The 72,089-nt window shown below is 39.3% G+C and overlaps 2 protein-coding genes and 6 non-coding genes across 8 annotated transcripts; 5 read left to right on the top strand and 3 right to left on the bottom strand.

The window, feature by feature from the left end:
- Positions 1-16,128: 16,128 nt before the first annotated feature.
- Positions 16,129-18,282, bottom strand: LOC150078274 (uncharacterized). Its single transcript, XM_090384521.1, has 2 exons — positions 18,194-18,282; positions 16,129-17,467 (listed from the first exon to the last, which is right to left on the bottom strand). Exons 1-2 carry the CDS (start codon positions 18,280-18,282, stop codon positions 16,129-16,131), a joined length of 1,428 nt encoding a protein of 475 aa, XP_090240647.1.
- Positions 18,283-20,114: 1,832 nt separating this feature from the next.
- LOC150078273 (uncharacterized) lies at positions 20,115-23,073 on the top strand. The gene is made up of 3 exons (XM_090384520.1): positions 20,115-20,406; positions 22,155-22,757; positions 23,063-23,073. The coding sequence occupies exons 1-3, from the start codon at positions 20,115-20,117 to the stop codon at positions 23,071-23,073; spliced, it is 906 nt and encodes a 301-aa protein (XP_090240646.1).
- Positions 23,074-36,593: 13,520 nt separating this feature from the next.
- TRNAA-AGC (transfer RNA alanine (anticodon AGC)) lies at positions 36,594-36,666 on the bottom strand. The gene has a single exon. It is a non-coding gene; the product is annotated as a tRNA-Ala (tRNA).
- An 855-nt stretch (positions 36,667-37,521) lies between these two features.
- Positions 37,522-37,594, top strand: TRNAA-AGC (transfer RNA alanine (anticodon AGC)). The gene has a single exon. It is a non-coding gene; the product is annotated as a tRNA-Ala (tRNA).
- A 210-nt stretch (positions 37,595-37,804) lies between these two features.
- On the bottom strand, positions 37,805-37,877 carry TRNAA-AGC (transfer RNA alanine (anticodon AGC)). Its single transcript has one exon. It is a non-coding gene; the product is annotated as a tRNA-Ala (tRNA).
- Positions 37,878-41,453: 3,576 nt separating this feature from the next.
- Positions 41,454-41,526, top strand: TRNAA-AGC (transfer RNA alanine (anticodon AGC)). The gene has a single exon. It is a non-coding gene; the product is annotated as a tRNA-Ala (tRNA).
- Positions 41,527-58,990: 17,464 nt separating this feature from the next.
- TRNAA-AGC (transfer RNA alanine (anticodon AGC)) lies at positions 58,991-59,063 on the top strand. Its single transcript has one exon. It is a non-coding gene; the product is annotated as a tRNA-Ala (tRNA).
- A 518-nt stretch (positions 59,064-59,581) lies between these two features.
- TRNAA-AGC (transfer RNA alanine (anticodon AGC)) lies at positions 59,582-59,654 on the top strand. The gene has a single exon. It is a non-coding gene; the product is annotated as a tRNA-Ala (tRNA).
- Positions 59,655-72,089: the final 12,435 nt, after the last annotated feature.

Below are 72,089 nucleotides of genomic sequence, written 5' to 3'. Positions count from 1 at the left end.
TTTTGATGAGGAAAAAATCCGTCTGCAGCCTATCGATGATGTGACAGAATACATCACGTCACATCTCCTAAATGTGGCTAAAGAAACAATACCACTGTCAAATCCCTCGGTTCGTAAGCATTATAATTATTGGTGGAATGAGCAATGCACAAAAGCCAAAAAAGAAAAAAATAAAGCCTGGAATTTGTTTCGGCAATATCCAACAACACCCAATCTAATAAATTATAAGAAGTCAAAGGCAAAAGCACGCTTCATACAAAGGCAAGCCAAGAAAGAATCCTGGATCCGTTTTGCATCAAGCATTAACAAAAACACCGACACCAAAATAATATGGAAAAAAATTAGACAGCTTTCTGGTAAGTTCCCTACTGTACCTTCACCAATTCTGTCCTATAATGGGCAAGATCTATCTAGCCCTTTAGATATCGCAAATGCTTTGGGCAACACATTTGCTGAAATCTCAGCGGCAGCAGCTTACACTCCACTTTTCCAGAGAATTAAAAACACTGCAGAACAGTACTCTGTTAACTTCCAAACTGCTCTCCTTCTGCCGTATAACAAACCCCTACAATATTCCGAACTCTTGCATGCTATCGGAACAGCCCACAATGGTGCTCCCGGACCAGACGGAATCTATTACGTCATGCTACAACATCTTGATGACAGAGCATTGCATCTCCTTCTGCTCTTTTACAATCGCATTTTTCTAGAAAATATCTATCCAACTTCTTGGCATCATTCTACTGTTTTGGCATTCCTAAAACCTGAAAAAGATCCAACCAATCCCCATAGTTATAGACCAATATCCCTCTCAAGTGGCCCCGGGTGCCAAGCGAATGTGATCGAGCGTTTTCTCTGTGCTGAAAAAGTGATTATCTAAAAGCGATTTAAAGTTATATTAAGTTCCTGTCCTTAATAAATTTATTTTTTATATCAGCTGCTGTCACAAAAAGTACTTGTACAGAGCAAGAAAGAAAAGCTACCTTTCTTTATTTTTCATACTTCTTTTACTAACACTTAATACTCTACGCTTGGTCACACCAGGCACTGCTCCTGCCTCCCCGTGGCGGGGCCGGAAGTCTTGGCAGAAAAGCTCATCTGCCAAGGACTAAAAGGAGCAAACATGGATCAACATGCCTTTCCGCCTCTCGAGCCGACAAGCTCTCGGCCAGAGTTAGACAACGAGCATAACACGTCGCAACCCAAGAGGATGAAAACCACTTCCTCAGCGACAAATTGTCCTGCATTTCTAATAATGCACTCTCTTGGAGATCAGCCTCTCAGTAAGCTCTCTCCGTTTGTTATCCAAAAACATCTGGAAAGTCTGGCAGGATCGCCTAAGACAGTCAAGAGGCTGCAATCAGGCGACCTACTAGTGGAGACAATAAACCATGGACATTCGCAGAAACTACTAAACCTTGCCAACTTTGCTGGAATTCCAGTAAAGGTTTCTCCCCATGCTACCCTAAATACATCCAAAGGGATTATATCCAGCTGGGATCTTTTGAATGTCACGGAGGAGGAGATAATGCAAGAACTTCAAGACCAAAATGTCATTGCAGTCAAAAGGATTAAGACTAAAAAAGACAATATACTTGCACCTACAAGGAACATTATCCTCACTTTCAATACACCAAATCTACCAACATCGATAAAAGCAGGCTATCTACATTGTCGAATTAGGCCCTACATCCCTAATCCTTTGAGATGTTTTAAGTGCCAAAAGTATGGTCACTCTCAAATGGCATGTAGAGGAAATCAAGTTTGCCCCAATTGTGGGTCCTCTGAACACACTCAAAGTGATTGCTCAGCAAAAGAAATGGCCTGCCCCAACTGTAAAGGCAACCATCCTGCCTATTCCAGGTCTTGCGAGAAATGGAAAACTGAAAAGAAAATTGTGACATATAAGATTGAAAATAAAGTAAGTTTTCAAGAAGCAAGGAAAGTAATTGCTCCCAGTTTGACTAAGCGTACGTACGCCAGTATTGCGCAAAAGTATCAATCAGTGGGCACCCAAACCGATGTTACAGTACCTATAAACACTTCAATTTCTGACTGGGCTAGGGCTGTTCTCTCCCAGCAACAGTCCAATACCCCTAAGCAGATGAACCAGGCAAATAATACTGCAATTACAGTACCAGCAACATCTCCTTCTCCTCCCACAGTGACTGTTTCTACATCAAATAATCGGAGCTCACATTTAAAAAAGAATATCCCAGAAACATCTATGGATACATTCGACTCATCTAGACAAGAACCTATATTAGAATTACATGCGGAAGAAGAAATGGACACCGGTCGACCATTCTTTTCCAAAAAAGACAAACCAAAGCCTGAACGTCACAAGCCAACCACATTAAAAAAGCAGTCAGATACAGCTTCTTCTACTAAACACCAATAATGCCTTATATTCTACAGTGGAATTGCAGAGGATATCGTAGCAACCTTAATGATATTCAAGTCCTAATTCACCGCTATTCTCCAGTTGGTTTCTGTCTACAGGAAACCTACCTAACTCCACAAATTTCCACCAACATTAAGAACTATGTCATATATCGACAAGATCGTAATACTTCAAATGCTGCCCGTGGAGGTGTGGCCATCTTCATCAGCTCAAAGATCCCGACCAAACAAATTGTTTTGCAAACTGATATTGAAGTTGTTGCCGTACGTCTGATAACCCAGATTGCTTTAACACTAGCATCAGTCTATCTCCCACCTAGTCATACTTTCTCTTACCAAGATCTTGAAAACCTGCTAATGCAATTGCCACCCCCGGTCTGTCTGTTGGGTGATTTCAATAGCCACAATCCCTTATGGGGATCAACAAAAGTAGATACACATGGCCGACTAATTGAAACTTTTCTAGACAAACAAAACCTTACTGTTCTTAATACTGGTGCACCCACTCACATACAATTGCCAACTGGACAAACTTCTGCAATTGATCTATCAATATGTTCCCCGACTCTGTATCCAATCATAGAATGGTCTGTTTTAGATGACCCCTTGGGCAGTGATCATTTTCCCATTATTTGTGATCTGCTCACTGCTCAACCACCATTAGTCAATCCCTGCAGGAAATGGAAGTTTTCTCAAGCCAACTGGGTCAAATTTAAATCTTTAGTCACCCTGGATGAGCAATATATACGGACACAGCCGATAGATGAAGCCACAGATTATATCACTTCACACATACTATCTGCAGCTAAGTGTTCAATTCCATTGTCGAATCCGCATTCCCGACAGCACCATAATTATTGGTGGAATGAAGACTGCACTAAAGCAAAGAAGTTAAAAAATAAAGCATGGAATATATTTCGCAGATCACCAACCACGACTAATCTAATCAATTACAAGAAACTAAGAGCCAAAGCACGTCTCATTCAAAGGCAAGCCAAGAAGAATTCTTGGATTCATTTTGCATCTACCATAAACAGAAACACCAACTCCAGGTTAATATGGAAGAAAATCAGACAGATTTCTGGAAAATTCCCTACAACCCCCTCACCTATTCTTTCATGGAATGGGCAGGAACTCTCAGCTCCTGAGGACATAGCAAATGCTTTGGGCAAAACGTTTGCTAAAGTTTCAGCGGTGTCAAATTATTCGGAGGATTTTCAGAAAATAAAGACCAAGACTGAAGAACGAGCCATAAACTTTCGAACCTCAGTTTTCCTTCCGTATAACCAGCCTCTTCAATATCACGAACTCCTACATGCCATGAAAACGACACACAACGGTGCTGCTGGGCCAGATGGCATATCTTATATCATGTTACAATACCTTGGTGACAAAAATTTACAAATACTACTGGTCTACTATAACAGAATATTTATGGAAAACATTTATCCCATCTCCTGGCATCATGCCACAGTTCTTGCCTTTTTGAAACCTGGAAAAGATCCTACAAGGCCATACAATTACCGACCAATTTCCCTCTCCAGTTGCCTCGGTAAATTACTTGAAAAAATTATTCATAATCGACTTGTTTGGACCATCGAAACACAACACCTAATGAGTAATAAACAGCATGGCTTTCGTAAGAACAGGTCCTCCTTAGATCTCATGATTAAAGCAGAATCTGCAGTACGCAATGCCTTCGTAAAAAATGAACATCTCGTTTTGGTTTCCATTGACATAGAGAAGGCATTTGACACTACCTGGCGTCATGGCATTCTCAGCGACCTCCATGCCCTTGGTCTAAGGGGCAACCTTCCTATATTTATCAGAAACTTTCTTCGGAACCGTTCGTTCCAAGTCCGATACCACAACTCTCTTTCTAAGACATTTTTACAGGAAGAAGGAGTGCCACAAGGTTCTGTATTGAGTGCAACCCTCTTCGCCCTTAAAATTGATTCTATAACAAAAGAACTCCCAAATACAGTTGAGACCTATCTTTATGCGGATGATCTATCCATTTCTTGCCATTCTCAGAATATGAGATCCATTGAACGGCAACTGCAGTTATCCTTGAATAAGGTGCAAAGTTGGGCAGGACTCAATGGCTATCGTCTATCTCAGCAGAAAACTGTTGCAGTCCACTTTTGTAATCAACGAAAAATGCATACAGATCCTGAACTTCAGATGTCAAATTTTACCATTCCAGTGACCAACAATATCAGATTCCTGGGATTAATCCTTGACAGAAAATTAAACTTCCTTGAACACATTAAATCGCTACGTACTTCCTGCCTTAAAAAACTGAACATACTGAGAGCTTTATCTGCAATGTCTTGGGGAGCAGACCGTACATCTTTGCTTCTGCTATATAGAGCATTGATCAGATCCCGTTTGGATTATGGTGCTCCAATCTACGATTCTGCCCGAAAGAGTACACTACGCTGGTTAGATCCTATACAGCATAGTGCACTGCGGATTGCCCTTGGCGCATTCAGGACATCCCCTACCCAAAGTTTATATATTGAAGCACATGAGCCCCCTCTTTGTCTCCGCAGGAAAACACTACTTCTTAAGTATGCAGCCCGAATCCAAAACTGCTGTCAGCATCCTATTGGGCCGTATCTCTTTAATCCACCACTGCAAAACCTTTATAGAAACAAACCCAGTAAAATAAGACCGGCAGGCTTACGCCTAATTGAAATAACACAGAGTTGGAATATTCCTAATATCAACAGGCTAGACGTCATGAAATGCTTTCACCCACCTTGGACACCTCCTCCACAATTAACTTGTGATACTTACCTTCAAAAATGGGGAAAGAATCTTTTACCGTCACTGAACATGAAACAACTCCATGCAAGCCATATTCAGAAATATGCTAGTTTATTGCCAATATATACTGATGGCTCCAAATCACACTCAGCTGTTGGAGCAGCAGCAGTATTTCCCTCTACAATCATTTCTGCTTCCCTGCCGCCTGAGTATAGCAGCTTCTCTGCAGAACTCCATGCAATAAAGTTAGCTTTAGAAAACCTGAATCTCTACCCATCTCTAAAATATATTGTATATACTGACTCTCTAAGCTCAATTACAGCAATACAAAACTTTGGTTATAAGGTTCATCCTATATTAAACCAAATCAGAAGCCTATTATTAAAAATTGAGGAACGTCATCAATCAGTGACCTTTTGCTGGATCCCAGCCCATTCGGGGATAAAAGGGAATGAACTCGCTGACAAAACTGCCAAAAATCCATCAACTTATGACTTAACCCTTGCTCCTATTCCAATCTATGACTATAATCATATCATACAAACAACATGTCTTGCGATGTGGAAAGAGATATGGGACACCCAAAGCAATAATAAACTTTATCAGTTGAAACAGGATCCACAGCTTTGGCGCTCTAGCATCAAAACAGTACGAAGAGAAGAAGTAGTGCTTGCACGAGCACGGATAGGACATACATATCTGACTCACCTTCACCTACTTACAGGAGAGGATCCTCCTCATTGTCCACACTGTTCCTCGCACTTATCAGTCAAACACATTCTCGTTGACTGCCCTCACTATGATCAGGACAGAATATCCATCCTCCTTTCCCTAAAAAATTTTCCGGAACCGAAGACATTAAAAAATATTATAGGTGACGATGCAAACATCAATGAATTCTTCTCTTTTTTGAAAAAAATTGGATTGTATCATAAATTTTAAAACATCACTCTAATAAGCCATAAATTGATTTTATCCAAAATTTGAGTTTTATTATTTTCCTATGAATAGGCGCACTATAGCCCCAGCAGCTCGTGCGCCATTAAACCCCCATCACAACAACAACAACCCTCTCAAGCTGCCTCAGCAAAATTCTAGAAAAAATTGTCCACTGTAGACTCGTCTGGATCATTGAGTCAGAACAGTTAATGAGCAATAGTCAGTATGGCTTTCGTCAAAACAGGTCATGCCTGGACCTTATGGTTAAGGCTGAATTTGCCATTCGTAATGCCTTTATTAAGCATGAACATCTAGTAATGGTCTCCATAGATATAGAGAAGGCTTTTGATACCACCTGGCGGCATGGCATACTAAGAGACCTTTACTCTCTTGGTCTGCGGGGCAACCTTCCTATATTTATAAAGCATTTTCTACACACTAGATCTTTTCAAGTTCGATACCAACATGCCCTCTCTGCAACTTACATTCAGGAAGAAGGTGTTCCACAGGGATCAGTACTGAGTGCCACTCTTTTTGCCCTAAGAATAGACTCTATCACTAAACAACTTCCAAATACTGTAGAAACTTACCTTTATGCGGATGACCTTGCCATCTCCTGTCATTCCCAAAATATGAGATCTATTGAACGACAGCTTCAGATATCGTTAAATAAAATACAGCAATGGGCCAGCCTTAACGGCTATAGGCTATCACAGCAGAAAACAGTTGCTATTCATTTTTGTAGACAACGAAAATTTCATCTGGATCCTGAACTTCACATCTCTAATATTTCCATCCCAGTCACTAGTAACATTAGATTTCTAGGTTTAATCATGGACAACAAGCTAAATATTTTAGAGCACATTAAAAAAGTACGTACTGCCTGCTTAAAAAAGATAAACATACTAAGAGCTTTATCTGCACAAACGTGGGGTGCAGATCGTACCTCCCTTCTTCGATTATACAGGGCATTAATCAGATCCCGTCTTGATTATGGAGCTCCCATTTATGATTCTGCCAGAAAGAGCGCATTACGCTGGCTTGATCCAGTACAACACAGTGCACTGAGGATTGCACTTGGCGCATTCAGAACATCGCCCGCACATAGCCTTTACATTGATGCTCATGAGCCGCCACTATATTTACGTAGGAAACTACTATTGCTAAAGTATTCTGTCAAGATACAAAGTTGTGCCTCGCATCCCATTCAGCCATATCTTTTCAATCCACCGTTAGAAAATCTGTACAGAAATAAACCTAACATAGTAAAACCAGCTGGTCATCGCCTTCTTGAACTACTGCAGGTTTGGAATATATCCCTCCATTCCGTACAACAAGTAGCCACTTGTACCCAACCACCATGGGTTCAAACTCCTATACCGACCTGTGACACTTACCTCTGCCAGTGGGGAAAGAATATTTTGCAATCATCAAATATCAGGCAAGTTCATACTGTCCACACTCAAAAGTATATTGATTTTTTACCAATATACACAGATGGCTCTAAATCCAATTCAAAAGTTGGAGCAGCTGCAGTGTTTCCAAATACAATTGTATCAGCAGCCCTTCCTTCTGAATTCAGTATCTTCTCGGCCGAATTATTCGCAATTAAACTAGCTTTAAATAATCTCCCTCCTGACTGCTCATTAAAATCAGTAATTTACACGGATTCCCTCAGCTCAATCAAGGCTTTGAGTAATTCCTCAGATACATTTCACGCTGTTATAAATGAAATTAGAAATTTATTACTAAAGATTAATGAATGTCACCAACTGGTCGCTTTCTGCTGGATACCAGCACATTCTGGTATTTTAGGCAATGAACAGGCTGATAAAGCTGCAAAAAATCCAACCAGCTTAGATTTAACCAATATCCCTGTCCCAGCCTCAGACTATGCAATAATGATTCATGCTGCATGCCTAACAGAATGGACAGCGCAGTGGCATTCCCAAACGAACAATAAACTCTTTCAGATTAAACAGGTTCCGAAAATCTGGCCCTCCAGTGTCCGAACATCAAGACGAGAAGAAGTAATTCTTTCAAGAGTAAGAATAGGTCATACTTACCTGACCCACCTTCATTTACTTACAGGAGATGATCCACCACTGTGTCCAGGAAGACCTTGATGATCTTGTGACGCAGTTGCCTCCCCCTTTCTTACTTCTCGGGGATATTAACGGACATAACACCCTGTGGGGTAGTGCTAACATCAACGGAAGGGGACGAGTCATAGAGCGTATGCTCAATGACAATGACCTTTCCCTTCTAAATACTGGAACAAACACCTTCTTCCACATGCCTACCCGTACTTTTTCTGCTATTGATCTCTCTATCTGCTCCCCTTCTCTACTCCCTTCACTCACCTGGGAAGTGGAGGAGAATCCATACGGAAGTGATCACTTCCCTGTGATAACCTTGTTACACAGTGGGAGACCGTGTCTTCCTTTTAGGTTACCACGGTGGAAGTTTGATCAGGCTGACTGGAATGCCTTCCAACATCAGGTACATTTTGATCTCAGCACCGTCAGCCAGGAGCCGATCAATGAGGCAGTAAAGTACATCACAGAAATTATTGTCCAAGCAGCTGCGAATGCTGTTCCAAAAACATCTGCCCGGTTTTCACCATTTCCCAAACCTTGGTGGAATTCCCAATGCACAGCAGCAAAAAAGGCTCAAAACAAAGCGTGGGGGATATTCCGCCGATATCCTACCACGAACAACCTTATAGTGTTTAAACGTGCACGAGCCAAAGCACGTTACATCCGCCGTCAGAATCAAAGGGAATCGTGGATCCGTTTTACATCATCTATTACCCAGTCTACCAACTCTAAGGTAGTCTGGGATAAAATCCGGAAAATGAAGGGAAAACATACATCCCACCCTACTTCAATCCTAGATTATAATGGATGCGCTATTGCAGATCCAACTGCAATAGCCAACTCTCTTGGGGAAACATTCTCTAAAATCTGTGCAACATCTTCTTATTCCCCAGAGTTCCTGGTCCTGAAACAAAAAATAGAAAAACAGGCATTTAATTTTAAGTGTAAGAGCGACTGTCCCTACAACAGGGAATTCACTATACATGAACTGAAAAGAGCCCTCACTCTTTCCAAAGCAAGTGCTGTTGGACCAGATGGCATCCATTATGATATTATTAAACATCTTTCACCAAAATCTATGGATTATCTGCTCTTTCTGTATAACAGAATCTTTACCGAAGGGCAGTTTCCGGATTCCTGGCGCAAGGCAACCGTTCTTGCCTTCGCTTAGCCAGGAAAGGATCCAAAATTCACTAGAAATTATCGTCCCATTGCTCTGACTAGCTGTTTGTGCAAAATCCTGGAGAGAATGGTGAATTCTCGTTTAATCTGGTATTTAGAAACAAATGACCTTCTCTCCAACATCCAGTGCGGCTTCCGAAGGAACCGGTCCACTTTGGACCATCTTATTAGACTGGAAACATCCACCCGGGATGCTTTCCTAAAACGTGAACACTTGGTGTCGGTGTTCTTTGACATGGAGAAAGCGTATGACACAACTTGGAGATTTGGCATCTTAAAAGATTTGCACAGCCTAGGCCTTAGAGGGCATCTCCCCGTGTTTATTCAAAACTTTTTAGCCAATCGATCTTTCCAAGTTCGTGTGGGATCCTCACTCTCTCGCTCCTTTAGCCAAGAGGAGGGAGTACCACAAGGATCAGTATTAAGTGTCACGCTTTTCGCCATCAAAATAAATTCCATCACAGAACAACTTCCTCCAACTGTAAACAGTGCCCTCTATGTTGATGACTTTAGCATTTTTTGTCAGTCATGCAACATGAGGGTTATTGAAAGACAACTGCAGAAAGCCATTGACCGCCTCAACTCCTGGGCACTTGCAAATGGCTTCAGGTTCTCGCCGGAGAAGACCGTTTGCGTACATTTTTGTCGTAAGCGTAATCTTCATCCTGAACCTGAATTAATGCTCGGACAAAATGCTATTCCAGTAGCAGCGGACACAAAATTCTTGGGACTCGTATTTGATAAAAAGTTGACCTTTCTGCACCACATCCGTCAACTTCGCACAAAGTGCACACGCGGGCTTAATATTCTCCGCTCGCTCTCCTCTACATCTTGGGGAGCGGACCGATGCACGCTTCTTCGGCTTTACCGTGCACTTGTGCGATCCAAACTTGATTATGGGTCCCAGGTATATTCTTCAGCCAGAGACAGTGGTGCCCTTCGATGGCTGGATCCTGTCCATCACCAGGCTCTTCGTATCGCTACTGGAGCATATAGAACATCTCCTGTCCAGAGTTTATACGTCGAAGCAAACGAACCACCGTTATCGCTTCGACGTAAGCAGTTGTGTCTAAACTACGCTTTTAAACTGAAATCCCTGCCAGACCATCCTACGTGGCTATCCGTTTTTGAGCCACGATGGGAAAATTTGTACAATACCCGTAAGACTGCTAATCGTCCTTTTGGTATTCGTCTCCAAGAGCTACTCATAGAACTTGATATCAAGGTAGACAAGGTTGCCCAAACACCGAAGCAACCCCTTCCACCCTGGCATGCTCGTATTCCAATATGTGACTTGTCCCTTAAAAATTGGGGAAAGTCGAACACTCCATCATCGGTCTACCTGCAGCTTTATTCAGCACACCGAGCTGAACATTCTGACTTCGCGCCAGTTTACACAGACGGTTCGAAGTCAGAATCATATGTGGGATCTGCTGCTGTTTTTAGAGAGACCACTACATCGGAGCAGATTCCCTCTGAATGCAGTATATTTACTGCAGAGCTGCACGCTATTGAGTTAGCTTTGGATCACATCAGTAAATGCCAAAACCAACGGTTCATTTTATATTCTGATTCTCTTAGTGTGTTACAGGCTTTAATAACCGTGAGATTTAATTCTCATCCAGTTCTGTCTAGCATTCAGCAGAAGATTCACTTCCTCCGTGAACGTGAATATGACATCCGCTTCTGCTGGATTCGTAGCCACATTGGGATTAAGGGAAATGATTTGGCTGACACCGCAGCCAAATCAGCAATTCCCAGAAATAATCGCTGCCTGTCAGTCCCCTATACAGACTACAGGCAAAGAATACACGAGAAAATACACTCCCAATGGCAGGACTCGTGGAATAGACAGACTGGAAATAAACTATATCGTATAAAGCCTGTAATTGAACCGTGGCAGTCTAGTCTGCGCAGGAATCGTAAGGAGGAAGTTGTTCTTGCCCGGACCCGCATAGGACACAGTCATTTAACTCATTCATTTTTGCTGAGGGCTGATGACCCTCCTATGTGTGAGTCTTGTGGCACAGTTTTATCAATTAGACACATTTTAATCGAATGTCCAGTTTTTAGCAGTATCCGTCTTACCGCTTTTAATCATCTGACTGAGCCATATAGACTCAGTCAGATTTTATCCGACAATGACAATGTGTCTGCTATTTTTAGATTTTTAAAGTCAATAAATATTTTTACTCGTTTATAAAATTTACATTTTTCTTATACTTCTTGACATAGTGACCTAACTAATTAGGTCACTAAAAGTTTAAATTATTTTATAAATGACATGGTCTTGGCGCATTATAGCCTTAGTAGCTAATGCGCCAATAAAACCAGAACCAAACCAAACCACTGTGTCCACATTGCTATATAAATATGACAGTTAAACACATTCTCATTGACTGCCCCTATTATAAACAAGACAGAATTTCAACCCTGCAATCACTGGTTATCCTTCAACAACCAATAACCCTAGAGAATTTGATAGGTGACAAGGCAAATATATCTGAATTCTTCCGTTTTCTGAAGCAAATTAGAATTTTTAATCTTTTCTGATTAAGGACATCTCAGACAGTATGATTCTTTCCCTTTTCCTTTAATATAAATGAATAGGCGCATTATAGTCAAAGTTGCTTATGCGCCATGAAACCCCCACAACAACAACAAAAAAAAAAAGTGCCCTTCGAGTTTCTCTAGGGGCTTTCAGAACCTCCCCAGTCCAGAGCCTTTACATTGAAGCCCACGAACCTCCCTTACATCTTCGGAGGAAAACATTGCTTTTGATGTATGCCGCAAAAATCCAGTCTTCCCTCTCACCCGAACTGGAGATGTTGGTACAATACCGAATTGGAATCATTTTAGAATAGTAAACCAAATGTAAACAGACCTGCTGCACTTAGACTTAAAGAACTAACTCAAACGTGGAACATAGAAATCGTCAAAATATATCATGACGTGACATTGCCTGATCCACCGTGAACAAATATCCCTGCAATTTACGATGACTATTTCCAACAGTGGGGAAAGAACACCTAGTGTCCCTTCAATATTGCACAGTTACATGAAACTCACTCTGCTTCTAATTCACAGGCCTGTAAGATCTATTCAGACGGATCAAAAACTGAGACCCAAGTAGGCGCTGCGGCAATCTTTCCATCATTCACCATTTGTATTTCATTACCTGTAGAATGCAGTATCTTCACTGCTGAGCTTTATGCTATTAACTTGGCTCTAGATCACATTACTCAACTTCTAATTTCATCTGCCTTAGTATACACTGACTCGCTCAGTGCTGTCTCTGCCATAAATAGTAATACCAACTCCTCTCACCCTGTAATAAAACAAATACATTCTAAGTTACTTGCCTGTAAGGAATCGAACCAAACAGTGACATTCTGCTGGATTCCAGGACATTGTGGAATATCAGGAAATGAAAGAGCAGATCTTGCAGCCAAACAACCAGATACTACTCTTTTTTTCGAACTCCATATACTGATTATAAACATTATCCGTAAAGCATGTTACAATAGCCGGTCACTAATCTGGAGAGGTTATCCAGGAAACAAACTATAGCAAATAAAACCAGAACCAAGAAAAGTAGACGAGAAGAAACAATTTTAGCAAGCCTTAGGATTAGGCATACTCATCTCACTCACCTGTATCTATTAACAAGATTTTAAGGTGGAGTGAAAAGTTATTTAAAGGATTTCATCCATACAAGAATAATTTCACTGACACGATCTGAGCAAACATTGACATCAGAAGATTAAAAACAGTGATCCATCCAAGGAAAAGAAGCAAAGAAATATTGCAAATCATCCTATTTTGCATTCCAGTAATGGCAAATAACACAAGGTTGAGAACGGCCATGAAAGAAAGGCTCCATTGAAGAAGAGATCATCACCAAGTTGTGATCTGAAGTGTCTAGAGAACCAATAACAGTGACTGTGTACTTTGAAGGTTTGTTTGTGAGAAAATATTTCTCATATTTCAGATATGAGAAATATTTGATAAACTATCGCTCTTTAGTTGAGAAGATAAGAAACTGATAAAGAAAATGTGTTAATGTTTTTTTTTCCCAGATTTTAATAAGGATTTGGAAAAATTAAAGACATACGAATATGAAATAGAGACTGTTATCATTGTGCACCATGAAAATATTGGAATCAAAAAATACTGACATAATTAAAAATATTAGAATACGTTTGAAATAATTAAAAATATTATGTTATTAATAATATATTTAACTGGTGTACAACATTTAAGAATTCTGATTATTTTCAAAATCCCCAAGCGAAAGAACAAATGTAATGCATTTTGTTGTTAGGTTGTTAGAAGCAACATCGCTGGAATAGCATCTGTGATTGGCGGTAAGGGGATATTTCTGATCATTTTGCAGCAGAAAGAGTTAGTTTGATATATATATTTTTTTACCTCTGAAACAGTTAGTATTGGTAGAGGCGATAACCTTTTAGGAAATGCTTCAAGGATGGTTGGATAACATTTTTTTCTGTCCTTCGAATAATACTATTCCCACTGGCAGAAGGTACCAATGCAGCCTCTTCAATTTCAATGGACACCCAGGAAGGCGGTTTATTCCATTGAGCAAAAACAAGCTTACCACATGCAGACTTCGTGAATTCTAAGCTATTCATTTTGCTCCCAACAGTTAAATTCCCACAATTTTTTGTTTCCCATTTCAATATAAAATTCCGACTTCGTTCAATTTGACCCCATCTCAATGCCTTATCACCTTAATGCTATTTCTACTCCAAAATATACCTTGTTTCCGAGTTTTTTGATTCTGCAATCTCTTCTCATATGGACTTCCTTCGCTATTTGGGCCCCTCGAAGCGGGCACATGTACGTCGTGAGGGAACCTCCCAGTGACGCTACTGATCCTCCAGATTAATATCTCTGAGGGATCATCAGCTCGCAACCTATGTTCCCGGCTACCACTAAACGAATATTTTCCGTGCGCTGTGACCCGTGAAACTCGAAAAGGGAGATCCTCGTGGTCGAGGGGAGCCAGCACTTTGACTCCTACTTCGGCTTTGGCACTTTGGCCCCTACTTCAGCTCTACACCACCTAATGTATAAGTGATCGTCGGATTATTATTTCCCAAATGTAGAGCTCGCATTTAGCAACGTTAAAACGTTACCATTTCTACGACCAGCCATGAAGCAACTCAGCGCGACTTATAGTGTTATCCACCTTCCCTATCTTTATATCACCCACAGAATTCAGGATCGTACCTTTTATTTCATTTTTTTGTAAAATTCAAGAAGGCAGAAGGAAGAGTGGTGCTGGCACCGAACCTTGAAGGATTCCTTGGCTCACTCAGAAGATTTACTGTTCATGACAACCTTCTGTCTTCTGTTCTTCAACCATCCTCATTCCACCTCAGGATCTTGCTCATAATCTTCTTACACTCTGACTGGTACAACAACCTCCGGTAAGGAACTGTCTTAAATGCTTTTCTAAATTCGAAGTATACAATCCCATAATTGTTTCTTTGCATCCACCTCGTGTGTGTCTGTGTCATTTCAATCCCTAAAACGTAAGTTTTTCAGTGATATATCGGTATGTCACTTGACTTTAAGAGATAAACATAATTGAGTAAGGGATATGTATATTTATTAAATAGACATAATTTTCATAATTCTTATCAGTGAATTTGCAAGCGACACAAAATGGACGAGTGAATATGACACCATTGTGAAGAGCACAATGATAGTTTTTTTGAATTAAAGGGAAGATTTTCCTCCCGGGTTTTTCATCCGCCAAACAAGCAAGGCGAACACAGAACATACGCAAATTTAAAGACACGATATATTGACGCCTTAGTTGCTTTGGTGGTTAACATGCACATTCAAACACCCATGGAAACTCGAGTAACCCCAAATATTAATTTGGCTGTTTGACTCTATCCTGTGTCAATATAGGACCATACATGCATTGTAACAGTAACCATTCATTGTTTTCGCTAAATTGAATTCCCTCATTTCAAGCAATAAATTCGATAGTTTTCTTATCAGAAATAAGTCGACAAATCCAGAAACAGTAGTAACCACACGCATATGCAGCTGAATTTGTTCTCTTCCACCAGGGTTCAGGTAATTGTTTAAAATACTGACTTCGTGCTTTTAAATATTTTATTTTTAACTTAAATATTAAAATAAATTATCTCTTACAATTTAGGCAATTTTTTATGACATTGAATTTCACATAATAGGATTCCGAGACACTTGGTCTCCTATCATCATGAAAAAACAACACACAATGACTAGATATTTCCCTCTTGGTGTTCTTCTCCAAAAGTTTATCATCGGTTGTGTTCCCATCAGCGTAAGTGGAAGTCAGAGAGTCGGGTTCCCGAGTCAGAAGACCTGTAAAAACCCACTGACAAAAGACTTACGTTGTATTGTAAATCGTTCACATTGTGAAGCGGTTCTTATAGGCATTTTGATCGGCCACCCGGAGATTTGGTGGGAGCGGAGGAACAGTCCACGGAATTTGGACAATGAAAAGTCATGACTAGCTTCTGCAATGAAGAAAGATGCAGAGTAGCGGATTGTGGGCTGATGTAGGCGACAGGAAGCAATCCATGATGGGATTGGAGTTAGGTAAAAGTGACAGATATGTCACAAAAGTTCAAAGAGCAATGGAAGAAGTGAGTGATAAAATTTTAATGGTCATTCCAAAAATGTTCAAACACAAGATTATAGCATCTTCTCACGCGGCATTCGCGTGCACCCTCATATGCCTGTTCAGGTTTCCTGACTGAGAAAAGCGCAGTAGACACAGGGTACACTGATACGGCTTTTCGCCGCTGTGGATCCGGTGGTGTTTTGTGAGAGTGGAACTGTCGGAGAACGCCTTCTTGCACATGCAACAGCGGTACGGCCTCTCGCCTGAGTGAGTACGCATGTGAGTCGTCACGGAAGAGCTCTGGGAGAAGCGACGATCGCAGACGGGACAACGGAACGGTTTCTCTCCGCTGTGAGTTCGGATGTGTGCTGTAAGATTGGCCGCTTGAGAGAAGGACTTGCTGCACGTGCTGCAGCGATAAGGCCGCTCCCCAGAGTGTGTGCGCATGTGTGTCTTCAGAGTACTCGGTCTGGCGTACGTCTTACCGCAGATCCGACAGAGGTTCACCTTGGCGATCGTGCCACCTTGAGGAGAGGCATCTTGGCTCTGACAGGGGAAACAGGACAAACGTGGCGTCGGGATGGAACGGGATTTGGTCTTCAAGGTCAGTAATGGATCCATCTGCTTGCAAGAGTGTAATGTTGCCGATACTGATTTCGGGTTTTGGGAGTATCCAAACTCCCTGTCTAGCGGGGATAAGGTCATAGTTTCGGCAGGTCGGAATTCCGCTGTAAATGTGTAAGTCCCACTTGGATTATAGTTCGGAGAAGGAGAATTGTAGGTTACCTGCACAGGTTGTCCATACGCCTGAACAGGAACTGTTGCGGTTGTTGTGTGGTGGGTAGGATTAGGTGCAGAACCCGCCCATTGAACTTGTGGCTGTGAGACGGCGACTGTGGCTCCCCCGAACTGATCACTGAATGCGGGAAGTCCCATGGTCATATTCATGGACAAGTTCACACTCATGGATGCGGGAAAGATAGTTCCCGCTGCTCCCGCACTTTGTGCGTGAGGCTGAACGGTGCTGTTGATACACTGGGAACCCTGATGAGTAGTCGGAGCGAGTTCGCTGGAATAGTAGATCCCTGGTTGACCCCCTGCATTGGTGTTCACCGGCATCTGAGGGTAGGTGGAGTAAGCGAGAGGCGTGGCCCCGAGGTTAGAGGTAGTTCCAACGCCTGAAGCAAGACCTTGAGCTGACTGCGGACAAATTCCTCCAGCAAACCCCACCCCAACCCCCATACTCTGGTTGTAATGGGGGTAGGTGAGGGAGCTGATAGGAGAGAGCTGGCCGGTCATCTGTTGAGCAGTAGGAGTCGTCTGAGCTGTGATGTGAGGAGGTCCAGGATGCACCATTGCGTGTTTCAAGGATAGAAGGACGTCTGCCGTGTCATGACACTTCTCCTTAAAGGGTGAGCATTCCCTGAAGAAGAAAAGAAAAAAATAAGGATTTAGCACCTATAGTTTTCCATTTATCATTCACACCCCTGATATTAACAAATAAGCACGGTAAAATTGTAAGTGCGTGTGCATTCTCTCTCTCTCTCTTACACGCATCCACACACACACACAAATTACAAAGAAGCAAAAATGCACATGTTGATCATTTGTAAACAAAAATCGACAGTGAAAGCAATATTGTGGTGGAATTGCCACATTTATATGAAATGAAAACCTGTTTGCGTCCATTGTGGCTAGAAAGTACCAGGAGGATACGCTCTATTCAATAGAGTATAGATGTTTATATACCAATAATTACTTTTCATTCAGCGAGTATCGAACGATTTAGTGATTCTTTGAAACGTAATATTTAGTTTGTTCCAGTTTCAGTGCTTTTGGCTTTTTTTTTATTTTTTTATTTTTTTTATATTACATAACGATAATTTTCTACAAGTACTCAGCAAACTTTTAGAAAGGAACTTGCCTATCTCCTTATTTTATTTATTTTTTTTTAACTAACGCGCTTAATTTTTGCACAATGTGGCTGTTAGTGAGCCTCAGGCAAGGACAGCAAATTCCCAGCAAATAGCAAATCGACCACAGAACACGTGCAATTTACACACAGTTATATGCAGTGCAATATGGCCTAAGTCGCTGAAGTGCCTAAAACGGTACGACAGCAACCAACCCACCTTCAAATTAATCTTACACTAACTTACACAACCGCGAGCGTGATACTTCTAATCCGAAGGGATTAAAATTAGCCCCGTAAACAAGACTGTCCATTGTTCCTTTCATTATCGATCCCCAAATGAGCAAACGCTCACCTTTTCTGTTTCAAAAAGTCCTACGCGTAGAACATGCTGCTGGCTTACCAAAGCTGATCAAGATATTCTAGTACGAGAGATCTACTCGTCAAAAAAAATACCAAACATGTTGAAGTTGTTCTGAAGCTTTCAATCTTCTGCATAGTTCTTGTCTAGGTCATTCCCCATTCATTTTTCCAAAGCTACCATCTATAACAATTTTCCAAGAACTATGAAGTCGAACGCTTATCAAGCAAAACGAATACTGATCAGAAAATACTCTGTACCTGTACCACACCGTTCTTACCAAACTGTGTAAAAACAGGGTCCCTAAACTTTTGAATCCAGCCGCTGCTACGAACATCAGAAATGTGGGCATTCTCAAACCACTCATTGAGAAGTTCTTGTTTGTTCCAACTGTAGTTGCTACACCAATGAAAAAAACGACTATCCACAGGAACGCAAAAGCATGTATCGATCCATCCCTGTAAATATTTCACCAGTTACTTGGGTCCAATCATTACTTTTAATGTTGTTGTTGTAGTGGGAGCGTTAGCGACTAATACCATATTGCTCTGTCTTTCCAGCCCATAAATTGCGTGTGTTCTGTGGTCGATTTCCTGTTTGTCTGACCAAAAACCCGAGTTTTCGGGAGAAAAATCATGATACCCTCGCCTGAGACCTACTAATTCAGCCACGTTGTGAAAAAGGCCCATAAAAATTCCTCACGTCATGGACGGGACTCGAGCTCAGGTCTTTTCCACCAAGTGTGGGGAGGACGGCGATTCTGCCAACTGTGCTACCCACGAGGGCCTACTTTTAATCTTATAAACAATCAGCGGCTAATCAAGCTAGCAATACATTGATTTCAGTACTATCAGCAGCCTTATAATTTCACTCCATTTAATTTTTATGACATCTTACTTGGGGTGCATTCCGAGAATGATGGATGGTTCTAAGTCCCACTCATATGTAGGTGCAGCAACTGAATTCCTTTCGCATGTAATTTCAAAATCCCTTCCACTTGAGTACAGCATACTTTCTGCAGAATTATATGCCATCCAGCTTGCATTAAGTGAAATATGTGAGCAGTAATCACTTTCTGTGATTCGCTCAGTGCTATCTCAGCCAAACAGGGTAAACATTCTTATTGTCCCATCCTACAAGAACCCCTCGACGTGGGCACCTGTACGTGGTGAGGGGACCTCCCAGTGATGCTGCTGGTTTTCCAGATTAGCATCACTGGGATCCAACGCCCATACCTTGGTTCCAGGGTTACAACATTGGAATCCGGCGTGTGCAGCCGTGCGCCGCGACCCGTGGAAGCGGAAAGGGGGATCCTGGTGGTTGAGGGGCCCAGCCTTAATACACCACTTTGGCCCCTGCTTCGACGAGACGGGTGGTCCCGGACCGGCTCGACTGGGATCAATCGGCGGGTGGTTCTATACTGCTAGGGTCAACTGGGTTCCAATAAGTCTCCCTCCCTATGGTCCTGGGACGGGATAAAGACTTATTGGTAACGTGGGTATGGTGCTCTAAGCGAACTCGGCGTCCCATTCGTGTACGCAGTACCTGCTAGTTCACGAGTGGGCGTCCCCTTGTTGGGCTCGGTGGTGGGTGAGGTACTTAGGCATCAGACATTTTCTCTTTACTCTTATGAGTAATTTAAATCTTTCAAACCCCTCTGGGGCCTCTACGAGGTCCCTACCTGAAATTGATGAAGATAATGTGTCATCAAAAAAGAAACACCGAACAGAAGCTGCACCACCTCCTGTACCTCGATTCCTTATCATACATTCTACCGGTGAAAAGGAAATAGGTAAAATGTCGCCCTTCTTCATTCAGAAGGGTCTCGAAGGGCTGGCAGGGTCCCCGAAGTCGGTAAAACGACTTAGATCGGGTGACCTTTTAGTAGAAACGTCTTCAGTGCGACATTCAGAATTGCTTCTCCAAGCAACATCTCTTGGGGGCATTCCAATTAAGACATCACCACACAGGACATTGAATACATCGCGTGGCGTAATTGCCGAGTGGGATCTCCTTGAAACATCTGAAGAGGAGATATGCACCGAACTGAGAGATCAAGGTGTAACAGCCGTTAAGAGGATATTTATGCGTAAGGAGGGAAAATTAGTCCCAACTAGGGTTCTTATCCTTACATTTAATACACCTAAACCGCCTACTTCCATCAAGGCTGGTTATCTGAACTGTCCTGTAAGGCTATACATTCCAAACCCGTTGCGATGTTTCAAATGCCAAAAATATGGCCACTCTCAGATGTCATGTCGTGGATCTCCTGCTTGTGCCCGCTGTGGAGCAAAAGAACATGACACAAAGGAATGTTCTGCCTCGAAACCAGTATGCTTGAATTGTGGCGGTGAACACCCTGCATATTCAAGAGCATGCCAAAGATGGAAAGACGAAAAACAAATTCAAAAAATCAAGACGGAACAGAACATACCATATATGGAAGCAAAGAAACAGTTAACACCAGCAAACACTGGAAAATCTTATGCACAAGCAGTCTTGAGGAAGGTTTCAATTTCGACGCAAACTGATATATCAATATCGCCATGTGATTCTTTTGCACCCCAAGCTAGATACTTGTTGACACAAGCACAGCAAGATAAAGCAGTCGCTACTCCCATTTCAATACCAACTAAGGAAGTAGCACCTAAAGGAAAATCACCTCAAACAAAAACCCCACCTGTTATTAGTGAGGTACAGGAGGAAATGGAGGTAAATGAAGAAGCTGAAAGTGTGGAAGAATCTATTCTAGATCTTCATCCGGAGGAAGAAATGGATATTGGGCGCCCTCAATTTCCCAAAGGCAGAATAAAACCCAAAGCGGGTCAATCTAAACCCGCATCACTTCGGAAGCCAGTCAACGGTCCCACTAATTCCAAGTAATAATGGCTAAACTACTGCAATGGAATTGTCGTGGATTCCAACGAAATATGGAGGATGTCAAAATGCTAATGCGCAAATATGAACCTGTTTGCTTTTGCTTGCAGGAAACGTACCTAAAGCCAAATGATGACCCCATATTGCGAAATTTTACTGCTGTTCGTAAAGACAGAAACGGGGATGGCCCGGCCCATGGAGGAGTCGCAATCCTCGTGGGCAACCATACCCCTTTCTCACAAGTTCAATTGAACACTAACTTAGAAGCAGTAGCCATTCGTTTAGCAATAGGGTCTTTACTTACAATATGTTCTATATATTTGCCTCCTGGGACACACATTTCCCAGGTAGATCTCGACGATCTTATTACGCAACTGCCCTCTCCTTTTTGCCTTCTTGGAGACTTTAATGGACATAGTACCCTGTGGGGTAGTGCAGAAACTAATGAACGAGGTCGTATTGTTGAATTTTTTCTCGACAATAACGGCCTGTCGTTACTAAATATGGGAATAAACACCTATTTCCATATGCCTACCCGTACTTTCTCTGCCATCGATCTTTCCATCTGTTCGCCTTCTCTGCTACCTTTGCTTTCCTGGGAAGTGGAACAGAATCCTTATGGAAGCGACCATTTCCCCGTAATATCTACCATTGTGAATGGACAACCTTGTCATCCATTTAGAATTCCACGCTGGAAGTATGATGAAGCAGATTGGAGTAAATTTTCACTACTCACTGAATTTGATCCTGTACAAATTCAGCAAGAATCAATTGATGAAGCAGTGAAGTATATCACAGAGTGTATTATCCACGCAGCGGCAACTGCAATCCCAAAAACATCCTCCCGATTTCCACGCTTTCCAAAGCCATGGTGGAACCAAGATTGTAAAGAAGCAAGAAAGTTACAAAATCGGTCATGGGGAAAATTCCGACGTTACCCCACCACCGCAAATCTTATAGCTTTTAAACGTGCCCGTGCTAAAGCACGATTTATACGCCGACAGAGCCAAAAGGAATGCTGGGTCAAGTTTACATCTTCAATTAACCAGATGACCAGTACCAAAGTTGTCTGGGATAAAATTCGGAAGATGAAGGGTAAATACAAATCAGCTCCTTCATCTATGTTACAACATAATGGTTGTACATTAGCAGACCCAACTGCTATTGCCAACGCTCTAGGAGAGGTATTCTCCACTATATCTGCTGAAACTTCATACTCTGCTGAGTTTCTAGTGTTAAAGAAGAAAGCGGAGAAACAAAAACTTAACTTCCCTTCAAGCAAAGCTGAAACTTATAACCTGCCTTTTAGTGAAGTGGAATTAACCATTGCACTTGCTACCTCGAAAGTGAGTGCCGCAGGGCCAGATGAAATTCAGTATGAGATGATAAAACATCTTTCATCTCACTCTCTAGAGCTGTTGCTACATCTCTACAACCGAATTTATTTGGAGGATCAATTTCCTGTTTCGTGGCGTAGAGCAACCGTTCTCGCTTTCCCAAAGCCAGGAAAAGACCCCAAAATTCCCAGCAACTATCGTCCAATTGCACTGACCAGTTGCCTATGTAAGATTTTGGAAAAAATGGTGAATGCCCGCCTCATATATTACCTCGAGGCAAACAACCATTTGAACAAGATTCAGTGCGGCTTCCGAAGGAATCGCTCCACTTTGGACCATTTAATCCGACTGGAAACAGCGATTCGCGATGCTTTTTTAAAGCGTGAACACTTGGTATCAGTCTTCTTTGACATGGAAAAAGCTTATGACACAACCTGGAGGTATGGTATTTTAAAAGACCTCTATTCTTTTGGTTTGAGAGGCCACCTCCCTGTTTTTATAAGGAATTTTTTATCTAAACGACTCTTCCAGGTTCGTGTTAAATCCAGTGTGTCCCGCCTTTTTTGTCAAGAGGAAGGAGTTCCCCAAGGCTCTGTCCTCAGTGTTACGCTGTTTGCAGTCAAAGTTAACTCCATTACAAAACAGCTTCCTCCATCAGTAAATTGTGCCTTGTATGTTGATGATTTTAGTATTTTTTGTTATTCCTGTAGCATGAGAGTTATTGAACGACAATTGCAACAAGCAGTCAATCACCTTAGTTCCTGGGCTTTAACTAATGGGTTTAAGTTTTCTGCCCAAAAGACCGTTTGCGTGCATTTCTGCCGCAAACGGAATCTACATCCTGACCCGGAACTTAGACTTGGACAAAATCCAATTCCTGTGGTAGCAGAAACAAAATTTTTGGGACTTATCTTTGATAAAAAACTGACATTCCTACACCATATTCGTCAGCTTAGAGCAAAATGCATGAGGGGTTTGAACATGCTCAGTGCTATCTCCTCCAACTTTTGGGGAGCAGATAGAAGCACATTATTGCGTTTATACCGAGCACTTGTTCGCTCTAAACTTGACTATGGTTCCCAAGCTTACTCTTCTGCTAGAATTTCTGTACTCCGGTGGCTTGACCCAATCCACCATAAAGCCATTCGGATTGCCACAGGGGCTTTCCGTACTTCGCCTGTCCAAAGTCTATACGTTGAAGCCAATGAACCACCATTGATGCTTCGACGTCAGCAATTGTCGCTACAATATGCTATAAAAATAAAATCCCTGCCTGACCATCCCACGTGGACATCTATTTATATGCCACGGTGGGAAAATCTATATAATACGCGTAAAACTGCCAGTCGGCCTTTTGGTATCAGGATTCAAGAGCTGGTTCATGATATTGGCTTCACGTTGGACAATATATCAACGTCAGTCAAGCAAGATCTTCCCCCTTGGAATATACGATCTCCGTCTTGTGACTTCAGTTTTAGGAGTTGGCTGAAAGCTAACACATCGCCATGTATATATCGGCAACTCTTTGCAACACACCTTGCCGAACACTCTGATTTCTTGCCGGTATATACAGATGGCTCGAAATCTGAAGAGTTTGTGGGATCTGCTTGTGTCTTTCCAAGTAAAACAATCTGTAGTCGTATTCCAAGTGAATGTAGCATATACACTGCAGAGCTACACGCAGTAGAACTGGCCTTGGATCATATAAAAACCCACCACTACCAAAAGTGCATGCTATATATGGACTCTCTAAGCGTATTACAGGCCTTATCCAATGTAAAAAGCACTCACCCAGTGTTATGTCGGGTGCAGCAACTATTACACTCCCTTTTAGAGTTAAATTTCGATATTCGCTTTTGTTGGATCCCTAGCCATGTTGGTATCAGAGGCAATGACTTAGCTGATGCAGCAGCAAAATCAGCAACGCCACAAAGTCGCATCCGCTTGTCAGTCCCCTATACAGACTGCAAGCAACTGATCTACAAAAAATTATGCGCGCGTTGGCAAGAATCTTGGAATGGGTGCCCTACCAACAAGCTGAATGAAATTAAGCCTGAAATAATGCTTTGGCATTCTAGTCAGCGCAGGGTCCGACGGGAGGAAGTAATTCTTGCTAGGCTACGCATAGGACATTCTCACCTGACGCATTCGTATTTGCTGAGGGCTGATGATTGTCCTGTGTGTAGGCATTGTAAAGCAATTTTAACTATCCGTCATATTTTAGTCGAATGTACATATTTTAGTAATGAACGCCGTTCGTGTTTTAACCATCTGTCTGAGCCCTATACACTCAGGCAGATTTTATCAGACGATGACAATGTGTCAGATGTCTTTAGATTTTTACAACTGATTAATCTACATAGTTTTATTTAGGTTGCCCAAATATTTAACATATTGTAAATGTTTTATGCCATATTTCTGTGCATAATATATTAACTAGATACGCTATTTTATATTTTTACATATTTATATTTTATTACCTTAGACTTGGCGCATGATAGCCTTAGATGCTGATGCGCCATTAAACTTCTAATAACCAACCAACCAACCATCCTACAAGAAAGGCTTTCTAATCAACCTCTATCAAAAAAAGTAATACTCTGAAATAACTCTATGCTGGATCCCAGGACACTCCGGAATAGAAGGCAATGGCAAAGTACATAATTCAGCAAAGTCAGCATCGAACAACCAAACAAAACAATGATAGTTCCATACACTGATTTTAGGCCAATTGTTACCAGAACAAGTGAAGACGAATTGGCACAAATGTGGAAAAATGAAACCAACAATAAACTAAAAGAAATAAAGCCTAATCCACAAATATGAGACTCCAGCTTCAGAAAAAGTCGCAGAGAAGCAGCAATGCTTGCCAGACTGCGAATTGGCCACACATATTTTACACATCTATTAGCTATTCTTGGCAATGATGCAAATTTCTGGGAACTGGTTAAGTATTTGACACGCATAAATTTGTATAACAGCATCTGACCATAATAACTTGAAATTAGTGATAAGTAAATCATGAACAAGCACAATATGGCTCAATAGACCTTTGTGCCAAAATATAAAAACAACAATCTACAGGGTGTCTCAAAAATACATCGCATAACTTCAGGAATGCGTTCCTCATATGTAGACAATAAAAATATTTTATGTCAACATAGTTCCGGAAATGCTTGGTTCCCGAGTTATTAACCGGAATGTCTTATCTCCCGCAGGTGATTTCCTTCATCACAAGGTACTGACAGAATCTGGTGGTTTTCCATTCCGACCATGTACTCAAATCAGGAGCAAGCGGATATGCACTTTGTGTACGGTTTGGCGGACGACAATGCTCTGGAGGCTCGTCGTTTGTACCACGACAGGTTCCCAGAACAAAGATGTCCAGACAGCAAACGTTTGAAGGTATCCATCGCCGCCTTTGTGAACATGGGACCTTTACACCTCGTACTGCCGACAGAGGACGACTAAGATCTACGACTCCTGAAGTGGAGGAGGATGTTGTGCATGCCACTCCTGGAATCAGCACACGCAGAATAGCAATGCAACTGGCTGTTCAACGTTCGACTGTTTGGAGAGTGTTGCGAGAACACCAACTGTATCCTTCCCATCTGCAACCGGTACAGGCCTTGTCACCAGCAGATTACCCTGCGCGAGTAATGTTCTGCCAGTGGTTCTTGCAGTAGCGTGGTAGAACTCCTCACTTTCCTGCTTTAGTGATCACAGATGAAGCACAGTTCACACGAGATGGAATATAAAACTTTCACAATCAGCATGTATGGGCTGAGGAAAACCCACATGCAATTCTTCCATCACGTCATCAACAGCGGTTCAGCCTCAACATCTGGGCGGGTATTTTTGGTGATAAGTTGTTTGGGCCCCATGTACTTTCAAACAAACTCACAGGGCAGGAGTACAGAAACTTTCTGGAAAACAACATGCCTGATTTCTTGGACGACACGTCACTGATTATTCGTCAACAAGCACACTTCATGCACATGGCGCTCACGCACATTTCAGCCACCTAGTCCGCAATTACCTGAATCGAAGGTTTCCTGGTCGGTGGATCAATTGACTGGCCGCCACGCTGATTTAAACCCACTAGATTTCTTCTTGTGGGACCATTTAAAGTCATTGGTGTATTCGACTCCGGTAGCTGATGTGGAAACTCTCCGCAATCGAACTGTGGCATATTACGTTCTTAGCGTTTTTTCACCAACCTTTCATGGAGTAAAATAAAATTAAAATTAAATAAAACAAAACAAATCTTGATAACTATATTTACAATAACCTGTATTTACAAAATTAATATACGTATTACAATATTAAAAGTATTAAAACACAAGATTAAAATGCATTAAAATATACTAAGTTAAAAGCGATAAAATCCCGTAGCTTTCAAAGGCTCCAGCCTTCTTCTTCAGCAGTACTCTCTATTATTCAGTACACCTTTTAAATATCAGCAGGGTAATGGTAGGCATCACATGTTTCCATTCTCACGTGTTCCGCTCTCTTGCATTGTGGAACCGGAAGTGGCTCGAACGGAAGTCGTACGGAACCGTTCATCCTTTTTTAGGATAATATTCTCTAAAAGGGGGTGAATCCGTACACCCCTATCCCTATTCTATTAATGTTGGTTGTAGAGCTGATCCGCAAACTCTCGAGCCACTTACGGTCCCAGAACCTATGCGCCCGATCGGTGATAGCGGCATCTATCACCGATCGGGCGCATAGGTTCTGGGACCGTAAGTGGCTCGAGAGTTTGCGGATCAGCTCTACAACCAACATTAATAGAATAGGGATAGGGGTGTACGGATTCACCCCCTTTTAGAGAATATTATCCTAAAAAAGGATGAACGGTTCCGTACGACTTCCGTTCGAGCCACTTCCGGTTCCACAATGCAAGAGAGCGGAACACGTGAGAATGGAAACATGTGATGCCTACCATTACCCTGCTGATATTTAAAAGGTGTACTGAATAATAGAGAGTACTGCTGAAGAAGAAGGCTGGAGCCTTTGAAAGCTACGGGATTTTATCGCTTTTAACTTAGTATATTTTAATGCATTTTAATCTTGTGTTTTAATACTTTTAATATTGTAATACGTATATTAATTTTGTAAATACAGGTTATTGTAAATATAGTTATCAAGATTTGTTTTGTTTTATTTAATTTTAATTTTATTTTACTCCATGAAAGGGCCCCGGGTGCCAAGCGTTTTTCGAGGCCAACCGACATTACTGCGACTTATAGTGCTCTAGATAAGTGAATAACGTTATTTTTAAGTTCCTGTCTTTCTCCCAACAGTTTCATTTTAACAACAGTTCCATACTTGAAAACTACAAGTCAGAACGCAGAAAGGAAATTCACCTTTCTTTTCCTTTATCATATATTTTTAAGCAACACTAAACAACTAACACTAACCGCTTGGCCTCCTAGCGGCACTGCTCCTGCCTCCCCGTGGCGGGGCCGGAAATCTTGGCGGAAAAGTCCTCCAGCCAAGGGCCAAAAGGAGCAAACATGGCAAACACAGACCATGTTTCTGCTACACAAACTAGCAGAAAACTAGATCAAATGGATTCATGTACAGCAAAGAGACAAAGGACAGAGGATCTCCCTCTAGTCGCACCACTGTTTCTAGTCATTCATTCAAAGAATGAACAACCGATCGGAAGCTTGTCACCTTTCAGAATTCAAAAAACTCTTGAAAGCATAGCTAGTTCCCCTAAAGCAGTCAGAAGACTAAAATCAGGCGATCTACTAGTAGAGATGACAAATCAAAAACAAGCAGAGCATCTAATAAAAGCGAGATATTTCGGAGAAATTCCAATAACAGTTACTCCTCATTCCACCTTGAATACATCGAAAGGAGTAATTACAGAGTGGGATCTTCTCAATGTTCCTGAAGATGAAATAAAAGAAGAGTTGAAAGACCAAGGAGTTATTCAAGTGAAAAGAATAACAATTAAAAGAGAAGGAGAAATTATCCCAACGAGGAATATAATTCTGACTTTCAACACTCCAAAACCACCAAAAACAGTTAAAGCTGGATATCTAAACTGCCCACTGAGACCATATATTCCAAACCCTGTCCGATGTTTTAAATGTCAGAAGTACGGACACTCTCAAGCAGTATGTAGAGGCTTCTCTATCTGCGCCAAATGTGGATCACGAGAGCATACACAACACGACTGTACAGCACAGAATTCAAGATGCCCAAATTGCAGAGGAGAACATGATGCCTACTCAAAAGAATGTGAAGAATGGAAGAGAGAAAAAAGAATACAGAAATATAAGGTAGAAAACAATGTAACATACCAAGAAGCAAAAAAAACAATACAACCACAACGAACAAATAGACCAACGTATGCACAAGTAACACAAACTTATAGGACAATAGAAACACAGACAGATGTAACGATCCCACCAAAAAAATCCATGTCAGAATGGGCACGTTCTCTTCTTATTGAACCAAAAGAAAAACCTGATCAGGCAATAAACACGCCCATCACGATACCACCAACTAGAGAAAACACCAAATCTACAAAACAAGTCAGAACCACTGAAGCAAACAGAAATAAAATGGAAGTAGAAGAAAAGGATCAGACAGATGAAACAATACTAGAAATTTTTGCAGAAGAAGAAGAGATGGATACCGGAAAGCCACACTTCCCTAAAAAAGGAAGACAAAAAACAGAGAACTCAAAGGCAACAACCTCAAGAAAACAAGCTGAAAGTACTAACAAAACAAAATAATGAATAAATTTTTACACTGGAACTGTAGAGGATTCCGCAGCAATTTCGAAGATATCTACGATCTCATATCGGAGTACAATCCGATTAGTCTATGTTTGCAGGAAACATATCTTAAGCCCCAGAATAAAATAACACTAAAACATTACAATATATATAGAAAAGACAGAATTACAGGCAGTACAGCACATGGTGGAGTAGCAATCCTAGTAAATTCCGGCATACCAACTAAACAGATCCCTTTGCAGACTAATCTAGAGGTTATAGCAGTACGGATTGCAGTAAACTTTCATGTGACAGTTGCCTCCATCTACCTACCACCAAACGAAGAAATAACCTATGCAGAACTAGAAGACCTAGTAGTTCAATTACCAACTCCTTTATGTATCATGGGAGATATGAATGGCCATCATCCTCTATGGGGAAATGAAAATATAGATAAAAGAGGTCAAATTCTAGAGAAACTACTTGATAAGCTAAACCTAATACTCTTGAATGACGGGACACCCACATATATACGTCTAACCACAGGAACTAGCACAGCTATAGACCTTTCCATATGCTCTCCGTCAATATACCCTCTACTGGTGTGGGCAGTTCATAACGATCCCCTGAGTAGTGATCATTATCCAATAAGGATTACTTTAAAAGAACCTACCACTTGTCAACCACAGAGAGCTCCAAAGTGGAGATTAGATAAAGCAAACTGGACAAGATACAAGCAGCTGGCAATATTAGAACAGCAACAAATCCAACAGGTATCAATAGACTCTGCAGTTAAATATGTGACTGACAAACTCCTCCAGGTTGCAAAATTAACAATACCAAAAACTTCATTAAAATTTCCCATACATCCAAAGCCGTGGTGGAACGATGCATGTTCCCTAGCAAAACGCGAGAAAACCAAAGCATGGAATATTTTCCGAAGACACCCTACCACAACCAACTTGATAATTTTCAAAAAGGCAAGGGCGAATGTCAGACGCATTACAAAGATTAGTAAGAAAAAATGTTGGATCCGTTTTGCATCTACGATTACTAGGAAAACAGACAGCCGGAAAGTTTGGGACAAAATAAATAAAATGAACAACAAATACCAAAGAATTTCTCCTCCTTTTATAAAATGGAATGGACAAGATATAGCTAAACCTAAAGACATAGCAAATGCTCTTGGTAGAACCTTTGAAAAAATATCAGATAGTAACTCCTATAAGGCAGCTTTCCAAAAACATAAAGCCCATGCAGAAACATATAAATTGAATTTCTCTAGTAAAAACAAAGAATGCTATAACCAACCTTTCACCCTCAGAGAACTTTATAAAGCCATTTCACAGACGAAGCAAAGTGCAGCAGGTCCAGATGAAATAGTGTACATGATGGTACAAAAATTAGACGAGAAATCATTGAGATCGTTGCTCCTCTTATATAACAGAATATACCTAGAAAATTCCTTTCCGAATCAATGGCGCCACGCAATAGTCTTAGCCTTCCCAAAGCCAGATAAAGATCCGACAAATCCAAATCACTATCGCCCAATAGCCTTAACTAGCTGCCTTGGAAAAATACTTGAAAAAATGGCAAATGCCCGACTAATGTGGTTTTTAGAAACCCGTAACTTACTAAATACAGCTCAATGTGGTTTCAGAAAGAACAGGTGCACCCTAGACTTAATGATAAAAGCAGAAAACAACATAAGAAATGCTTTCTTAAGAAAACAGCACTTAGTAATGATATTTTTCGATATTGAAAAGGCGTATGACACAGCATGGCGATATGGAATACTTAGAGACATTTTTAACTTTGGAATGAGAGGACATCTACCAATGTATATCCAAAATTTTTTACAACAACGAACTTTCCAAGTTAAGATATTAACCACACTATCGGAAGTCTTTGTGCAGCAAGAGGGAGTACCACAGGGATCGGTACTCAGTGCTACCCTGTTCGCCATAAAAATCAACGCAATAGCTAAACAAGTACCAAATACTATAGACGCAGCGCTTTATGTTGATGATTTTAGCATTTCTTATCAATCACAAAACATGCGAACAATAGAACGTCAATTGCAAACAGCAATCAATAAAATAACTGCATGGACTCAAAACAATGGCTTTAAAATCTCTAAACAAAAGACAGTAGGAATGCACTTTTGTCGGAAAAGAAACTTGCACCCAGACCCAGAATTAAAGCTAGAAGAAGAAGTAATCCCAATAACATCCAGCACAAATTTTCTCGGATTAACCCTAGATAAGAAACTGACCTTTTTAGATCACATAAAGCGCCTTAGGATAAACTGTCTAAAGAAATTAAATATTCTTAGAGTCATATCTGCAACAAATTGGGGAGCAGACAGGTACACCTTATTACATCTATATAGAAGCTTGATAAGATCCAAAATCGATTATGGGGCACCTGTTTACAGCTCTGCAAAACCAAGTGCATTAAGATGGTTAGACCCTGTACACCACAGTGCACTCCGCATAGCCTTGGGAGCATTCCGTACTTCTCCAGTTCAAAGTCTCTATGCTGAGGCTTATGAACCACCACTTCACCTCAGAAGACAAGAACTCCTTCTATCTTATGCAGCTAAAATAAAGTGTTTTCCAAACCATCCTGTGTTCAAAACATTATATACACCAATATGGGAAAATATGTACAGAATACACCCAACAGTTAACAAACCAGCAAACATACGCATCAAAGAGCTACTTCCAATTTGGTCTCTTGATTTCAACAAACTAGCTATTATACGAAATGCACCAAAACCCCCCTGGGAAATAACATCACCAAACTATGATACCTACTTTCAAACTTGGGGAAGACATTCCCTACCAGCAAGCAGCTTTCAACAACTACATGCTGCATATCTAGAGAAATATCCACAATATGCACAAATCTATACAGATGGATCGAAAACCGATACAAAAGTAAGCGCGGCAGCAGTTTTCTCTGATACTACAATAATCCAAGTCCTCCCAACAGAATGTAGCATCTTCACAGCTGAATTGCAAGCAGTGAAGTTAGCAATAGACCAAATATGGAAGAAAAAGCTACCCCATAGCCTGATCTTCACAGATTCCCTCAGTACGATGCAAGCAATACAATGTGACACAAAGAATTTCCATCCAACTCTAAGACAAATCCAAGTTACCCTAAACAAAATTCTTAAAAGAAAACAAGACGTCACTTTTTGTTGGATTCCTGGACATATGGGAATTAAAGGAAATGAACAAGCAGACCAAGCAGCAAAAATGGCACCCGGCACCCTTTCTTCAACCACCAAAGTCCCATTTACAGACTACAGACATAGTATCAAAGTGAACAGCAAAAAACAGTGGCAAAGAATATGGAGCGAGCAAACACATAATAAACTTTTTCAAATTAAACCAGTTTTAAATCAGTGGAAATCCAGTGAAAGAGATGTCCGAAAAGAAGAAGTAACCCTTGCCAGGTTACGAATAGGGCACACATATCTAACCCATTCCTATCTACTTAAATCCGAAGAACCACCTCAATGCAGCCAGTGCCATGTACAACAAACAGTAAAACATTTACTATTAGATTGTCCAGCCTTTATAAATGAAAGAAAAATAGCCTTTAGTTCTGTAACTAAAAATCAAGATGCTCTAGTTTTGGAAAACATTCTAAGTGAAGAAAATAAGGTAAGAGAAGTTTTTCACTACCTAAAATCAATAGGCTTATATAATCAGATTTAAAACACAAAAATCACCACAAGTCAACGAATCCATTTGAACTCCATCTCTTCATAAAGTCAGGTATTATTTAAATCCAAAATTTGAAAGAAACCAGACTAGGAAATCAAAACCGAGAGAGGTGCATTATGGCCACAGAAGCCGATGCGCCAACAACTAATAAACAACAACAACAACAACAACTCCATGAAAGGTTGGTGAAAAAAACGCTAAGAACGTAATATGAATATACCCAACCTCAGAGGCCTATTTGAGGGGACGAACTGTGGCAGGTTGTGAGACAATACGAAACATGCCAGGAATTTGGCATCGTCTTGGCGAGTCCATGAGACGTCGATGTGAGGCCTGTATTCAGGCAGAAGGTGGACATTTTGAACGATTACTATAAGGTGATGTGAACCTTTACGAGGTGTAAAGGTCCCATGTTCACAAAGGCGGCGATGGATACCTTCAAACGTTTTCCTGTCTGGACATCTTCGTTCTGGGAACCTGTCGTGGTACAAACGACGAGCCTCCAGAGCATTGTCGTCCGCCAAACCGTACACAAAGTGCATATCCGCTTGCTCCTGATTTGAGTACATGGTCGGAATGGAAAACCACCAGATTCTGTCAGTACCTTGTGATGAAGGAAATCACCTGCGGGAGATAAGACATTCCGGTTAATAACTCGGGAACCAAGCATTTCCGGAACTATGTTGACATAAAATATTTTTATTGTCTACATATGAGGAACTCATTCCTGAAGTTATTCCGTGTATTTTTGAGACACCCTGTATTAGCTAATGAAAATCCCTCTCTGTTACCCACTTATTGAGTGGTCGATCTTGAACCATCCACTTAACGGCGGCCATCTCCCTGTGGCCTGCAAAATATTAACGAATGATATTACACGTTACGATGGCCAAAAACGATTCAGATTTCATAAAGCTGACTGGACAAATATACAACTCTTACGGCAACAGATGAGCAAATAATCACTACTCAGCCAATAGACAATGCTATAACTCATGTCACAAACCAAATATTAATGGCAGCCGAAGCTACAATCCCTCGGTCTTCTGGAAAATATTATTAACATGCCACAACGTGGTGGAATAATGAATGCAGTGTGACGAAGAGAGAGAAGAAAAAGGCTTGGAATCTCTTCCGAAAGTATCCCACCTCCACCAACGTCATAAATTTAAAAAAAGCCACAGCTAGAGCCATATACTGCATATCCGGCGTTGGAGTAAAAAGGAATCATGGATACGTTTCGTCTCTACAATTAACAGAAATACAGATACCCATGTTATATGGAACAAAATCAGACAACTTAATGGGAAATATCTTTTAGTACCAACTCCACTGGAATGGACAGGAGATCACTAACTCCAAGGAAATCGCAAACATAATTGCAGCTACTTTCGCAAATACATCAGTAGTATCAGCATATATCCCATCCTTTCAGAAAACGAAATCTGTTGCTTAAAAAAATATAAACTAAACTTTAATACCAGCCAACAACTCCCCTATAATCAGCATTTCAACGTAGAAGAATTGCAAAAAGCTCTGTCAAAGTCGAGGAGGGATACAACAGACCCAATGATGTTCACTATCATATGATACAGCAACTTAATCAAAAATCTCTAAATACATTACTTATATTATATAATAGAATTTATATTGAAAACTATTATCCAAACCCCTGGCATCACTCCCTTGTAGTTGCCTTCCCTAAATCTGGCAAAGATCATACGATCCCCACAAATTATCGACCAATAGCTCTAACAAGTTGTCACGGTATAGCCCTGGAGAAAATGGTGAACAACCGACTAACCAGGTTCTTGGAAATATACAACTTACTAAACACAAAACTATAGACATGATGGCAAGTATCTTAATATGGGCACCCCACTAACAAGCTAAGCGAATTATTGCCACCTCAGGTGACAATAATTCGGAATTTTAGTAATCATCTGAGCCTTGTACACTCTGACAGATTTTATCGGATGATGACAGCGTGTCAGATATATTCAAGTTTTAACAACTGATTAATTTATATAGTTCTTTTTAGAGTCGAACTGTAAAATCCTGTTTAGCTTCTTAACAAGATGAGAAATTTGCCTTCTGGGATAATCTATGGATTGTCCTAAATTGGTTATTTGCGTGTTATAATCGAATAGTTTTCAGTCTTCTTGTTCCCCTAAAAATTGTGATTAATATGCATAAGACCTTTACCGTACAAAATGTTATCATAAATCATTCTTGGCTAAAGGCATTTAATTTATTGTATCGGGGTGGTCAGGGGCGTGGGTGCGTATGTACACGTGACTGATAAATACGATGCTGTTTTTGCTGTATTCTCTCAGTCTTGTGAACTCCTCTGACCGTGTGGTCATTTCGGAGTATAAACAAAAGATTTATTTATATATTTTTTTTTAATTGACGTTAAAAACGTTTTTACTGGCATTATTCCAAAAATTTTGTAACGAAAAACCGTCATGCGAAAAGCGTTACGAAATCAGTTTAATTTATCTTCTACTGGACCAAATTTAATGAAATTTTGCAGGGAGCTTCATCTTAGCTCTATACTCGAGGAAAAACTTTCAAACCTCTGAAAATTGCAGTAGTTTTTCCAGGATAGTGGAAAGTATGAACATGTGATCAAGGAAATTTTCTCACGTAATAAAAGGGATAATGTGGACGTATAGCATATCGTTGGAAAACTAAGGAATTTAGAAACATAAATATTAAGGTTTTAAGATACAAAAAACTTTCGGAAATGAGTTAATAATTCCAAAACGCATCTGGTTTCAAGTCATCTGGTGTTTTCAGATTGAATGTAATTTTTTTCTTTACAATTAAACTCTGAGATTGGAAAAGAGTTGTGCACATTTGTGAAAACATTATTCAACTTGGACATGTCATCAGATCTTTCGATATATCCTACTTTAGTCATCACAGACCAATAACCGATATGTAATTATTTTTAATAAAATAAAAACATTGTTATATTATTATCGATGAATTTTATTAAAATCTGAAAATTAAAACGTTTTTAACGCCTGCCGGTGACTCTTAAACGTAAAACACGTTAAATATGTTAGCCGAGGGACACATTATGTGCCTGCTACAGAACTTATTTTTTAATTATAATCAGTGTTATAAACGCTGAATGTTGTTCATTAAGGTTTATGTCAATTATTAATATTAATTATTCGCATTAAGAAGCTATGGACGATTTATGAACTAAAATGTTACGTGTTCAAATGACTGGGTATGAGCAATGGGTATTTTAAAACATTTATAAAAGTGGTTACTGGGTTTTTTTTTTTTTTTTTTTGGTTTTTTTTAAATTTGTTTCTAAGTGATGGAGGAGATTTTTTATTATTTACACGCACAGGAAGGAGAAAAACAGCAGACAAAACAAAGTTCATTTTTTCGCAATAATCGTTATTATTGAGAATCGCAATCGTTTTTGAACAGAAGCAATGAATATTGTAAAGTTTATCAATAACATCAATAATTACACGCCCTAGCTTCAATGACCTTCAAACTGATTTTGTCTGAGGAAAGAGAAAAAAAAAAAAGAATAGAAAAAAAAAAAAAAAAAAACATTGGAGGCGCCGGGCATCGATCCCGGTACCTCTCGCATGCTAAGCGAGCGCTCTACCATCTGAGCTACGCCCCCTTCGATGTCAGGTATTTCTGTTCAGCTTAGTCATTCATTAATTCTAAAGAATCAGTAGGGTTTCTCGAGGGTTTTATTAAAGGAAGAATTGTATGATGTTTTTGTTACGTTTCTTCTTCTTATTCTTATTTTTTTTTTTTTTAATGAAAGAGGGCAGATAGCGTAGAACTTTGGATAATTTTACTTCAAAGGTTCAGACAAGATTCAGAACTGTGTTTAGGGGGGTGAACAGTGATTTTGAAATCGTGTTCGGAAGTAACCTGGGATTCTGAAAATGTTCCGTGAATTTTTTTAATTTAATTTGCATACATTTATTACTTTTTTTTTAATTTATTGTTAATGATTACTATTTATTAAAGATATTAGGTGTCCTCGGAAGATTTTAAGTTAGAAAAGGGTTCCACGGAAACCAATCTACAAATGGATCCATGATAAAAAAATATATATACATAATATATAAATTAAAATTCCTATAATACTGGATCTTCAATGAAAACCAAAGAACCTTTTGCAGGAGTATCGGACAAAATAAGCGAGGTAACAGATCAACCGATCAGAAGGAGATCGAGGAGTTCTGGTGAAACTTATGGAGTACAGAGGGTAGACATAACGCCCGGAACCCCTGGATAGACATAGAACAGAAGAAAGCCATGACCATACAAAATATAGTAGAATGAGAAAGCGCTCGTTCAGGAGGAAGAGATACCGGGATTGGTGATTCTATATTTACTTTTTTCATTATTAAATTTGAAAAAATAGAGAATAATATAATTTGAAAAAGAGGCATTTTTAAAAATCTTCCGGAGGGAAAAAGATCGGATTATTTTTGGAATTTCGATGGGTTTTTTTCCAGAAGGGGGCGTAGCTCAGATGGTAGAGCGCTCGCTTAGCATGCGAGAGGTACCGGGATCGATACCCGGCGCCTCCAATTCGATTATTTTTCCTCCCACGAAACGGGGGAACTGCTTGGATTCAACACCCACATCTGTTCCGGTCTTTTCTACTTAATGTTTCCTTTATTTCCACATGAGATACACGCTACATATATTTTTAATGTATTTGCTTTTGTAACCAAAGAAGGTAATAGGGGGGAAAAAAAGAACACTCAAAAAGGAATAAAAGAAAAAAAAAATTAAGTTGGAGGCGCCGGGCATCGATCCCGGTACCTCTCGCATGCTAAGCGAGCGCTCTACCATCTGAGCTACGCCCCCTGATAGTAGCTGTTCCCTATCCGTCTAGTCTTTCTTTACTAGTATGCTTAATACCTTGTTTGACAGCTTTTGACTTCATCAATCGCCCGTTACAGTGCACTTAATAATGGAGTTAATAGATTGAGTTCATTATTACGATATTGCTAGCCAGTCTGTACTTTTAATCTTATAAAATAATACAGGAAGACAGAAATTTAAGGTTATCCGTCAGCTTATTTTCTGGGAATAAATAAACCGTTGCTTTAAATATAAATGAATAAATTAAAAAAACACCCAAAAAAAAAAAAAAAAAACGGGTAGCTCTTATCTTGAATTGGGGTCATGATATATTCAACGGTCGCGTGTATTTCACGATTTACAATCGTGTCAATTATTGTTTTTGGATTAACTGAGAATGATTTATAAGCATCCTTATAATCAGTATCAAGAAAGGGTATTTAGAAACGCGCGTGTAAAGGTGGAACGTAATCTTTTTGACTAAATTTTGAATACGTTATATATTATTTTCTCTCACTCTTCGACTAATTTCAATATTGACAGAAACAAGGCAGAATTACAAGCTTATAGAGACAATAGGCTCTGTACTGCATGCTTTTCCTAAATTAATTTATATTACGTCTTGTTATATTTTAAAGTTCACGTATTACAAGTAAAAGTTTGCAAGACATTAAATCATAGGTTCCCAAACTTTTTCGGGCCGCTGCCCACTTTGCAAGTCATAAATTTTTAACCCCCCCCCCCTTTATAAAGAGTTTTCCGCGTTCAAGCCGTTTGATATTTTCAACGTAAATAGCAACTAATGATACATTACTGCTTATGCCGTTAAATTATTGAAAAAGTAGTGGCCAATATGTGCTTCATCTTGGACACAGTTATTGCTATTCCGATTTTGATGAAACATAGCCCATATGTAAAGATTGTAAAGTGTATGCTCGAATAACATTATGCACAGTTTCATACAATGGTTTAAATATGAAAATTCGGAATACATATTAGGAGATTGTATTACATTAGTAAGAATCTTATTGTAATAATTAAAACACTATCAAATGTATTAGAAAATTGTTTATTTCGAACTTACAAAGTAAAAATACAAATAAAAAATAACAAATTAATGTGAAGGATAAGCCTGATGCATTTTTAAAAGTTTGTTAATATCGGGTTCAACTTTCGTTAAAAACAGTCCTAAATCGTCACGTTCAGTTATATGCAATCGGTTCCTTTTCTTAGATAGTAAATTCGCTACAGCACTAAACCCATGCTCAGCCAAATAAGAAGATGGAAATGCAATTAAAAATTTCTGCACTATTTCCCATAATCCAGGGTACAGTGTCGGTATTGATTTCTGAAGCCAGAACTCTTGGTATCCACTTTCGAATTTTATTTTTAGTTCTTCATTTGTTGTGAGTTCTATGAGTTCCTCTTCTAAATTTGGCGTTTCCTGGCGCAATATAATCGTAGTTGTTTTTGCGCCATTAAAACCGAAATCAAATCAAATCAAATCAAATTCTAAATTTGATGATCCTGCTGTGTTTGCATGTGAGAAAGGATCTAGAACCCAATTTGGTATATTCATGTTTAGAATATCCTTGAATTGCTCATTAAAATCAGCATGGAGAACCTCCAAGTGTTGGCAGTATGTAAGTAAATCTTCCTTTTTGAGAGACACTGCTAATAAATTTGAAAAGTGGCTATATTCCCCTCGGCCTAGATTCCGCTTGAACAGAAGAAGTTTCCCCACAAAAGTGGCAGTAACATTTTTGTTTTAATGAAATTCCATTCATCACCTTGTAACTGTAGATTGACTTCATTAAATATTTTATAGAGGTCTCTCAAATAACCGATGTCATTTTTGGATGTAATCAGGTTGGCCCGCAATCTGTCGTGTCTGTTTTCTAGGAACTCTAGTACTGAATCAAACAAATTGTAAAATCGATTCAGACAAATACCTTTTGATTGCCAACGAACTTCTGTGTGAACCAACAAACGATTGAAATCTTCACAAAGTTGGCTAAACAATCTGTCACTCAATGAATTGCTTCTAATCTTGTTGACTGCTCTAATAATGTAATGGAGCGACGTATGCAGGCGTTCACCCAAATTCTTCTCAACCAAATGTTGACGATGAAGAACACAATGTATAGTGAGTACATTTGGTACTGCTTGTTTCAAATGCACTATGAAACCCTTGTGGCGCCCTGTCATTGCTGGAGCACCATCAGTAGCAGCAGACAAAATATTACGAATAGGAATGTCTTTCACTTAAAAAAAAAAAACTTATTCGTGGTATTAAATATAGATTCTCCCTTTGTATCCGCTTCCAAATTTTTAGCAAATAATAATTCTTGACAAACTTTTTCTTCTTTTATGAATCGTACGTATGATAAGAGTAGTGCTTCATTATTTGGGGGAGTTGATTCATCGAGTTGAATGGAAAATTGGCATGTCTTCAAATAATCGCACAATGATTTTTCATCGTCTTCAGCCATTTCATCGATTCTTCTTTGCACTGAATTATTGCTCAAAGGAATTTTCCTGATGATATCTGACGCTGGCATATGAAGCACAGTGTTTATTACTTCTTTTACTGCCAGCGAGATTAATTCCTCACCAATTGTGTGTGGTTTTCCCGCTTCTGCGATTAATAATGAAATATTATAAGAAGCTTGTAATCCGTCATTATCTTGTTTAGAGGACGTCGCAAAAGGTTTTGATATAGTTGGACGTTTAAAATATTTTTCTTCTAGTACTTGAAAATAGGACAAATCTTTATCGGCATGCATTTTAGTCAAATGCTCTTCATTGCTTCATTTGAAAATACTTTTTGCAAATCAAGCACATAGGTAATAGTTGGTTCGTAGGAGACTGAATAAAGCCGTTTTTCAAATACTCAATACTGTATACTGTCGACATTTCTTCTTAGATTCAGACATAATGAAGTAATAAAATTTGCAACAATATTCACAAAATAAAAGATTCAATTTACACTTTCATGACTCCACTTATCTATCACACTTTCGACTGATGATTGTAATGAAACTTATTCCTAAACAGCAAAAATGTACGCCTTTCAAAAACAGTTGTTGCTGCTGTTTCGCTTTATTGCTTCTTATGTTAACTCACAGTAGCTCGCGTTGCGTTTCAAAGGCCCTAGGCTAATTAGGGTGGGTTTAGAAAAATAACAGAAAAAGGCCTAAAAAAATACACACTTGATGTCACATTTTTGTCATATGCGTGAAATTCAATTGAAGGTTTTGAAAATTGAAGTGGGAAAATCGAAGAAAACAGTTCTGGCTTCACCTATAGCGAATTTCAGCTGTGTCCATAGAGTAAAAATTATAGAATTTTTTAGTTGACCTTTGAACTGGGTCCACTGGACCCCGAGGAGATAAAAATACGGATAAGGAGCCACTGACCCCTAGACCGCCTGAACGCCCCCAATTGCTTCTGAACCCACAATCGCCCCCCTAGAAGGCTTCAGAGCCCACTGGGGGCGATACCGCCCACTTTGGGAACCTATGCATTAAATGAAGGAAACCAGAATGACTACATCAAAGGAACGACCTGGTATCAAATGGGGGCGTAGCTCAAATGGTAGAGCGCTCGCTTAGCATGCGAGAGGTACCGGGATCGATGCCCGGCGCCTCCAATATTTTTATTTTTTTCTTTTTTTTTATTATTATTATCTGTTTATTTCTCTTATTAGTGTTCTTATTATATTTGTACCTGCCAGTACACATTATCAAAGATTTCTGTCCTATACATTTTGTCTGTACATATTTTCTCTGGATGTATGTTTAAATTTTTAAATAACTTCTTCACACTTTTTAACAGACTCATTAATTCTACCTCGCATATATATATATTTAATATAAAATAATAGAATTGGATTATATACATATTTATGTAACGCACTGCGTACATAAATCAATAAATTGTTATAGTATTATGTATTGTAATGTTTTTTTTATTATTATTATTTTGAATTGTAATTGTGAGTTTCTGTTATAATTTAACATTCCTGTCCGAATGTAGTTTTTCTGTTTTATTCCATATTGGTCGTCGAATATAAACCTCTGAAATCAAAGCTTCTCTGTCCATGTTAAAATTAATGTGTGGCGCGACAACCAGCGAGCTTAAATAAAAATTGTTTAAGCAAGCAGGGGGGGGGGTTAGCACAATGTGGACACCACCGTCTACTCGTGACTTGGTGGAGGGGGGAGGGATGAATCACTTTTTCCGTTTAACGGATTAATTTTGGATGATTATCAGTGATTTTTAGGTAAAGCGTAGTAATCGAAATTATACAATGTATGATTTCTATTGCTAAATACCATATGTATTTTTCAAAATAATGAAGTTTCATTTAATGTTAACTGCAGATGGAAAACCTAGATTAATTAAGAAGGGGGGATATATGAAACCGATGGATGTTAGAAGTTAGTATTTTTTTAGGCCATGATTTAAAAATATAATGCATCTGCATATTTTACCCACCGTGCAGGCTGAAATTTGTTGTACAAAGCAAAACGGTAAGAAATTTTAAAAAACAGATATTTATTTATAAAAAATCACTGATAATGGCATTCCATGTGATTTTTTTTTTTTTTTAGAAAGAGAATAAGTATAAATCTAAAAACTGAAGTAATGAAAAGTTAATTTTACTTATTCCAAAACCATTTCTTCGTTGTCATACTGATTAAATTTTTGCTTTTTTTTTTTTTATTTTAATAAGGAACTGATGGGTATACCCAATCCCCGTACATTATATTTTGAATATCATAAATCATGTAACAAATGGGTGGTTACAAAGGGCAATGGCCCCGGGTGCCAAGCGAATGTGATCGAGCGTTTTCTCTGTGCTTAAAAAGTGATTATATAAAAGCGATTTAAAGTTATATTAAGTTACTGTCCTTAAGAAATTTATTTTTTATATCAGCTACTGTCACAAAAAGTACTTGTACAGAGCAAGAAAGAAAAGCTACCTTTCTTTATTTTTCATACTTCTTTTACTAACACTTAATACTCTACGCTTGGTCACACCAGGCACTGCTCCTGCCTCCCCGTGGCGGGGCCGGAAGTCTTGGCAGAAAAGCTCATCTGCCAAGGACTAAAAGGAGCAAACATGGATCAACATGCCTTTCCGCCTCTCGAGCCGACAAGCTCTCGGCCAGAGTTAGAAAATGAGCATAGCACGTCGCAACCCAAGAGGATGAAAACCACTTCCTCAGCGACAAATTGTCCTGCATTTCTAATAATGCACTCTCTTACAGATCAGCCTCTCAGTAAACTCTCTCCGTTCCTTATCCAGAAACACCTGGAAAGTCTGGCAGGATCGCCTAAGACAGTCAAGAGGCTACAATCAGGCGACCTTCTATTGGAAACAGTGAATTGTAAACATTCAGAGAAACTGCTTAAACTTACAAGCTTTGCTGGAATTCCAGTAAAAGTTTCTCCCCATGCTACCCTAAATACATCTAAGGGCGTTATATCCAGCTGGGATCTATTGAATGTCACTGAGGAGGAGATAACACTAGAGCTTCAAGATCAAAATGTTATTGCTGTGAGAAGAATTATGGTGAAAAGAGAAAATATACTCACACCAACAAGGAATATTATTCTAACTTTTAACACGCCAAATCTACCACCATCGATAAAAGCAGGCTACCTACTCTGCCGCATTAGACCATATATTCCTAACCCATTGAGATGTTTTAAGTGCCAGAAGTATGGCCACTCTCAAACGGCGTGCAGAGGAAACCAGGTTTGTCCTAATTGTGGGTCCGCTGACCACACCCAAAGTGACTGCTTGGCAAAAGAAATGACTTGTCCCAACTGTAAGGGAAACCATCCTGCCTACTCAAGGACATGTGACAGATGGAAAACTGAAAAGCAAATCGTTAAATATAAGATAGAAAATAAAGTGAGCTTTCAGGAAGCACGGAAATTAATTGCTCCCAATATGAATAAACGTACATACGCCAATATTACGCAAAAATATCAATCAGTAGCCACCCAAACTGATGTTACAGTCCCTTCTACCACCTCAATCGCTGAGTGGGCTCGGACTGTTCTCTCTCAGCAACAGTCCAATCTCCCGAAACAGTTGAACCAAGCAAGTAATACTGCACTTACAGTACCAGCTACATCTCCTGCTCCTCCCCCAGTGATTTCTTCTATATCGAATAATCGTAACTCAAATTTAAAAAAGAATATCCAAGAAACGTCTATGGATACCATTGACTCATCCAGACAGGAAGAACCGATCTTAGAAATATATGCGGAAGAAGAAATGGACACCGGTCGACCATTATTCCCAAAAAAAGACAAACCAAGGCCTGAACGTCACAAGACAGTTACATTAAAAAAACAGTCAGAAGCAGCTTCTTCTACTAAACATCAGTAATGCCTTACATTCTACAATGGAATTGTAGAGGATTTCGTAGCAACCTTAATGACATTCAAGTCTTAATTAACCGCTACTCTCCAGTTGGTTTCTGTCTACAGGAAACCTATCTAACTCCGCAAATTTCCACCAACATAAAGAACTATGCCATCTATCAGCACGATCGTAATAATTCAAATACTGCCCGTGGGGGAGTGGCCATCTTAGTCAGCTCAAATATCCCGACCAAGCAAATTGTTTTGCAAACTACAATTGAAGCTGTCGCCGTACGTTTGATAACCCAGATTGCTTTAACACTGGTATCAGTCTATCTCCCACCAAGTCATACCTTCTCTTACCAAGACCTTGAAAACCTGCTAATGCAATTAGTACCCCCTGTCTGTCTCTTGGGTGATTTCAATGGCCACAACCCCTTATGGGGATCTACAAAATTAGATATACATGGCCGCTTAATTGAAACCTTTCTGGATAAGGAAAACCTTACTCTTCTTAATACTGGTGCACCTACTCACATACAACTACCAACTGGACAAACCTCTGCAATCGATCTATCAATATGTTCCCCGATTCTGTTTCCAATTATAGAATGGTCTGTTATGGACGATCCCATGGGCAGTGACCATTTTCCGATTATTTGCGATCTGCTCACTGCACAACCACCGTTAGTTATACCCTGCAGGAAATGGAAGTTCTCTCAAGCTAACTGGGTCAAATTTCGATCAGTTGTCACCCTGGATGAACAATATATACGAACACAGTCAATAGATGAAGCCACAGATTATATCACTTCTCATATAATATCTGCAGCTAAATGTTCAATTCCATTGTCGAATCCCCAATTCCGACGGCACCTTAACTATTGGTGGAATCAAGAATGCACAATAGCTAAGAAGTTAAAAAATAAAGCGTGGAATTTATTTCGTAGATCCCCAACCACAGCTAATCTTATCAATTACAAGAAACTAAGAGCAAAAGCACGTCGCATTCAAAGAGAAGCAAAGAAAAATTCTTGGATTCGGTTTGCATCTACCATAAACAGAAACACTAACTCCAGGTTAATATGGAAGAAAATCAGGCAGATTTCTGGAAAATTTCCAACCACCCCTTCACCAATTCTTTCATGGAATGGGCAAGAACTATCTGCTCCTCAAGACATTGCAAATGCCTTGGCTAAAACTTTTGCCGAAGTTTCTGCGGCATCAAATTTTTCTCCGGATTTCCAGAAAATAAAGACCAAGACTGAACAACGAGCCATCAATTTTCGAACCTCAGTTTCTTTTCCATATAATCAGCCTCTTCAATATCATGAACTTATACATGTCATTAAAACAACACGCAACAGTGCCTCTGGACCAGATGGAATATCTTACATTATGTTACAAAACCTTGGTGACAGAAACTTACAAATACTACTGGTCTACTATAACCGGATATTTATGGAAAACATTTATCCCAGCTCTTGGCATCATGCCACAGTTCTTGCCTTTTTGAAACCCGGTAAAGATTCTACCAGTCCTAACAGTTATAGACCTATTTCTCTATCCAGTTGCCTCGGTAAATTACTTGAAAAAATGATCCATAATCGCCTTGTTTGGATCATCGAAACGCAACAACTAATTAGCAATAAACAGCATGGCTTTCGAAAGAACAGGTCCTCCTTAGATCTCATGATCAAAGCTGAGTTTGCAATTCGTAATGCCTTTGTGAAAAATGAACATCTTGTTATGGTTTCCATAGACATAGAAAAGGCATTTGATACTACCTGGCGTCGTGGCATTCTCAGTGACCTCCATGCTCTAGGTCTACGAGGCAACCTTCCTATATTCATCAGGAACTTTCTCAGGACTCGTTCGTTTCAAGTTCGATACCGCAACTCGCTTTCTAAGTCATTTTTACAGGAAGAAGGAGTGCCACAAGGGTCCGTACTGAGTGCAACCCTATTTTCCCTAAGAATCGATTCCATCACAAAAGATCTTCCAAATACTGTTGAGACCTAACTTTATGCCGATGATCTCTCTATTTCTTGCCATTCTCTGAATATGAGATCCATTGAACGACAGCTGCAGATATCTTTAAATAAAGTCCAAAGGTGGGCAGAGTTAAATGGCTATCATCTATCACAGAAGAAAACTGTTGCAATCCACTTTTGTAATCAACGGAAAATGCATACAGATCCCGAACTTCAGATGCAAAACTTTACTGTTCCAGTGACTAACAACATCAAACTCTTGGGATTAATCCTTGACAGGAAACTGAATTTCCTTGAGCACATTAAATCTGTGCGTATATCCTGCTTCAAAAAGCTGAACATACTAAGAGCTTTATCTGCCTTGTCTTGGGGAGCAGACCGTACATCTCTCTTGCTTTTATATAGAGCATTGATCAGATCCCGATTGGATTATGGTGCTCCCCTTTATGATTCTGCCCGTAAGAGTACACTACGATGGCTGGATCCTATACAGCATAGCGCATTGCGGATTGCACTTGGTGCTTTCAGGACATCTCCTACTCATAGTTTGTATATTGAAGCACATGAGCCCCCCCTTCACCTCCGCAGAAAAACGCTGCTTCTTAAGTATGCAGCCCGAATACAAAGTTGCTTTCAGCATCCCATTGGACCATATCTCTTTAATCCACCACTGCAAAACCTTTATAGAAATAAACCCAGTAAAATAAGACCGGCAGGCTTACGCCTTATTGAATTAACGCAGAGTTGGAACGTTAAAATTTTCAACAGGAAACATGTAATGAATTACTCCCAACCGCCATGGATTCCTCCTCCTCAGTTATATTTGGATACTTATCTTGAAAAGTGGGGAAAGAATCGTCTACCAACGCTCAGTGTGAAACAACTCCATGCAAGTCATATTCAGAAATACGCTGATTTTTTGCCCATATATACTGATGGCTCCAAATCACATTCAGCCGTAGGAGCAGCGGCAGTATTTCCGTCTACTATCATCTCGGCTGCCCTTCCACCTGAGTATAGCAGCTTCTCCGCAGAACTTCATGCAATAAAACTAGCTTTAGACAACCTGAATCTCTACCCATCTATAAAATATGTTATATACACAGACTCTCTCAGCTCAATAACCGCAATGCAAAACTCTTTCTACAAGGCTCATCCTGTGTTAAATCAAATTAGAAGACTCCTGTTACAAATTGAAGGTCATCAATCAGTGACCTTTTGCTGGATCCCAGCACATTCAGGGATAATGGGTAACGAACTTGCTGATGTAAATGCTAAAAATCCGTCAACCTTTGATTTAACCTCCATTCCGATTCCAGCCTCTGACTACTGTCACATCATACAAACAGCATGTTTCGCGAAGTGGAAAGATCTATGGCACAAACAAAAGAATAATAAACTCTACCAGTTGAAACAGGATCCAAAACATTGGCACTCTAGCACAAAAACAGTGCGAAGAGAAGAAGTGGTTCTTGCACGGGCACGTATTGGACACACATATCTGACCCACCTCCATCTGCTCAGAGGCGAAGATCCTCCTCAATGTCCATACTGTTCAGAAAAATTAACAGTCAAACATATTCTGATTGACTGCCCTCACTATCAACAGGACAGAACATCCGTCCTGAGTTCCCTGAAAAATCTACAAGAACCAATGACATTACAACATATTATTGGAGATGATGCAAACATCAATGAATTTTTCTCATATCTGAAAATAATTGGATTCTATGATAAATTTTAAATATCTCTATAAACGCAAACAAGTTGTTACGCCTAAATTATGTTTTTAGCTCTTTCATGTGAATAGGCGCATTATAGCCACAGCAGCTTATGCGCCGATAAACACCCATAACACACACACACACACAAAGGGCAATTTTTAAATATATCAGAACGAATCAAGAAACGTTGTTTCAAATTCGAACAATAAATGGTATTAATATTTTTCCTTCCTAACATTTCTCCGTGGTATTCCTTTTTATATGCAATGCGTATCCAGTTAATTGACACTTTTGTTCCATATTGCCCATTTTACATAAATTACAGCAACAGTACTGCTAATAATTGCCCAAAGGCCAGAGGTGCGAGCAACGCGTACCCAGTTCAGTAATATCTGTACTTCCCTAGGAATCAGCAAGCTTAATTTGTTGAGGTAAGCTGGGGGATTCATTTAGGCTACCTGTAGCTGCTGGTCCCAAGTAAGCATGCCACCTGCGTTCTACGTGAGAGCACTCTTAGGGTGCTTACACGTAGAACGCAGGTGACCGCTTACTTGGAACCAGCAGCGTACGCAGCTAAAGCTTCTCACTGGGTATGAACACATAGAAAGCAGTGACCCGTGCAACTTCTCACTGGGGTAGGTTTTACGGGCGCTACTGTATTGCGGAACGTTAATCCCTTTAGCTCTCAGGTAAAACCGCTACCGTAAAATTTTCGATTATCTCTTCCTGCAATTCAGTGGGTGTCCCGTAATTTTCAGGTGAGAACTTATCAAAAGATAAATAATTAGTGGAAAAGAGAGGGAGTGGGTTGTTTACTAATGCCCATTGCAGGACATTCGATTAAATATTCGTTGGAATGAGCGCTGAAATAATTGAAAGAGAAAGAGAATAATGTTGCTGCAGGGGAAGAATTAAAAATTTATCGAAGGGAAAAAAAACCCGCTAAAGTTGCGAAGTGTTCAGAAGTTACTACACATAAATACGCGTTATGTATTAATAACAGTTGAGGAGAATGAAAAAAAAAAAAAAAAACTGGAAAGATGAGAGGAGGTAGCATAGCTACAAATCGAAAAATGAATAATTTTTATTGTCTTCCCTCCCTGTTGGTTGATTATGTATAATTTCACAATTTTCACTCTTCTGTCTTGCCATGCCATTTTTTATCATTATTCTCATTTAAGTTTATATCTCAAGCATCATGTAGAGGAAAATGCTTTTTGCTGCCTCTGATGTATGTTTTACCCTTTTTTATGTAAGATTCAGTTTCTAATTATTTCAAACATTATTCAATTATAAGTATATATATATATATAAATTGAAATGAAATGTATTTTCTTGCCCAGTTATCATCTTTTTCTCTGAAAAATTCCTTAAAATTCATAATTTGGTCATATAATCAAATATCATCGATTTTCGATTATACAGTCCACACAAAATATTTATTAGTAAATTAATAAGAGGAGTTTACCTCAATATAGTACGTGGAACACTTCCGTATGATACCCTCCAGAAATTAAAACGGAAAAAACGAAAAAATCGACAACTTACCGGTACATTAAAGTAAAATATAAATAATTAAATAATCAATTTAACACAATTCAAAATCAATTCAAAACAATTAAAATTCAAATTAACGCAATTAAAAGAATCTAACGATTTTCCTTCCTGAAGCTGACAATGCTTTTCGACCGACTCTCGTGATCACAGGAATGAAAATTACCGAATCAGGCTAAACCTGCAACTTAAATAGTGATTATGTGTCTTCGCGCATGCGCGTAAAGGTCCACGCATCGGAGATCAAATATGGCCGCCGAACATTAACAGAATTCTCGTGTAATTTAATTTCAACGGTTTCTGCAATTAATAGTCGCGTATAATTACGTTGAACGTTAAGTATTTTGGCCTCGTTAAATAAAAAAGTATGTATTGAGGTAAACTCCTCTTATTAATTTACTAATATTATTATCAACGTAGAACATATTGAGTATTACAGCTCTGATTCATACTATCTAATTAATTTTCAAACTCTTATTGACTATTTCATTCACTTCCTGTCTCTCCAGTAGTATACTATCGATACACACAATTATGGGAGATTTTTTGAATGGCTTGGTACAAAATTACATTAAATCTACACTAAGGTACTCGGCCCAAAGTTACCATATTTCTTTCCTAAAATATTGCCTTCAAAACAACATCGTTCCGAAGTTTGCCAGGGTGAATTTAAATCGAAAAATTTCAGGCATAAAACAACTATCACTGGCGACATCACGTAATATTGTTAAGCTTGCCTTAAAATCTCGATATTCCGATAAACAAAAATACCTTTCCCAGGTTAGGAAGCTTCGCGATAAATTAAAAAATTATCTACATCCGAACGATTGGTCTGTATTGAAGACCTCCATAGATTTGCGACGGGAAGCACAAGCCTCAGAAATAAAAAACAGACACGTTAATAAGTTGCAAACATTATCGAATAGTTCAAGACACGTTAATAAGTTGCAAACATTATCGAATAGTTCAAGACACGTTCATGCGAATTCTAACACATTGTCGCGAGCTTGCGACCAAGTTCACACGAGTTGGGTGACATCCCCCCCACAGACACATAACGCTCTACCACAGAATATGTCGGCTAGTTCACGAACACCCCCTCACCCAGTATCCAACGAACCGACATATCAACAGGTTACAAATCTTTCCTCGTGTACACTATCGCAGGACCAGATTTCACTTTTATCCAAAGGATTAAATTATAATTTACCACCTCGAAAACTGCCAAAAAAACAATGCGTAATTGATATTGAATTTGGACTTCGTAGTGTTCCACAAAAAGATGTATTTATTCAACAAGTTAACCAAGTAGTGAATAACATAAAAGAAACGCGACTTCCTAAATTGAATACACATGACAGTTCAGCTTTACGAGAACTTCGAGAAAATAAGGACATTATTATACAGAGGGCAGATAAAGGAGACACAGTGGTAATACTAGATAAACATGATTATATTAATAAGTTAGATTCAGTTGTGTCTGATACCTCCACTTATCGTGAAGTGGACCCGACACTGTTTACCAATTTGGTAAATCAATACAATAAAACGTTAACCACATATCGTAAAAACGACTACATTACTATGGTTCAGTTGAAGGAATTGAAGTCCAGAACATACAATATTCCTGCACTTTTTGGTCAGGTAAAATTACACAAGCCTGGATTTCCGATTCGACCTATTGTTTCCTACAGGAACTCGGCATTTTCAGCCTTAGCCACACATGTATATAACATTATAAAACCTTTTAGACAGGTTATACAATTTGGGATTAAGAATTACGATACATTATTTAATAATCTTAAAGACTGTAGACTCGGCGACAATGACAATTTATTCTCACTAGATGTTACCTCATTATATACGAATGTAAACGTTGAATACACATTAGATATTATTTGGGATATGTTAAATAAAAACTCGACACCGATTAATTATACGAAGCTGCCTATAAAGGAGATTTTTCACTTAATTAAACTATTAGTTGAGGCTAACTACATCACCTTTCGAGACAAGGTGTACAAACAAATTTTTGGATTACCAATGGGTTTGAGCCTGAGTGGCTTAATGTCAGAGATCTATCTCTCAACGATTGAGCAGATACATTTGACACCTTTTCGTCCCCGTATCACATACTATGGGAGGTATTTAGACGATGTTCTAGTTATTACCGATAGTAGTACTATCCAAGATATTTTACATTCGTTTAATAATATTCATTCTAGACTCAAATTTACATTGGAAAGGGAAGATACGGATACTAAGTCATTAAACTTTCTAAATTTCACGCTTACCCGGGACTCGAACAAAATACAATTTAGCATCTATCGAAAACCCACAAACACCGGCATGCTTCTACATTATAATAGCTACCACCCGTTCACCTACAAAAGATCGATTATCTTTAATCAATTTCTAAATGCCTATAAATATTCAACGACGGATTCTGCTTTAGACTCAGAAATACAAATATTAACTAGCAGATTCTTGAACAGGGGTTATCCCATTAACACTATAAATCGAATTAGGGTACAAGCTAAGGATAGGATACAAAATACTGCACCAATCAACAATAGTAATATCAAAAAATACTTTATTTCTGTCCCATATGTTGAACAGTGGCACAAACAACTTAACAGATTCTTTAAAGATACCGAATTTAAAATTATAGCTAGGCCTATACGGAAGTTACACACTATACTGAACAATCGCTCGGTTCTTTCGGCGTTCGCAACACAAATTAATGATCTAGTATACAACATTTCTTGCGGTGATTGCGACTCGTCTTATCAGGGTTCCACGCGGTTTTCTCTTAATATCCGTGTAAATCAACACGAAGCCTCAGTTCGTGCTTCTCGTTCAGCAGCGTCAGAATTAGCGTTTCATGCCATTAACGAAAAACATACTTTTTTATTTAACGAGGCCAAAATACTTAACGTTCAACGTAATTATACGCGACTATTAATTGCAGAAACCGTTGAAATTAAATTACACGAGAATTCTGTTAATGTTCGGCGGCCATATTTGATCTCCGATGCGTGGACCTTTACGCGCATGCGCGAAGACACATAATCACTATTTAAGTTGCAGGTTTAGCCTGATTCGGTAATTTTCATTCCTGTGATCACGACAGTCGGTCGAAAAGCATTGTCAGCTTCAGGAAGGAAAATCGTTTTGAATATTTTCGTTAGATTCTTTTAATTGCGTTAATTTGAATTTTAATTGTTTTGAATTGATTTTGAATTGTGTTAAATTGATTATTTAATTATTTATATTTTGCTTTAATTATTTATATTTTACTTTAATGTACCGGTAAGTTGTCGATTTTTTCGTTTTTTCCGTTTTAATTTCTGGAGGGTATCATACGGAAGTGTTCCACGTACTATATTGAGGTAAACTCCTCTTATTAATTTACTAATATTATTATCAACGTAGAACATATTGAGTATTACAGCTCTGATTCATATTATCTAACAAAATATTTATAAAAAAAAACTAAAAAAAAAAAAAAAAACCCAGCGTAATACAAATATTAACCAGGTTATATACTTCTGTACCTCATACCATATATATTTAATATAAAATAGATTTCATATATATATATATATATATATCAAAGTATTAAAGATATTTTACTGGATTTATACGTTATATATATATATATATACATAAATAAATAAATTTTCTGTTTATACTGCGGGACGACCGAACAGTCAGAGGAGTTTACAAGATACACAGAATACAAGAAACAGCATATTTCCTTCCAACATTTCTCCACAGCATTCCTCTTCGAATGTAGTTTTTCAGTTTTATCCCATACTGGTCGTCGAAGATAAACTTTGGAAAAAAGAGCTTCAATGTCCATGTTGCAATGAATGTGTGGCGTCGACAACCAGCGAGCTTAAATAAAAATTCATTTAAGCAAGCAGGTGGATCAGCACAACCAGCACTAACCAATTCCGATACGTTTTTGCGGACCCCCACTGTCTCGCGTGACTTGGTGGACAGGGGGATGAATCGCATTTTCCATTAACGGATTAAATTTCGATGATTATCAGTGAATTTTAGGTATAGCTTAGTAATGAAAATCATGCAACATACATTTTTCATATTAATTAATTTTCATTTAATGTTAACTGCAGAAGGAAAACCGAGATGAATTAGAAGGGAGGAAATATGAACCGACGGGTGTTATCAGTTACTGTCTTCATTTAAAATATAATGCATATTTTACGCACCGTGCAGGCTGCAATTTGTTGTACAAAGCAAAACAATAAGAAACTTTTTTTAAAAAAAGTTTCTTATTGTTTTCAATGATAATAAAATTTAATGTGATGTTTTTAGAAACAATAAGTATAAATCTAGAAACTGAAGTAATGAAAAGTTCAATTTAGATATTCCAAAACTATTTCTTCGTTGTCATAACGATTATTTATTTAATTTTTTTTTCAAGATTGAAAACAATAAGGAACTGATGGGCATACCCAATGTCTGTACATTACAGTAGGCAAAATTTTGAATATCATAATTTATGTAACGAATTGGAAGTTTCTAAATATTTAGAACGAATAGAGAAACGCTGCTTCCATTTCGAATAATAAAAACACTGACTGACCGACTATTTCTACATACGGTATTTATTAGCACTTTACAAATAAATATAAGAAGAAAAGAAAGAACTGTTGGTACTTTGAGAAAATAAAAAAATATAATGGTATTTTTTTATTATTTTATATATATTTTCAGCATTTCTCCATGGTATTTAATGCAGTTTGACACTTTTATCCCATATTGCACGTTTAACATAAATCCATAAAAGTCAGTCTGAAATCAAAATTTCAGTATCCATGTTTAAAACTTTTGGATTACAAGTTTTTTCTACAGCAACAGCAGTTCTAAAAATTGCCCGAAGGCCAGATTAATATCAGAGGTGTGAACAACGCGTACCCAGTTGAGTGACATCTGTACTTCCCTGACACCAGTAAGCTTAAATTGTTAAGGTAAGCTGGGAGATTAAAACAAGAAGCGATGCCGCTGTCCACACGCTCTTAGTGTATGCACTCCCATTGACTTACATTGTTCATTTAGGCTGCTGTTTCCAAGTAAGCGGTCACCTGCGTTCTACGTGTAAGCACCCTTAGAGTCTTAGATCATCCAAAGAGACAGAAGATTAATCAGATGGAGCAACCTTGCCCATCATTTTTAATTTTCCACTCCCTCACTAGTCAGTCTATGAGCAAACTGTCTCCCTTCGTAATACAAAAACATCTGGAAGGTATTGCAGGATCTCCTAAGACTTTTAAGAGACTGCAATTAAGAGACCTGTTAGTAGAAACTATGAACAACAGGCATTCTGAGAAACTTTTACAGATCACGAACTTTGCTGGCATTCCAGTAAAAATATCTCCTCACGCAACCCTAAATTCATCTAAGGGTGTGATATCCAGTTGGGACCTCCTAAATGTCACAGAGGAAGAAATAACTCAAGAGATGCAGGGACAAAATGTAATTCAAGCAAAACGTATAATGACTAAAACAGATAATCAACCAACCAACCAATCAACCAACCCCCATAGCTATAGACCAATATCTCTCTCTCTCTCAAGCCGTCTCAGCAAAATCCTTGAAAGAATTGTCCACAATAGACTCGTCTGGATCATAGATTCAGAACAGCTAATGGGCCATAGTCAGTATGGCTTTCCTCAAAACAGGTCATCCTTGGATCTTATGGTTGAGGTTGAATTTGCCATTCGTAATGCCTTTGTAAAACACGAACATCTAGTAATGGTTTCAATAGATATAGAGAAGGCTTTTGACACTACTTGGCAGCATGGCATACTTAGAGATCTTTACTCTCTTGGCTTGCGGGGCAACCTTCCTATATTTGTGAAGAATTTTCTACATACTAGATCTTTTCAAGTTCGATACTAGCATGCCCTTTCCACAACGTTTATTCAAGAAGAGATGTTCCTCATGAATAACTAATGAGTGCCATTCTTTTCGCTCTTAGAATAGATTCCATTACTAAACAACTTCCAAATATACTAGAGACTTACCTTTATGCAGATGACCTTTCTGTCTCTTGCTGTTCCCAAAACATGAGATCTATTGAAAGACAGCTTCAAATATCACTTCATAAAATACAGCAATGGGCCAGCCGCAATGGCTATCGACTCCCGCAGCAGAAAACAGTTGCTATACATTTTTGTAGACAACGCAAGTTTTACCCGGAACCTTAAATTTGAATCTCTAATATATCCATCCCAATCACTAATAACACCCGATTTCTAGGATTAATCCTAGACATCAAATTAAACTTCTTATATCATATTAAAAATATACGTACTTCCTGTCTAAAAAAGTTTAACATACTCAGAGCTATAGCCGCCCAGACATGGGGTTTGGGATCGTATCTCTCTACTTCGATTATACAGGGCATTAATCAGGTCACGTCTGTATTATGGGGTTGCCATCTACGATTCTGCCAGAGCGAGTGCATTGCGCTGGCTTAATCCAGTTCAACACAGTGCTTTGAGAATTGCACTTGGTACATTCAGAACATCGCCAGCCCACAGACTCTACATTAATGCTCACGAATCCCCGCTAAGGTTACGCAGAAAAGCACTGTTACTGAAGTATGCTGTCAAGATACAAAGTTGTACGTCACATCCCACTCAACTCTGCTGATGGGGAAAGAATGTTTTAACAGCATCCACTGTCAAACAACATGCAGTTCACACTCAACAATCTACCGATTTTCCCCAATTTATACAGATGGCTCTAAATCTAATTCTAACGTTGGAGCAGTTGCAGTGTTTCTGAATACCATTATTTCAGCGTCCCTGCCATCTGGATCTAGTATCTTCTCAGCTGAATTATATGCAATTAAACTAGCCTTAGAAAATCTCTGTTCTGGCTGTTCTTTAAAAGCTGTTATTTATGCTGATTCCCTGAGCTCAATCATGGCATTATGTAATTCCTCAGGTAACGTTCACTCAGTTCTAAACAAAATCAGAAACTTATTACTGCAAATTGAAGTACACCATCAACGGGTGACTTTCTGTTGGATTCCGGCCCATTCTGGTATTTTTGGCAATGTACTGGCCGATAAAGATGCAAAAAATCCATCCACCTTAGATTTAACCAATATCTGTGTTCCAACATCAGACTATACATTGATCATTAATGCTGCATGCATTAATGTATAGTCTCTTTTAGTTTAAACAGAATCCAAGAATTTGGCGCTCCAGTGTCCGTACATCAAGATGAGAAGAAGTTGTCCTTTCAAGAGCAAGAATGGGTCACACCCATCTGAACCACCTACATTTGCTCACTGGAGATGATTCACCACAGTGTCCACATCGTTCTATAAATCGGACTGCGAAACATATTCTCGTTCACTGTCCCTACTATAAAGAAGATAGAACTTCAACCTTGCTATCACTGGTTAATCTTTGTAAACCAATAACTCTTGAAAATCTCATTGGTGATAAGGCAAATATTTCTGAATTTTTTTACTTCCTCAGGCAAACTGGGCTTTTTAATCAGTTCTGATTTCAGAATTTTTTCTGACTTTACGGAAATTTCTCTTCTCTTTATATAATAAATGAATAAGCACATTATAGCCATAGATGCTTATGTGCCATTAAACATCCATAACAACAACAACAAGATTTTCAACTTTCGGCGCATGTATTCTCTCCATTAGTAGCTTTGCCAGAGTTAAGATGTTTCTAGTTATGATGACATACTTCCAGGGTGTGATGTCAAGATTAAGATTGGCATACAAGACCGCTCTTGAAATGCTAAACGGTTTCCCGGCGATCCTATTTAGCCAGATGGCTAAATAGGATCAGGATCTCAGGAGCCAGTATTCCACTCCTAAGAAGGCTTTGATGTTGTTCTCGGGGACCAATGACACGATAGTCGATGCGTACAACGAAATCGGTGTTGTTTATTGCAATAATATGCCTTTCTTGAAAGTCAGAACACTTAAAGTGCTTCCTGTAATGAGGAAATACTCCTTCAGGATTACTGTCATAGCTGGGACAGAGACGTTGTCGAAGGCCGCTGCTACATCCGGAAAACGATGTCCAACTGTTGTTTATCATTTGACGCTCGCTGTATCCGTAGTAGAGTCTCCATTAAATTTGTAATAGTCGACCTTCGAGGAAGCACAGAATGCAAGTATTCTGGCCTGTCCCTAAAGCAGTGCTGATTGACGGTGTTTAGGATTGCGTTCTCAAATATTTTTTTGCAGAGAGCATCCGATTGGGATGGGCCTGAAATCTTTACTGGTTTTAGGATTGTTTATTTTTGGAACTGGTTTTACATAATATCTCTTCCATGCTTTCGGGATAACCCCCTCACATAGTATTTGTTGGAAGAGGTGGTGGAGCGGGTCGATTATGTAAACACTGCATATTTTTACCACGAATAGCGAGGACTGGTCCATCCCCATCGTTGCTTTACTGGGGAGCGAGTTAATTGCTTCCTTTAAGTTTTCCCTGGTGATATTATTTCACGTAATATGTTTCTAGCTCTAGTTTGGTTAGTGTCAATGGTATCCATCAGTTTTTAAATCATTTTCTGCATCTCGCGGATGTTTTCCTCACAATTTTTCTGCTTTTCATTCAGAGTCTTTCCGAATGTGACTTCTGTCCACTCTTTAAAAAGCTGGTCCATCATTTCATATTGTTGTTTTTCTTGCTTACTGTTCTCTTTCCTTTTTTTTAGTTTTTCCTTCAGAATCTCAAAGTATGCTTGTCTTTTCAGTCGAATGAACTTTGCCCTTTCCCATTTGTACATACTCCGATCAGTCGCGTGCCCAGTTCTTTTCCACTTTCGGTAGAGCTTTTGCTTCTTTTAAACATAACTTTAACTTGGGGAGTGAACCAAGAGTTCGCTCTCTCGGAGATCTTTAATACTTTCGCTGCTCCTAGACAGGAAACATGCAAAAGTAACAGCGAAATCTCGTCTATGGATTCTTCAGTGGACATCTTATGTAGACTTTGAAAGTTATATTGCAAGATGACTTCGCATTTAATATATTTTGTGGAAAATATCAAATTCGATTCATTACCCTGATATCTGCCACAGTTCTGGTCGGCAGCCTGTCTTCGAAGAGCAATTTCCATTGAAAGCGCACTGTGGTCGGAGGATAATCGTAAGGAATTGTCTATTAAGTTAATAATCTTGTGCGTTATTATAAATTAAATCTAGGCATTGTAATCCTCTTGTCGCAGGTGTTGTTAATTGTTGTTAAATTTCTGCTTTCCTGTATTATTTAATAAGATTAAAAGTACAGGCTGGCTAGCAATATCATAATAATGAACTCAATCCATTAACTCCATTATTAAGTGCATTGTAAAGGGCTATTGATGAAGTCAAAAGCTGTCAAACAAGGTATTAAGCATACCAGTCATGAAAGACTAGACGAATAGTGAGGTGTTTGTGAAAAGGGGGCGTAGCTCAGATGGTAGAGCGCTCGCTTAGCATGCGAGAGGTACCGGGATCGATGCCCGGCGCCTCCAAAATGTTTTTTTTTTTTTTTCCCTTCTTTCCTCCATTTATGTAGCGCTAAATAGCGTTAGATATCTGCATTTGTTTAATCGTTTATTCTTTTTATTTCCTTTTTTCTTCTGCTGCATCATGACATAAGCCACTTATAATTACAGTGATTCCTGTCACCAATGGAATATGCGTTCAATATCGCCGTGTAAAAGATGGCAGTGTAATCAACCAAAACAGTTTCTTCAGTTAGGCAATTTGACTTGTATATCCGTTTGCCAGGCAAACCTCTTTTAAAACCAAAATATGTTTTAGATACTTCATTTAATAGTTCCCTAATATTGGGTAACTTTAGGTTGCCCAATATTAGGGAACTATTAGGGTACAGGCTGGCTAGCAATATCATAATAATGAACTCAATCCATTAGCTCCATTATTAAGTGCGCTGTAAAGGGCCATTGATGAAGTCAAAAGCTGTCAAACAAGGTATTAACCATACTAGTAAAGAAAGACTACACGAATAGGGAATTGCTAGTAACAAGGGGGCGTAGCTCAGATGGTAGAGCGCTCGCTTAGCATGCGAGAGGTACCGGGATCGATGCCCGGCGCCTCCAAACTGTATTTTTTAAGGGCTTAACAAAGCCGAGTGGTCAGAAGCGAAGGCGGTGAAGCGCACACTCTTCGAGTGTACCGTGGTTCAAGTCCTTGACTACTAAATACGGTTAACAATTCTATTCATAATTTTTTGTAAACCCCTCTGACCTGGTGGTCGTTCTGGAGTTTAAACAAGAAAATTTTAATTCGCGAAATTTAGTATAGTTATCATTTAATAAAAAAATTTGATATGGTATTATTTCCTTGGCATTCACTAAGAATAGTGTAGTCATCTAAAGAGACTAACTTGAGTACCCTGATGTTAAAGTCGTCAAGACTGTGTAAGAACAATGAACTGGAGACGTTGTTACCCGAAATCGCCCTATATATCTTAATCATATCTTCTGTACAAATCTGAATACTCATAATCTGTTAAGTTACTATTCCATTAACTGTCATATGCCAATCTGCTCTCTAATTCATCAAGTTTATGCAGCGCTCCAACAGGTAGGATCTTCCATCATTGTACGTCCTAATTAAATCAATTTATCCCATATAGTAGAATCCGCTTGTTACACTTTCAAAATGGCGTGTTCTGTTAAATTATATTTCCTTAATAATACTACAAATCAATTTAAGTATTGTTATAATGGTTAAAACAATCAGAAGTCCCAATTTATTACGCATCTTTCGAAAAAGAATTTTATTTTCTTTATCAACCTGTATATATGTACAGTTTAATTTATTTTACTAATTAAATACGAAAATCCAATAATTATTAAATAGCAACTAAGAATAATGACATTCTTATAATGGGGTTATAAAAATATTATTAAATATTGAGAAAAATACACAGAACATAAGAAGCAAAACAAAAAAAATCGGATATTACTAAAAACATTATTTTCGAAAGTCAAAGTGAAAACTGTACTTTGTGACACGCTAGTTTTAAAGCCAGGGGACACAAATACGCTTACGACTGTCCACAGGGCCACGGGCCGTAAAATGGGAACGATTGGGACATGTATTGATCCCCATGCCCAGTACTGTATAGTGTACCTTTCAGCCATCAGATGTCAGCACTGTACACTGTGTTGAATGGATGCAAAGTGACATAAAGCTGTGAAAGACAAGTTCATAGTTTACGTTTTAACTAATGATGACGTTCAAATTTTCATATTTTGTCATTTGTTTGTTGCCGCGATTGAAATTTGCTTTCGACTCTATTATTAGTTCAACATTTCAGAGCAAGAGTTCTTGAACTCTGGGTTCTTTCTTGAGACGAAAGTGTAGTACTTTAATATACTGTACTTTTATCTCGAGCACAGTGTGTTAAAATATACTGTATATGCAAGTAAGAGAAACATTTTGACAGCGACATTTGTTTTTTTTTTTTTTTTTGATATTGATGACCATTCTTTATCCGGACGCCTCTGATATTCTCGAAGAAAGCTTGGTACTCACTGTGCCAAAGATTTTGGGGAATCTTGCTTCAGATGATGAGAAAAAAAGTGTAAAGTGTGTTTAGGGTCAAACGGCACCAGGGGTTCCCCCCCATTCCGCGTAGTATACATTGTGGGTGTGAAACAGAACACTGTCAATGCTAGAGGTTTAAAACTGTATGGATTTTGTACATGTGTAATGCCGTGTACCGTTTGTTCATCTGGTCATTTAGTGGTTGGGGCCCACCGTTGCCCACACTTGGCCCCGTGGAGGCAGACCAGGTACACCAGTATTTTAAATGATACTCTGGCAGGCCCTGCCACCTAATTTCCTGAGATTTCAGTGGCGAGGCAGTGGTTTTCAACCGGGGTGCCACAACAACATTCATGGGGTGCCTTGTAATTTGGGTTTAAGTTACTAAAGAAAGAAAAAAAGTTACTAAAGAAAGAAGTAAAGAAAAAAAAAAAAAAAAAACGCGCGCGCTCTTTTATATGCACGTACGTGCAGACAGATCCATATATATGCGATACATATATCCATCGTCGTCGGTTTTGATGATCGTTACGTGAGGGGGATACCGCTTTCATAATAAAAGCCGAGAAAATGGACGAACGGTAATTTTGACATAATTAAGTGTTTGTGTGTGGGGCATTCGCTGGCATAAAGATAGAGTAGGTGGGAGACTTAAGGCTGGGGGGTTAAGATAGAACTATGGGGATGATAGTCAAAGAACGGGTCATCCTGCCGATCACATTCGTTATAAGAAAGAAAGAGCACATTTCATCAAAGCAAAACGAGAGGCACACTGCAGTGTTGTTCATAATAAACTAAAAAGAGCAAAAAGAATTACTAGCAATAGAAATAGCACAGAGAATATGACCGAATGCATTTTCAAGGAATGGGCTAATAACACTTTTAGTAACCTGCATGGACTGAATCAAATTGAGAACACTGATAATGGTAACAAAATTTTTGAATTCCTGAAAGATTTAACCAAGCGAAACCATTCGGCAATAGAGGAACCAACAAGACCTCCTTTGAGTGAAATACAAATCACCAAAGAGAGCGTAATGAAAGCAATCAACGATCTGCCCAATAAGGCCACTGTTGGACCAGACAAATTTCCAATGTTCATCCTTAAGATAAGTAGCCCATTTATAATAGATCTATTACTGCACATCTATCAGGAAATCATTAGGTCAGGAGCTTTCCCGCAAGCCTGGAAAAATTACATTGTAACCCCAATACCAAAGATTAAACACTCAAAATTGGCTAAGGATTACAGACCAATTTCTGTCAGTTGCACCCTACAGAAGGTATTCGAAAAAGCACTGCTTCCCACCATCAATCAACACTGCTTCAGCCATAGACCACCACATTTGCACTCAGTTATTTCCGGTAGATCAACAATAACAAACTTACTGGAAACCCTTTTTCGCGTGCAGAAAGCACTAAATGAGAAAAAGCAAATTGATATCATTTTTTTGGATATCTCCGCAGCCTACGACAACGTCTCAATTCCAGCGCTCATTGCGATTTTAAAGAATTATTTTAATGTAAGAGGAAATTTGTTAACTATAATAACCAGCCTGCTAGAACATAGAAAACTTATTGTTAAGCACCAAAAGCTACAATCTTGCTTTACCATCTCGCGAGGAGTGCCACAAGGAGGAGTTCTTTCGGCTACTCTCTTCGCGGCCGCCCTGGAGCCGTTTCTTGCACGGTACTACAATTTTATAACATATGCTGACGATGTAAAATTCTTCATCACTTCCAAAGACCATGAATCAGCAGAAGGTATTTGTCAGATGGCAAATAGCACAATCAGAGAATTTGAGAGCTACCTGGATTGCATCGGGCTCCGTATTAATGCGCAGAAGTCTGCTCAAATGACCATAACTTGCAAGCAGAATAAAAATGACATCTCGATCTCTGTGAACGGGTCTAATGTGGTAAAAGTGCACTCTCACCTGGACCTGGGTCTTAAGTGGGATGACAGACTCACCTTTGCTCAACACTTCGCCCATATGAAGACAAAAATATTCGCCGCTTTATGGGCTACCAGACAGGAACTGGTAGGAATTAGGGATCCTCAGCTAGCGACCAAGTACATTTTAATGTGTGTCCTGCCAATTGCAATGTATGCCTCGCAAATCTGGTCTTCAGCTCCAGATTCACATTATAAGTCCGTCCTTGGGATCGAGTACTGGTTCTTGCGATGGCTTAACAGAGTTGCTGGCCACCCTTTTACTATCTCAAGGGCCATTCTCTACTCAAACCTTAACATCACACCCTGGATGCAGCGGACAATTAACAGGAACATACACACTCTCGCACAAATGCTCACAGGCAGAGTGGATGCTCCAGTCCTGGATAATATTCTAGTCAAACCGCGTGCCACTGCTAGACGTTGCGGAGAAGTAAATAATCCACTGCGTTCAGTCCTGAACAATCTTAGTAGCCTGCAAAGATTCTTCCCATCAAATGCAGCGAAAATATTTAACTCACTACACATAGATGCCGAAAAACTGTGTGAGGATGCAACATACCGGAAAGAGATCTTCCAGGATTCGTATAGACTTACCAAAATATGAATCGGCTGCAAAGTACCAAAGAATTTAGAGTAAAAGAGAAACTTTCTGCTTTAAGAACAATAATAATTTGTTGACTGTAAAAATATACCTTCTGTAACAGTTATGTTAATATGTATGTTATAGATGGAATTATTAGTGAATTGTAAATATATCAGTTGTATAATGTATGTACAGAATCATCAATGTGTAAATACTGTATATATTAAACATAAAATGTGTATATAATATTTCGGGACGAGACTACGTGTTCAGTATATGTAACCCACTGCACGTAGTATCTCGTACCCTGATATGTACTTAGCACCCTCCTGGCACTTTGCCGTCCCGGGGTGGTTTCCTTATGGAAATAAACGGATAATAATAAATAATAATAGTGTAGGCAACCCCAGAAGTCAGTGAGGCAGGTCCATGCCTCACCAGGAGAAAGTAGGGGGCGCCGGGGGGGACTGTCCCACCACCGGCGAAGGGGGAGGGGGTGGAAAGGCACCAGGCAAGGGAGCCCGGTGCGATCGCCAACAGGCGTCTGCAGGATATCTGTACAATGACCCTGTTGGTGGTGTCCAATCTGGTGTCATGTCCGAGTTGTCGTACGTGGAACCGGGATCCCGTCCATGTTATTCCTTTACGTTAGTGTGGTTTATTTCCTAAGCCTTCCTGTTCTCAGGAATGTGTCTTGTTCACATAGATCCAGCTGGTAGGGTGTCTAAGTTTGGTAGTCATCTCCATTTGTCATTCATGGGATATGGGTCCCGCCCATGTTAGTATATTTTGGTATAGTTTGTTTCCTAAGTGTTCTAATTCTTGTGGGTGGGTCATTTGTGGTGTCCCAGTCCAAGCGAGCAGAAGAACAGATGTTCTTTGGTTATAATGGTAGTGGGTTGTGTGCTGCGGCCATTTGGTTTCTCCTCCTCGCGAACAGTGCCTGTGTGTAATCCGAGAAGGCTTGATACTCCTCCTTCGTGTCTAGGAGGTGATGTTCTTGTCCCTGTGGTAAGTAGTGGATTCTGGTGAGTAAAACACCACATAGGTCTTCATAAAGCTGGCAGTCATACATGAGAGAGGTGCTGCCAGCTCTCCAGACCCCTGCAAGTGCAAGTTGGATCAACCTGGATCCCAAGCAGAGACAGTTTGGCATTAATCGCTCCGTGTCCAGTTAAGAGGTAAGTTACTTGTAGACCTGGGGAGAACCAGTTGGGTGAGGTTGGGTAGTTTTGTTCAATATTGGGTAGAAACTTCTTTGTGATCTCTCCCTTTTGAGAGTTGCTCCACCTTTCCTGCCATGCCTGCTGCAGGTGAGTTTCTATCCTCTTCTTTTCCACATTTCTGTTGTTGGTTAGGTCAATAGTGAACCCCAGAAAAATCTGTGGGGTACCTTTGTCTAGGAGGTACAAAGTATTCAAAGTATGCTTGTGAGGTTAATGACGGTCACCAAGGTTTCCCTTATACCCGTCGAATTTTAGGCGAGAGCGCCAAGAGCCGGCATGAGAAAAAAAAAAAGGAGAGATTCTAAGTTAAGAAAGAAAGCTCAAAAGGATAGTAACATGTAACTAGTGTGGTGTATTGTGTTATGTTCTGTTGTTATGTATGCCGGCACCTGGCTTTAGCAGCAGGGGGCTGAGAGCGAAGAGATGCTCCAACCCCCTACTCCCGTCCCTCGCCACGAGGAGGCAGCCAGGAACTACTATTAGGAAACTACGAAGAGAGAATTACTTTTTTACTAGTTGGAGAAAGTGAATAACTAAGAAAAGGAGTGTTTTTTAGAAGACAAAAGGAGAAATACAGTTTACAAAGGTACATGAGAGCCGACAGGCTATATCAGCAGACTGAAAAGGTGATAAAAGTACATCGGGAGAGGAGAGGTACAAAAGTAGAAGAAATTATCAATCTAGCTCCCTGGGGACACAAACATATAATCCCCTTACTGAAAAATGTGGACATCGGTAAACTTTATGCCGAGTCCTGGAGAACAAAGTAATTATCAAACTATAACTAATAACTACCGTCCTAGCCGAGGGAAACCAAAAACTTTATGGCAACCCTCAGCCAGGAAAACAAATCAATATGGTTAAATACAAAAGATCATGTCTAAGCATGTCGAGCTAGGGAAACCAAAACATCAATGGCCTCAACCTAACCAGACAAACCAATAATACAAATACTTATGGCCCCGAGTGCCAAGCGATAGTGTCCAAGCGATTTTCCAAAGCGATATATAGTGCTCTTTCCCAGTGATTTTGTTATATTTTCTTTCCAGTGCTTTTCTCATACTCATTTCTCTGTAAGTGGTTCTGTACTTAACAGATCCTAAGTAAGAACCCAGAAAGGAAAATTACCTTTCTTTTCCTAGTATATTTATTAATTTTTTGCACTAACAAACTAACCTCTCCAACCGCTTGGCCACTAGGTGGCACCGCTCCTGCCTCCACGTGGCGGGGCCGGAAATCTGGGAGGAAAAGCGCTCACTCCCAGGGCTAAAAGGAGCAACAATGGACTGTGATACATGTCCACCACTAGAGCCGACAGGCTCTCAACATACTGAGACTCGAAGAATGGAAGACGATCCCAATCTGGCAAAAAGAATGAAAAAAGACTGTAACAAATCAGAACCACCAGCTTTTCTGATTGTACATTCTTTATCGACTCAGCCGCTAAGCAGACTCTCTCCCTTTGTCATCCAGAGATGTCTGGAGAATGCAGCAGGTACACCGAAAATGGTGAAAAGGCTCCAATCAGGAGATCTTTTAATTGAGACCACTCAAGCAAGGCACTCAGAATTTTTATTAAAAATGACATCTATAAGCGGAATCCCAATCAAAGTCTCACCACATAACACCCTGAACTCCTAAAAAGGAGTAATAAGTGAGTGGGATTTGTTGAACGTAACAGAAGAGGAGATAGTCATGGAATTACTAGAACAGAAAGTAACTCAAGCAAGAAGAATTATGATAAAGAAGGATGACAAACTTGTTCCCACACGTAATATTATACTGACCTTTAGTACACCGAATTTGCCGACCTCAGTTAAAGCAGGCTACCTAAACTGTCGTATACGCCCATACATTCCAAACCCTCTAAGATGTTTCAAGTGCCAAAAGTTTGGTCACTCCCAGACAACATGCAGAGGCGAAACTACTTGTCCTAACTGCGGATCAAAAAACCATTCACAAACAGAGTGTACTGCAAAGGCTCCGGAATGTCCAAATTGCAAGAATGACCATCCAGCATACTCAAAATCATGCGAACTCTGGAAAATTGAAAAAAGAATACAAAAGTACAAGATAGAGAATAAGGTCACTTATCAAGAAGCAAGAAAGCAAATAAAGTCAACTATCCCAAAAACCACGTACGCTTCTGTTACACTAAAGTGCCAAGCTGTTTCAACCCAAACTGAGGTATCAATTCCGCCCAATACATCCATTGCAGAATGGGCACGATCTGTGCTATCAACATCTCAACCTACCACCAAACCCGTTCTAGTTGATGAAGTAAGTAATACCCCTATCACAGTTCCGCCTAAAATAAAATCATGTGATAAAATTACAAATAAATCACGAAAGCAACAAGCCACTGATTTACAAAAGACAAACTCAAATAGAATGGACTCCGAAAATATAGCTACACGCGATGAAACAGTCCTTGATCTTCATGCAGAAGATGATATGGAGACTGGATTTTCATCAGGTCAAACTGATGACGTAGAAGAGAGTACAGATCCCGGACGTCCCAATTTTCCTAAAAAAGATAAAATGAAATATGAACGTCAAAAGCAAACCACTCACAAGAAACAGACAGACTCGCCTTCCCTCCTCAAACCCCGATAATGCAGAACATTGTTCAATGGAATTGTAGAGGTTTACGCAGCAATACCGATGACATCTATGATTTAATCTCCCGATATGGTCCTATAGCCGTTTGTATTCAAGAGACTAATCTAACTCCACAAGTAACTCCATCAATCAGAAATTTTACATTTTACAGAAAAGATAGAAACTCCTCATTATCTGCACGTGGAGGCGTCGCTATTCTAGTTGACTGTAAAATTCCTTCTAGAAACGTTCCGCTTCAAACCAACTTAGAAGCCATTGCTGTACGTGTATCAGTTGGGCAAATTCTAACTCTAGTATCTCTGTACCTTCCACCTAACAAGATGTGCACATTTAAAGAACTAGAAGACCTCATAAGACAAATACCACCACCTTTTTGTATCCTTGGTGATTTCAATGCTCATCATCCATTGTGGGGATCAGACCACATGGACAATAGAGGACACTTGATCGAGATGATACTAGACCAACTGAATCTAACATTACTGAACACTGGTGAAAATACTTATACTCACCTTCCCTCTGGATCTATGTCAGCAATTGATTTAACTCTCTGTTCCCCCATATTATATCCCAATATAGAATGGACAGTATTAAACGACCCACATAATAGTGATCACTTTCCAATCATATGAAGAATCCAAACGCTTCAAACATCATACCCTGGTAATCGCTCAAAATGGAAATTCTCCAGAGCAGATTGGGAAAAGTTTTCAACCCGTGTTTCTTTTGATAGCCAATTGATCAGACTACAACCCATTGATGATGTCACAGAACATATTACCAGGCAAATACTGACCGTTGCCTCCGAAGCAATACCTCAAGCCTCCACATGTAAACACAACAACCTTAAACACTGGTGGAATGAAGCTTGTACCAATGCCAAAAAGGAAAAAAATAAAGCTTGGAACCTGTTCCGGAAGTTCCCAACTACCAACAATCTAATTCAATATAAAAGGCTAAAGTCAAAAGCTAGACAAATTAGAAGAAAAGCCAAAAAGGAATCATGGATACAGTTTGCCTCCACTATTACAAAGGATACTAGCAGTCGTCTCATCTGGAAAAAGATTCGGCAATTAAATGGGAAATATCCACATCTTCCTTCTCCCATCTTAATCAAAAATGGACAGGAAATTTCTTCTGAAGAAGAAATAGCTAACGCCCTTGCAGAGAATTTCTACCAAACATCTGCCACGTCAGCATATGACAACTACTTCCTTACAATCAAAGCTTCGGCTGAAAGGTACAAAATAAAATTCCATACTACCCAATATATTGCCTATAATCAACCGTTTAACCTATTTGAACTGCAAACAGCATTAAATAGATCACCCAACAGTGCAGCTGGACCTGATGGTATATACTATGTAATGCTGAAACATATAAACAGTACGGCATTGAATTTACTATTAATTTTCTATAATCGGATTTTTCTTGAAGGTACATATCCATCTTCCTGGCATCATTCCATCATTTTAGCCTTTCCTAAACCAGGAAAAGATCACTCACTTCCAGAAAATTACCGACCTATTTCTCTAACCAGCTGCCTAAGTAAAATCCTAGAAAGAATGATACACAGAAGGCTTACCTGGGTTCTTGAAACTAAAGCACTGATGAACAACAATCAGTTTGGTTTCCGACAGGACAGATGCACTTTGGATCTAATGGTGAAAGCCGAGACTAACATCCGCAATGCTTACGTCAAAAATGAACATCTTGTAATGGTAAGTCTCGATATAGAAAAGGCTTTCGACACTACCTGGAGGTATGGCATATTGAGAGAACTTCATTCCATAGGACTGCGAGGGCACTTACCAGAATTCATTAGAAATTTTCTTCAACACAGAACCTTTCAAGTCCGCTATCAATCTGTACTTTCTCGGTCCTACACTCAGGAGGAGGGTGTCCCGCAGGGATCAGTACTAAGCTCTACCCTTTTTTCACTTAGACTGAACACCATAACACACAACATCCCAAATACTGTAGAACTATATATGTATGCTGATGATCTAACTATATCTTGCCGTTCACAAAATATTCATACCATTGAAAGACAGCTGCAACTATCCATAAATAAGTTGGAGGCATGGGCAATGCAGAATGGATATCGTTTATCAGATCAAAAAACAATTGCAGTTCACTTTTGCAAAAAACGTAAGCTACACCCAGAACCAGAACTCAGATTAAAAAACCGTTTGATCCCTCTCACCAGTAATCTTCGTTTCCTCGGCTTAATATTGGACACCAAACTGAACTTTGTTTCACATATCACGTACCTCCGAACTGTTTGCCTAAAGAAACTCAATATACTCAGATCCATTTCTGCTATGACATGGGGAGCTGATAGATACACTCTATTACATTTGTATCGTGCTATTATCAGATCTCGTTTAGACTACGGTGCTATTGTATATGATTCAGCTAGAAAAAGTGCATTAATCAGACTTAATACCATCCAACACAGTGCCCTTCGCACTGCTCTTGGCGCTTTTAGAACATCCCCTGTTCAGAGTCTGTATGTAGAGGCACACGAACCTCCACTTCACCTTCGAAGGAAAATGTTGCTCCTAAATTATGCAGCTAAAATTCAAAGCCTTCCAGACCATCCCGTTCAACCGTTACTTTCCAATCCTGAGTGGACAGCTTTTTATAACAGTAAACCGACTGAAAATAGACCAACTGGCATTAGATTAAAAGATTTGCTTCACACCTGGAATATTGATTTTGATAACCTACTTCAAGAGAACGATATTTCTGACCCACCCTGGTCTGTAAATCTCGCTCACTGTGATACCCAATTTCAGCAGTGGGGAAAGAACTCCCTGACAGATGAAAATATCAAACAACTACATAAAGAACATGCCCTCAACAATATACAAAGCTACCAAATATATACAGATGGCTCAAAAACAGATTCTGCCGTTGGTGCCGCAGCTGTCTTTCCGTCCTTTACAGTCTCCATATCACTTCCAGTTGAATGCAGCAGTTATACTGCTGAGTTATATGCAATCAAACTAGCCTTACAGAATATTAACACTCTCCACAATGCTAGCAGTATAATATACACTGATTCATTGAGTGCAGTGTCTGCTTTGGGTAATCAATTTTCAATATCACAACCAATCAAAGAACAAATCATTTGCTGTTTAAACCATCTACGAAGTAGGAATCATTCAGTAAAATTCTGCTGGATTCCAGGTCATGCTGGTATCTTAGGCAATGAGAGAGCAGATCAGGCAGCCAAAAAACCAAACAGTACAACGCCAGCAAATTACCAAGTACCATATAGAGATTATTTGAAGCATATTAAAAAAGTCTGTTTGTTTCAGTGGACAGAAATATGGAAGGCTCAAAGTAATAACAAGTTGCTCCAAATCAAAGAAGAACCAGCCTTATGGATTTCTAGCTTCAGAAAAAATAGACAGGAAGAAGTTGTACTAGCAAGACTAAGAATTGGACATACGCACCTAACCCATATGTTTCTACTCATGGGGGATAACCCACCTCGATGCACACATTGTACACTACCGCTTTCAGTCAAGCATATACTTTTAGATTGTCCTCACTTTTCCCATTTCAGAAGTATTTTCCACTCTCAATTACAACTGCAAGAACCGCTATCTCTGAACCACATGATTGGCAATAGCGCTAATCTAGCTACACTCTATACCTTTCTGAAGCAAATACATATATATGAATTCCTCTGATGCCAAAATAAAACACGTTATATTACTCTAGGATAATAATATAGGACCTGGCACATTTTGGCCTTAGCTGCCCTTGTGCCCTTAAACATCAATACCAATACCAATCAATACCAATACAAATACTTATAATTAAACTCCCCACAATCAATCATCAAAAACAGTAAAAACAAACCAAGTCCTAAATGGCTGTAACTTCCTTTAAATATTATAAAATTTACAATAATTTACATGCAAACTCATAAAATGTACAATCATGGCTGGAGATACCAAGTCCTGAATGGCCAAACACCAGTTAAACCAATAAACTTAAGTTAAGTTATACACATAAAATTTTTATCAATTCAATACCGTTCAAAGAACAATATTAGAGTTCCAGAAAATCAATATCAACAGCAGACGATTCCAAGTCCTGGATGGCCATGACATACTGTTAATAGTGAAAGGAACTGTGGGACAAACCTAGAAGAATTAACAATCATAGCTGGTAAAACCAACACCAGTCAGATCTGTAAAATTAACTTAATTTTAAAATATACATTTATTGACAATCAGAACTTAAACTAAGATTAACATACGGAAAATAAATTAAACTGTGAACCCCACGGAGAAGGCTTAATATCTAATAACATAAGGTCAACATATAAGAAATTATTCAACCTGAAATCCAGGAAGACAAAATATTTTAACTAAATAAATACTAAGTTTTTAACTGATTACGAGTTAGAACTGCCAATGAGAAACATAAAGTCATTGGCAAAGTATTACCAATAAAAGAGGTGTCCAGGAAGTATACTAGTCAGTACTAAATTGAGTTTTCGCCCTAGCAGTAGCTAAGGCGGCGAGGTAAACCGGACAACTATGGTCTCTGAAGGAGTGGCTAGCGTCTT

Source organism: Mastigoproctus giganteus, chromosome 11 (assembly GCF_048544385.1).
Source record: "Mastigoproctus giganteus isolate SK-2022 chromosome 11, ASM4854438v1, whole genome shotgun sequence".
NCBI lineage: Eukaryota > Metazoa > Arthropoda > Arachnida > Uropygi > Thelyphonidae > Mastigoproctus > Mastigoproctus giganteus.
The sequence above is the reverse complement of the archived record's forward strand: the minus strand, read 5'-3'. Positions and strand labels throughout refer to the sequence as shown.

Bases quoted from the DNA above. Each gene is read 5' to 3' on its own strand.
- LOC150078274 (XM_090384521.1), bottom strand. From the start codon at position 18,282: ATGAAAGGAACAATGGACAGTCTTGTTTACGGGGCTAATTTTAATCCC. The intron at 17,468-18,193 runs GTAAGATTAATT...TTTCTTCTTCAG, and splicing joins TCGCGGTTGTGTAAGTTAGT to GGAATGCTCACCCTTTAAGG.
- LOC150078273 (XM_090384520.1), top strand. From the start codon at position 20,115: ATGTCGCCCTTCTTCATTCAGAAGGGTCTCGAAGGGCTGGCAGGGTCC. The intron at 20,407-22,154 runs GTAAGGAGGGAA...CAAATCTTATAG, and splicing joins CGTTAAGAGGATATTTATGC to CTTTTAAACGTGCCCGTGCT.